This window comes from Gopherus flavomarginatus, chromosome 3 (assembly GCF_025201925.1).
Source record: "Gopherus flavomarginatus isolate rGopFla2 chromosome 3, rGopFla2.mat.asm, whole genome shotgun sequence".
NCBI classification, from domain to species: domain Eukaryota; kingdom Metazoa; phylum Chordata; order Testudines; family Testudinidae; genus Gopherus; species Gopherus flavomarginatus.
Window position 1 is genome coordinate 168,047,409 of NC_066619.1, and position 72,089 is coordinate 168,119,497.

Consider the following 72,089-nt stretch of genomic DNA (forward strand, 5'->3'; position numbering starts at 1 on the left):
TAGTGAGTGTGGGGGCAATATCATTATTCACATATCCAAATCCTTTCATCTGGTCTTTTTCTGTGTTGTTCTGAAAGCAATTAAGTAAACTCAGATTATGGAAAACAAAAATGGTTTGTTTCCAGGTCAGACAATGCTCTCAGCTGTTTTTCAACTTTTTAGCATCACTCAGGGAATAAGGCAAACATATCAGAGTACTTGTTAGCCTAGAGTAGAACAAGACAGGAAGCCTTTATGAGATACATATATTTCCCCAAGAAAGCATATCTGTTTCCTCAGCAGAAAAGAGAAAATATATTTTACTACTGTTTTTAATTGCAAGCTTCTTTTTAAACACAGATACTTCTCTAGCAGCTGGAGATAGGAAAATGGTTGGCAAACAGAGGAGCTTTGGTGTATAGTCCTATGACCACATATTGGCATGGCTGCATTGAATTTTTCAGCGACTGAAGCTGAGATCTGGCCTTGCAAAAAGGGCCTTATTTTCAGAATGCTACTGCTAAACACCTGCAAACTCCCAGTCCAGCCAGGTACTGAGTTCTGTCATCTTGCATCAAATTAAATGATAGCATAAGGCATACCTCCAGAGTCACTCAGCATCGTGTAGGACTAAGCCCTTTGCTCCAGCTGGAATTGTGGGTGCTGAATCCTTATGAAAACAGGCTCTAAAATTCCACCTGTCCTCATTTTTTTACAGGAACTCACTGTTGTTCATTGGAAAATCTTCAAAGGGGGGGAATAGAAATTTTAAGGCTTCAGTGCAGTGACTAGTTTGTAGTTTAAATTTAGGATTTTTTGGTGATTATTATTTGGTACCACAACAATTGCTATAAGGAGAGAAAATGCAACATGTTGCATTGTGGTTTGTATCCTGTACATGTTGACTGGTTATGTGGTTGAACTCTGTGACCTATTTATCATTCTGAAAGAAATAGAAATGACTCTGTCTCAAGGTGCAGAAAATATACGGGCCTGTACAACAGCCAGTCCCTACTGCATTTTGAACAGTGATATATTTTGGCATCTAATATTTATGGTCATTTCAACTTCTGTGCTCATTTTTCATCTGCAGTGCCCTTGGTGATGATAGAAATTAGTTTTATTATGGCTTCCTTTAACATACAGACACGCAGGGAGGGATAAAGTCATCCAGAGGCATGTGTTCCAAATTGATATGTCAGAAATGTACATTCATGAATTTCCTTTTGAAGTATAGTGATCTATAATAGTCTTGTCTATTATGTACTTATAAATTACCTTATTCTATATGTCATTTAACTATACAGGTCTTTGTATCAAAACTAGTGTTTCAAGCCCAGGCTGGAGCTCTCAATGCTGTAGAGGTCACCCTGGGAAAATAAAATCGATAGCAGTCTTGACAAGTAAAGACATCTCTTTCCTTCTGTCACACACAGAGATGCATCCATAGAAAGTCCTCGCAGCGGAATTTGTTTCCTCTTATGTGAAATGAGATTGACACTTCTACATGTAACTCACTGTGCTGCACTGGGGGTATGTTTATGATGCATTTCTTATTCCTCTGAGGGGGCCTCCCTCTGGACTGCTGTAGTTTAAATCTTAACAGTCAGGTGTTATTTTCTCTGTTCATCACCCTATCAACCTAGATCTTTATAAAACTTCCAGTGGGGCCACTTTTAGTTTCCCCCTTGTTGGAGTTAACAAACTTGAATAAATCAAGGTTCAAAATATACACATAAAAGAAAAAACAAATACATTTGTGGTTGAAAATGTAGTTGAGGGAAAGGGTAATTAAATAAAAAATGTCCAGTACCTGCTTATCTTATTCCTTGAAACTCATCCAGCCAAGAAATGATATAACCTCTGCTGCAGTTGTGACCTTTTGTACTAGTGACCCTACAAACTAATTGTCTGACACTTCCTACACTGAGTTGCTTTATTTGACAAAATCCATGAAATATATATGAAAAATATTTGTCATGATACATATCGTCACCTTCCCCTTTAGACTTGTGTTAGCAGAGATAATGATTTAGGGGATTGCTAAACATTTCACCTGTAAGTCAAACTCCAGTGAGTTGTTTTTCTTCTGTGCAGAAGACTGGCAAGTTTTCACCAATGCATCCGCATCTCATTATGGTTGAGGAGGACAGTCAGCTAGCCACTAACTATCTAGTCTAAGGCTATTTAAATGGACTGTGAATGAGGAAACAAATTGATTGGCTGATAGAAATTCCAAAACCTCCAAATAAATTAGAAGGAAGAATATAGTCTCGGTCTGAAAATAAGCATGTTATTCATGGACTTTTATATTCAGATCCCAGTTCTGACAGCACTTCCCTCTGTGCAAATCACTTAATTTCTCTGCCTCCATTTCCCCATGTGTAAATAGTGACACTTATATTTGTTTGAAAGCCTTACAAGAGATTAATCTCTTTATCAGCATTTCTATTATGTACAATACCATAGTTTTAGGTGTCAAAAGCAATAGTGCAATAATAATAATAATAATAACATAATTAATATATGTCTTGTAGTATTTAGAGAATACTTTTTATCAGTAGAGTTCAAAAGTTCACGACAAAGAAGGTCCTCATTTTACTGATTGGGAAACTGAGGCACAGAGAAGTGACATGACTTGCCCCAGATCACTCCACAGACCAGTGGAAGAGCCAGGACTAGAATCCAAGTCTCACAAGTATGAGTCCAGTGCTCAATCCACTAGACTAAAAGATGTTTTCTTGCAGAAGACCATTTTCTCATCTTCTACCTTGGCTATGTGTCATTCAGGAGAAGAATCCCATCATTCATGTTATGTATCTTTATGGGGAGGAAGGTCTGCACCAAATGGTGTGTCGTGCATTGTGATCTACAAGAAGAGATACCGATTCTCCTTCTAATCTTCCCTAGGAGGAAGCTACACAGTCAAGAAACCTTCATGGAAATTGTCCTGCTGTTGGGTTCTATAGCTTCACCCCAGACTTTCTCAGTTGTACAGATTTTTATGGATCATAAGTTTCTAGGTGTGAAAATAAAGGTGATCAGTCAGCTGTTACTCCATTGTTGGTCTTGTAGAGTAAGAGTGAAACAGATCCAATGAGTGGATAAGCAGTGTAGAGTGCATAACAACCTGTGAGGATAGGCCACTCTGAAAATCATAAGTGCTAAGTTATAATACATCTTACAAGGGCAGCTTGGGATCTGTGTATCCTTTTAATTATGGATATTGGAATACCTACATAATCAATAGAGTTTTGAAGTAAAATATAGATAGTCTAATGGTAGAAGGAAGACTGGAAAAAATGTCATTGTTAGGTAATTCACAAGTATGAAAAGAGATATACTTGATTCACTGCTTGCACAGCCTAGATGATATTTTCTCTCTCTGTCAGTCTTTTAAACTCATATTATATTGTCAGACTTCCTGATAATAGGCCATGCAAGGAACAAGTGGAATCTGTCTAGGAGTTGCACAGGTGAGTTAATTAATGAGTTGGAATGGAATTTAGACTGTTTTCAAGATGCCAGTTAAAATCACAACCACGCTTTTGATATAACCTTGACACAATTGAATATGGGATTTTTTTTCTATCTCACCAACACAGCATGGAATATGCTTTTTATGTTTCTTGCAACAACAGCAACACCATGGCACTGATGATGCTCAAGCAGATGTGGTGATTACAGAAAGGCTTCTCGGGGCAAGTGGCAATGAAGAGGCAGCTGAACCATAAGGCTGCAGTAATCCCTTTTGTTGTTGCACACCTGCTCCCTGGATGAGATATAATGGCCAGGCAGCTCAAGGTAGCAGTGAACTCATGGCCTCATCTCTACTCCTCCATAGCTTCTTGGACACTGCTGTGGACTTCATATGAGGACATAAAAGAAGTTCTCATGCTGCTAGGCTTCAAAGCTCATAAGGGAGGTTGTCTTTCTGCACATACACCCCAAATCCTGTCTACTACACCTCCATCTCATGCAGCAAATTGTATTGGGTCAGCCCCATATTGCCACAGTGAAAGACTTTTTTCCTGGCTAAGGCATACTGCTGCCTGGTTTGAAAATTTCAATTGAAAGTACAGAATACAGTATTTTGTGGCATGTCTTGCATGGAACTGAAAATGTATTGCATTTGATATACAATACCTATCGCTTCAGTGAGACACTTGCTACAAAGCACTATAAAAGAACCTTGCAGTATATCTTGGTCAGGTATATGGCATTGCTAGGCTTTACATAATTTGTAATCATGAAAGCCTGCAAGAAATATAAGACATAGAGACGAATATTCTCTATATCGTATTCTCTTCCCATACACACAACAGGACTATGCTGCTGAACTCTGCAATTCCACCCAAATAGCATTTATTTTTCATACAATCAGGACCGGCGCTAGGGGTTGTAGCGCCCTAGGTGCATGGCAATTTCGCCTTCCCACGCCCTGGTCCCGCGGCTCCGGTGGAGCTGCCGCAGTCATGCCTGCGAAGGGTCCGCTGGTCCCACGGCTCTGGTGGAGCTGCCGCAGTCGTGCCTGCAGGAGGTCCACCGGAGCCGCGAGAGCAGCCGACCGTCCGCAGGCACGACTGTGGCAGCTCCACCGGAGCTGCCTGCCGCCCCCTCCAGCAAAATGCCACCCACTAATAATCCTGGCGCCCTAGGCGATGGCCTAGGCCACCTAAATGGAAGCGCCAGCCCTGCATACAATATTAATTCCTTTTACTAGGACAATCAGTGTTACAATTAGTAAAGACATGCTTAGGGACCCAATTCTGGAATAGACAGCCAAAATGAAGCACATGGAAAACACAATGGTAATGGTGGTCTACAGCATGGAGTCCCTTCATTTATGAGTCACTCCTCTTAGGGAAACTTTTTTTTTTCCTGGCATGTCATCTTTCTGGTAGCTGTAGCCTGAAAGTGATCATTTTGGAACTGGATGCTGTTTCCTGCAGCTACCAGAAAGATGGCATGCCAGGAAAAAAAAAACAAAAAATGTTTCCCGAAATGATGACTTATCCTCATAGTAAATAAACAGTGTAAGTATCAATAGATGGATCTGGGAATGGGTTAAACTCTGATCATATTTGATTAAGGCTTTAATATGGAAATTCAGCCCAAACCATAAGCCACTTTCAGATCTGCCAAAGCAAATAGAGTTGTTATGGAGCGCTATTCTTCTGGTATGCCGTTATTTTTCATAGTTCATCTTTTGCACAGAGATTGGACTCAAATTCTATTCTGTTCATTTGGCTAGATAATGTTAGTTTATCTCATATTTGACTATATTATGTGCTTGTCTAGTAAACCCCATGAAACAGACCAACCATCCAAAATGCAATATAACCTTTTAAACTGAACAAACCATAGTCGTATTTGCACTCAAATCCTGACCTGTATTCTATTCAAATTTCAATTTAAATTGTTCTGCTTAGTGGGAAGGTTTAAAAGAGAAAAGACTTGCAGTGGATTAAGAGTTGGAAAAGGTTAATGATTAGATGTTGAGAAAATCAATGAGGAAATGGGAATAGAGAGCAAGGAGGGAGAGAATGAATAGTGGAAGGACCTGTGAAAGAAGAGGCAAGATACACAGAGATAAGGCAACAGAAGAGGTAAACGGAATAAGAAACAGGACAAATATGCAGTTACACAGAAACAGAGAGAGAAGCTGAGAAAGAGTGTGGGGATCCTCGCATCCCAGCGTATTGTGTGCAGGAGAAAAATGGGTTTGAAATGGAGGGAGACCTTGTCAAAGGCTAGATACAGTTAGGAAGCAAAGAAAGAATAATAACAGAAATGAAAAGGTTAGGGGAAAAGATAGAGCTATAAGATGTAGGAGAATATATAACAGTCTGAAACACAATGGAGATTAAAATAATATTTTGTTTGCCTGTTATTAAGCATCATTAATAAAAAGAACATGTTTCATGTTCTTTATTGTATCGATACAGTGTAGCTCTAAAAACCATTCCAATAATACAGCAGCAGCAGAAGTGGCTCTCTGTAAATCGAACACCGTATAACTATGGGTCTCAAATTAGGGCAAACTGAAACCACAATCTGCCACGATTCTCTGATAGAGCTCACAGGGGGTGTTGATGATTTGGGGTCTGGCAGTTTGGCACTCTCTTGCTGAGAGCCTTCGGTTGTCTGCAATACCCTTCATTAGACATATGCGCAGAGCAGTCATTCAGAGAGTCAGTGAGAAGAAACAAGTTATGATAATGAGTCATTAGGAGGAGAAGGGGGGAAAAAAGAGACAAAAGGGGAATTAACGAGGTTAGATACAATCCTGAAAATAACAGGATTGATACTAAAAAGAAAAAAATGCAATGGGAATAAGACAAGTACTGAAAAGAGGTAAGTACAGTACGGGGGAACACGCTTTTAATTTAGACAGAATACCAAGAATGAGACATAAAGGTGGAAAACAGATAAAATATGTAAATGAGACTATTGAAATAAGAACTAGGTATAAGATAAATACTGCTGTAGACTCTGATGTCAGTTCTGACAGTAATGGTGATTAGCGTGAGTTGATAATTGAAGATGAGTAACTAAAGCAGAAGCAGAAATTGTTTACACTCAAGTTCTGTGACATTATATTATTTGACTCAATTAGTTCAAATTACTGAGACATAACTGAATGAACAATAACGTGAGCTGTGACTCACATGAGCACGTCATTCTGCTAAGGTAATTCAGAGCTTTGCTAACTGGAAGTTGATTGCTGGTGGTAGCACATGTACAATTCTTGAACATATGATGCAGATGTAAGAGGGACACCGTTCATGTGGAAATGATTTTTCAACATCATAGTCAGGCTTAACTCTGTTCTAACCCCACCTCATAAGCATCAGAGTGAAATCTGTTTTATTTTTTAAATTTAATCTAACTTTCTTAGGTTTCGAAACTTGTTTCATGCTAATTTTGGTGAAAATGGAAGCAGTGTTGCTGACATAGCCTAGGATGTCCTGATTTATCATGGCCAAAATGGTGGCAGAATCTTGATCATGCACATCTACAATATTGCATGATGTGCAATATACCTCAGATTGTGGGTATCAAAAAAAGATATTAGAAGTATGGAAAGTACCTTTTTAATGTGTTTTCATTTTGATAATTCACATACTCATGATTCTCCTCCTGTATCTAGTTTTACACCAGTGTAACTTTATTGACTTCAGTGGAGGTACTTCTGAATCTCATGGGTGTAAGCAAGTTCACAGTTGAACACCATGGATGTAGCAGTGAAGTTTTTACTGAAGTCAATAGGAGTTTCGCCAGAGAAGGGTCTTCAAAATTGGACCCACTGCTGGAGAAACCAGCCATCTGCCCAGCAAATAACTTGATTTAATGCTTCTTCCAACTCCTTCCTTACTCTTCAGCGCCAGGCTACCTCAAAGACAAGCAGTGGCAATGCTGTCTCATGTCACGTCTCCCCTCTTTCCTCTCACACGACCAATAAAACCCACAAACAACAAAACAAATCCCAACTTCCAAGTATGTCCTCTTCCACACACACCCGAGAATCCTTGCCCTTCTCAGCGTCTCCCTAAGTTCAAATTCTTCCCTTCAGCTCCCAGCTTCCCATATCAATTCCAGCCCCCACCCTTGCTCTCTTGATTCTTCAGCTAAAGTCTCACTCTTAATGTGAACTTCCCTCAGCTTCTTTGCTCTGCCAAGGATCTTAGCCTGAAATGTTTGTCTGCCTGCTTCTCCCATGATCATCTCCATGCTTTGTTTCACAGTGCCCATTATGCATGGCTTGCATGCAAGAAAATAATTTGATGCTTAATACTGTAAGGAAGTGAGTTCTGGTTTTCATTTAGAATGTGCTGGGGCAATATAAAATCCTGGAAAGAGGTTCAATTTATCTCTGGCATAGTATTTGCCAGACATTGTATGTCCAGCAGCATATGATCGATCAGCATACTTGTTTACTATGATTTATAGAGCTTTGCAGCCTGCTGCACTAGGGTAAGTCAGAGCAGTGTGCATAGGATTGTATAGTCATTTCTCCAGCTCCATTCCTCTGTCTCTTAACTTAATCCTTCAGCTGAATAGTTACCCAGCCAAGCCAGCATCAACTTCTTTGTCTTCAAGCATGAACAGCCAATGTATGGCTAACGGGCTTTTGCCATCACAGGAGGGGAAAAAAGTGTGTTTTCTTCTCTTTTAATCACATATTTCCTATCTATGATAATTGAAGTTGTTGTAGCATTGTCAGACTCTGCAGGACCTATTCAGAGGCTGATCTGGATGTAATCATCCTGCAGGTGTTGGTTGGAGAAACAAGGGTTGAGTTCAAAATATCTAGGGGTCTTTCTTTGAAAATAACAGTGGCTTGAGCCCAATAATGGATGACATCTCATTTATGCCATACAAATCCAGGTTTGTGGTCCCTTCACAAACATAGGTGTTAACACAAGCCTGTCCTTTTTCAGCTTTGTCCATTGCAATCAATGAGCTGATGGAAAGCCTTTCCTATGAGCTCCAGTTGTATATGGCAGGTCATCTTACATTGGTTTATTATTATGATTGCAACCTGAAATCATTATCTGCTGTGTAAGTATTGGTAGTGAGGAAGGCAAAGCATTCCCCTGGTATCTACCTGCAGTTCTCAGACTCCCTGTCTGCCTATTTATCTTAAGCACTTGTATGTTCCCCATTACCATGGGGGAACCTCACAATCTTAAAATATTTATCCTCTCAACATCCCTATGAGATAGGGAAGTGCTATTACTGCTGCCATTTTACAGATGGGGAACCAAGGCATAAGGACCAGATTTGCAAAGGTTTTTAGACACCTGAAGATACAGATATACATCTAGTGGGATTTTCAAAAGCACCTACATGCCTAACTGAAAGGTTAGGCACTTCTATAAATCTCACTAGGTGACTATCTGCATCTTTGGTGCTTAAATCTCTTTAAAAGCTGACTTGCCCAAGATCACACAGTAAGTCTGTAGCAGAGCAGGGTAGTGAAGCCAGGTCTCCCCAGACCTGCACACATGCCCTACTTGCTACTAGACGAAACTTTCTGCCTAATTCTGTATTTCATCTTTGTTTTATCCTAAGGTCCTGGCACACATCCCCAACTCATTTGCCCACAAATTCACCAGTGCCCCATGAACAACTCACATCTCTTGGTAACCCCCAGCCTCTCTGTTTACTTCCTGCCACCTGTCTCACTCCCCTGACTCTCAGCTAGGGATATGCAAAATATTACCAGTGGAACACAAAGCCATGCCAGAGCTGTCCTGAGGATGACACGTCCATTTTGCAGCAACTAGCAAGGTTCCTGATTCAAAACAAAGATTTTCATCTCTGACTTGGGCACAGCAGGGACTTGAAAATCCAATATCACAGGGTAGTGCCCTATTTACTGGGCTATACAGTCACTCTTCTTCATTTTGTGTGTTTATGTTTGCACTGTTGTAGTCTCCAATGCCATTTCTTCCAGCTCTTCATTCCCAGTGCTTCCAGCTACTCCTTACTCCATGCCTACTATTCTCCCTCTCTTCTTCAGCTTCCAGCCCCATAATATTGTTTCTTTTGCTTCCCCAGTTCTAATTTCCTGATCACTTTTCCTGCTCAGTGACATCCTTTACGTCCTCCTTCTTAGCCTTTCCTATTCAATGAAAATTGGGACCTGTCATTCATTGCCAGCACAGCTCCAATGGTTGGTACCCAAGGTGGTGTATATGGTCATGCATTTTTATCACAGTGTCAAGTCACTCTGGTTTGAGGGTGGTGAATTACAAATCCTAATTTACCTATTGAAAATGCAGCCTTTATTCTAATTGTGTTTTCTCAATCCAGATGTGAAAACTCTGAGTACTATGGCACACAATGGGATTACTCTCTGGAAGGGTTGGTTTTTCCTGTACTTCGCACAAACAACAGCTCTTGTCTACCAGATTCATGAACAATGAGAAACATCTTCAGCTGGAGTATATCAGTGTAGCTTCATAGATGTCCATGGAGTTATGTGGACATACACCAGCTGTTCTGAAGTGTTATTAAATTATGTATCTAAGTTATTTAAACAAATAGGTCTCACTGAGGTGATGTGCCTGGGCATATTTTTGCCTCTGAGGGTAGTTTATGGCCAAGATAACTAGTAGTCAAATCATTAAAACGCTATTAGACAGAATGAAGTCAGAAACACATCAGCAGTTCTCACTTTCCATGTGTGCTACATGACAGTGGTTGCTGTGGACAGCTGTAAAAAGAGACCCTCATAGTGACTTTTCCATGCCTTCTTATATGACAGGAGCAGCAAGGAGGTAGATTGCACTAAAGTGGGACATCTTGTTGGGGTGGGGGTGGGGGAAACTGTGTTAAAAGAATGACCAATAAACGATCTATACAGAGAGCCAGAAATGTATGGCTTTCTAATCACTTCTGAACTAAGATTTTTCGCCAGGACTGATGTGCTTGGCATGTTCCTGATAGAAATTCTAAATCTGCATTTGTGGCAAGATAAATAAAAATATCATTTGAATCTGAAAGTATATTTTCTCTACCAAGACTCACAAAAATATTTATCCACAGAAATGTAGAGGGACTATAGGGTAGTATGAGGCTTTATTTCAATATCATAGTGCTATCTTTGCTTTTTGTGGCTTTAGAGCAGCGTAATTCACAAAGATTGCTTGAAAATGTTCCTTCCTCTCTCTTCTCTTGCAGTTCATAATAGGAAGAGGCCCTGAGGGACTGGGATTTTTAACACTTTCTTCTTCCTTTCACTAGCTCCCAAAGAAATATTAATGAAACACTATTAATGAAAGTGTACAGAAATACACCATGCAGAAATTCTTCTGCTTTTATTGTGGATATAATTGATCATGAGTTTCATATAACTTTAAGGCCATGCCATGTTCTAATACTATATAGATAATGACCCACTTCTGGTAGATGGGATTAGGTATGAAATAAGATGACTGTTTCTACCAATCTTCCTTTTATCCACGTTAGTCTGACATTTGTACTGGGAACTGTACGAAAATTTTTTGAGGAGGAGGAAGGGAGTATATTCAGTGGGGCTAGAGCGAGTGTGAAATGTACTATGGATTGCATTATGACTTACAGACATTACCTGCACAGGGGGAGAGTGTAGAGGGCTTTGTCTCCAGCAGGAGCACCCAAGAGAAATGATCATTGCCTCAGTCAAAATTCCTCTAGGCGGCTCCTGAGAAGAGCACACTGCAGTGATGGTTCTGGCAAACTAGGAGCTGGTGCAGCGTGTGTTCTCTGGGCAGATACAAAGGCGAACAGTGTAATGTCAGCTGCACAATGTCACCATAAGCATCTCACCTTTTTGGAAAGCAAAGATGTCTTTCTGCCGAAAATGCAGCCTTCCATCACTGGTCCTGGTAGTCTAGAGGAAAATGATAAATTCCTTGTGGTATTCCAGAGTTCTGCCCTGAGTCTTAGGAAATTCCAACTTTTAAAGCACAGTCCTCTTTGTTCCAGGAAGGCTTTAGTAAACACAGTAGGTCAAATTAATCTCTAGTTTCAGAGTGGTATCCATGTTAATCTGTATCAGCAAAAAGAACAGGAGTACTTGTGCCACTTTAGAGACTAATAAATTTATTACCACCTTTTCATGTTCTCTGAATGTATAAATATCTTCTGTGTGTTCCATTCTATGTATCCGAAGAAGTGGGCTGTAGCCCATGAAAGCTTATGCTCAAATAAATTTGTTAGTCTCTAAGGTGCGACAAGTACTTCTGTTCTGATTGTGGATACAGACTAACATGGTTGTTACTCTGAAACCTATATACACAAAGGACATGAAAAAATGGATGTTGCCATACTAACTATAACGAGAGTAATCAGTTAAGGTGGGCTATTATCAGCAGGATTTAAAAAACCTCTGTAGTGATAATCAGGATGACCCATTTCCAACAGTTGACAAGAAGGTGTGAGTAAAAGTAGGGGTGAAAATTAGCATGGGGAAATAGGTTTTACTTTGTGTAATGACCCATCTACTCCCAGTCTGTATTCAAGCCTAATTTAATGGTATCCAGTTTGCAAATTAATTCTAATTCTGCAGTTTCTTGTTGGAGTCTGTTTTTGAAGCTTTTTTGTTGGAGTATTGTGCATTTGAGGTGTGTCATTGAGTGACCAGGGAGGTTGAAGTGTTCTCTGACTGGTTTTTGAATGTTATAATTCTTGACGTCTGATTTGTGTCGATTTATTCTTTTGCGTAGAGACTGTCCAGTTTGGCCAATGTACATGGCAGAGGGGTATTGCTGGCACATGATGGTATATATCACATTGGTAGATGTGCAGGTGAACGAGCCTCTGATAGTATGGCTGATGTGATTAGGTCCTATGATGGTGTCCCCTGAATGGATACGTGGACAGAGTTGGCAACGGGCTTTGTTGCAAGGAGAGGTTCCTGGATTAGTTTTTTTGTTGTGTGGTGTGTGGTTTCTGGTGAGTATTTCTTTCAGGTTGGGGGGCTGCCTGTAAGTGAGACTACAAAATATTTTTTTCTCCTGCTGATAATAGCCCACCTTTACTGATAACTCTAGTTATAGTTAGTATGGCAATACCCATTTTTTTCATGTCTTCTAAGAGTGCCACAAGTACTCCCCATTCTTAATCTCTAGTGCAACTCCTCTTCATGAAGTGGAGTTACACCAGAAATTGATTAGACACAATGGGTGAAGTCCTGGCGTCACTGAATTTGATGGAAATATTGTCACTGACTTCACTGGAGCCAGGATTTCAGCCAGTATGTTTTTCCACTGTTTCCTTTTTAGATTAAGGAAAGTCAGATTTAATCTTTAGGTTCCTTTTCCTGCTCTCTTCTTACTTCCTATGGAAAGTTAGTTACACAGATTATGTTTGCCAGAATACAAAATACATCACTGGGCCCTTTGCCATAGTTAATAAATGTTCATCTTTGACTGATATCCTCCCTTGTACTGCATTCTTTTCAATTGTGTTTTTTCACATACTTCCTTTGAATTGCAGAAGTGTTTCCTTTCTTTAGGCAAATAATTAGAACTCTGCACAGTCTGGCAGTTCTGGTTCTCCAAAGTTTCAGTTCACATAGATTTTTACTTAGAGTTTTGCTCCAAATTTCCAGTTCAGGCACACCCAAAAACTCAAAGTGAAAAGTTGGTCAAAATGTCCGTGTTTCAACTGGAGTTTACATTGAAGTCATGAGAAACTGCAAGTTTTGCATTGTTTTAATTAATTAGTCCAGGTTTGTGCAAAAGGCTTACAAACCTTCATGAACATCTTAGTGAAGTTGGGTTGACTTTAAAAGTTGGCTCTAAACCCCAAACCAGGTGAAGTTGTTTTCATTTTGTTTTGTATTACACACATATATATAGCTAATCCAGGTACAGACAAGTATTTCCTCAGAATACACATTTATAGAAAGGTTAATTATTTCATACAATCACATCCATAACAATTCCAGAAACCTGTAGAGGGAGATTTTCATAAGCACGAAAGGGAGTTTGAAGCACAAGTCTCATTGACTTTTAGTGTGATCTGTGCTTCTCGCTCTTTGGTGCTTTTGAAAATTTCTCCCATAGTGGTGTCTGTTGTGTGAAGAACAGTTGTCTTAAGGTTGCTAACACTTATTCTGCAGCAGACCCCATGATGAAACTTATTCCCATATTTTTTAAAACCCGATTGTATTGGTAATGCATATAGGAAAGAGCCATATTCTCAGTTGACATAAATAGATGTAGGTTCCTTGATTTCAATGATTTATCCCAGCTGAGGAGCTGGCCCAAAAGTGGTAGCAAATGTCAGAGTCTGATTACAGATTATCTAGCAGGAATGTAAAATACTGGAAACTATGTGAGCTGAGGTTTAACGGAACCTGGATGTTCCCTCCTGGTAATGATAATACTTAGCACTCCTATAGTGCCTTTCATGTTCAAAGCATAGTACAAACATTAATTAATCCTCTGAGGCAGGTAATTACAGACATTATCCCCATTTTACAGGTGGGGATTCATATCCTGTACCCCATCTCTGATCTGTCTGGCTGGCTTCTTTGCACTTCCTTATAATTATAAAACATAAAAACTCTGGAATCTTTTGTTTTACTTCTGCTTTCAGACAGGGCTGTGGAACTTAAGTACCACTCTGTTGTTCCTTCCCTGTGGAGCCCTTCTTTTTCTGGCTGGCCATTTCAGTTTTCTTTTTTAGCAAGATTAAAGACAGAGTTCTACTGCACCCTCTCGTTTCATCACAGGCTGTAAATAAAGATTTTACATCTGTCATTTTCAGTTCGGTTCCTTTCTCTTGGCAGGAAGGAGAGAGTACTATACTCAGTAGCATAATTCAAAGAAATTTCAGTGGATTTAGATGTTTACTATGTAATCATCATAGCATCACTTGCCCTTTTTGTTTCTAATACAATTGTTTAGTGCCACCTAAAAATGTGTGTCTCCTTCCTCCCCATTGCTGAAATGCATAGCTATTATTAAGATGGTCATTCTATTGTTAGGAAAAACTTTGAGAATCTTATCCTGGAGCAGTGACATATTTTGGATGCACTTGTGCACTAGAGTGTTTCCAACCAGCTTTCTTCTCTTTTCCCCCATCTCAAAACAAGTGTGCTATGCTGGTGATAGAAAAGTAGATTACTTTTTTGCTTGTAGTACAACAGTGGATCCTCACAGCAGCTCACAATGACCTTCATGCCTGGAACTCTTCTTTCCTTGCTTAACCAACATCATCCCTAAGTCTAGATTTCTTGTATTCATTGTTTTTTGTTTAATTTTATTTAGTTTTTAGGTTTTTTGTTTTATTCATTTAGAGATGGAAAAGTCCAAAGTTGAGCCAGAGTACTTTACTGGGTTTCTGAGATGAAGAGCTACTCCTACCATGAGATGGGCCCTTTAGCTGTGACCCCTCTCCATGGATTCTGCAAAAAACAAATGCTCGCTCTTTCCAAGTGCAGGAACACTAATAAAGCTTTCCATATGAAAATAAGACAGATGTTTAAAGCTACTTGTTTTGATGACAACCAAATCAGTGGCCCCTTTTTAAAAAAACTGGCCATAAAATTGTCCATCAAAAGAGCTCACACATAATGCTTCATCCATGGGCTTTAATGACTAACATTTTATATATTGCATTCTGCTGATGTTCCCTCACCCCCTTCTTGGTTTCAATGAAGAGCAGCAAGGGTCATTTTTACATAATGTCAATTTTTTCCTTTATTTAACTACTCCCTTGAAAACTGCCCTGTCATGGTATAATTCCCCACTCTGAACCTTAGAGTCCAAAAGATGGGGTACCAGCATGAATTCCTCTAAGTTCAATTACCAGCTTAGCACTTGTAGCACTGCCACCAACCAGGAATTCCAGTGCCTGGTACACTCTGGTCCCCCCAAAACCTTGCCCGGGGACCCCCAAGACCCAGACCCTCAGGATCTTAACACAAGGAAAGTAAACCCTTTCCCCCACCGTTGCCTCTCCCAGGCTTCCCCTCCCTGGGTTACCCTGGAAGATCACTGTGATTCAAACTCCTTGAACCTTAAAACAGAGAGGAAAATTCACCTTCCCCTCTCCTTCTCTCTCCCCCTCCCAGACTCTCCCTGAGAGAGAAGGTAATCCTAACACAGAGAGAAATTAACCTTTCTCTCCCCCTTCCCTCCTTTCTCCCCACCAATTCCCTGGTGAATCCAGACCCAGTCCCCTGGGGTCTCACCAGAATAAAAAAACAATCAGGTTCTTAAACAAGAAAAGCTTTTAATTAAAGAAAGAAAAACAGTAAAAAATTATCTTTGTAAATTTAAGATGGCATATGTTACAGGGTCTTTCAGCTATAGACACTGGGAATACTCTCCCAGCCTAAGTATACAAGTACAAAGTAAAATCCTTTCAGCAAAATACAAATTTGAACTCCTTCCAGCCAAAAACACATTTGCAAATAATGAAAACAAACATAAGCCTAACTCGCCTTATCTACCTAGTACTTACTATTCTGGACATATAAGAGACTGTATCAGAGAGATTGGAGAGAAACCTGGTTGCACGTCTGGTCACTCTCAGAACCCAGAGAGAACAACAACCAAACACTAACAGCATACACAAAAACTTCCCTCCCTCAAAATTTGAAAGTATCCTGTCCCCTGATTGGTCCTCTGATCAGGTGACAGCCAGGCTCACTGAACTTGTTAACCATTTACAGTCAAAAGAGACATGAAGTACTCCTGCTCTATTAACCCTTAACTATCTGTTTATGACATGCCCTTTTCCCAAGACAGTGTTGAAAACTCTCTCTCTCTCTCTATGTGTGTGTGTGTATATATATATATATTGTATATATTCCATATTCTGTTGAGTAAGTGACGTTGTTAGCATTTTTCTCCTCTCAGCCTAAGTGGTTTGCAAAGTTTTCAAAAAAAGAATCCACCTTTTAAGGCTTAAATAAAAAACACACTCCCTTTTATTGCCATTTTTGAAAAGTTATGTTATTTAAGGACAGTTTCCTTTAACCTTTTCACTGTGTTAGTGTTTTTATAGTCCTCAGGACAACAGCAGTAAATCACCACACATGTGAGGTTTGTGTTAGAGGCCATTGAATGCTGTAAAGTTTCCCAGAGTTTCACTATTCCAGACAAACATGGTCAACATTCCTTTGTTGAGTTCTTAAACCTCTCAAGGTAGATTGTCAGCCCGTGTAAACCCACATAGCTCCGCTGACTACACGCATTTACAACAGCTGAAGATCAGGTTCCGACTTAAGATTTGTTAATTGACTTTTCAGTTTATGCCATCAGGATACACCCAGGCTTCTTTACTTATTAATGAGGATTTGTTTATCTTCCTGTTTTATCATGTGGGCACCTTGGCCAAGTACCAAGGTGCCCTACATGAATAATGTGTGTATACCCCTTAAACAGAATTTTCTAAAGCATTCCCAGATGTGCAAATTATGGAAGCCTGACTTTTTTTTTTATGACTTCTGCGCAATACAGGGCCACACCTAACAGGGTATGTGAAATGGGTAAGGTTTGAGAAGACATGAGGGGACATGAAGGACATGGGTAAAGGCTCAAGGGGAAAAGGCCATTGCCCCAGTAAGTCAATAGGTACTTACCACTGTGATCTTGTGTCCTCTAGAGGGATTAAAACACACTATTTTGTAATTAAGGTCAACAGCACCTTTCCCCTCCCCCTCTGATAAGTACAAACATTGTAGGATGTCAAGGATGTTCTTTAGCAACCTATGCTTCATCTTATAAAAAGTAATATAGATGGGTGCATAGGTTCCTCCCTCCGCCAAACAGTTGAATTCACTCAAAATAAAATAAATAAATAAATAAATATATACAGAATTAAAGGGGGGATAGGGCCAGGCAACAAATAACAATATTGTCATATTGTGTAGGAAAGCAGAGACCTAGAAAAACAGAATACAGTAGAAGCAGCAAAGAGTCCTGTGGCATCTTATAGACTAACAAACGTATTGGAGCATGAGCTTTCATGCATGCATCTGATGAAGTGGGTACTTACCCACGAAAGCTCATGCTCCAATACATCAGTTAGTCTATAAGGTGCCACAGGACTCTTTGCTGCTTTTACAGATCCAGACTAACACGGCTACCCCTCTGATAATAGAATACAGTAGAGGCCTGTTAGTATCTGAAAAGATGAGATCAGCTATGTATTCACTTCAGTAAAGATTCATGCAGAACAGGCAGCCAGGCCCAAATTTGAGTCCTTCACGGTGAGTGCGGGGCAAGCTTGCATTCCAGCACTTCTCCTTCCTACACTGGGACTTCCTGCTCCACACCCGGCCATTTTTAGGGTAGTGGTGCTGGTCCATGGGTGCTGCTGTGATTGGTTGGTACGCCTTTGGCAGTTTAGTAATGTGCACCTAATGACTGAGGATGCTACATCTGCCCCGATCTGACCCCAAATTACAACTCCTCTAAGCAATTGCACTAGATGCCCAGGGGCCTTTTTAATTTTTTTTCCCTATTTATATGAAAAATGCTTTGCTTACCAATTGCTCAAACAATTTCCAAAACCTCATTCAAAAATATGAAGCTGCCACCGCCGCCACTATAAAAATGCCCGATTTGCTTGACGTTCCATGAATGAACGTAAGCTGAAAATGTTCTACTTCTATTAAGCCGTTTCTGGGGGCGGGGGTGGGAAGGAAGCAAAGTATTAGTTACAAGGAGAATTTGAAATTTTCAACCTATATTTAATCCTTTTCTTCTTACTGCAAGGCAAGGGTGTTCCTCCTCCTCCCACTGACTGCCAGAATTGAATTCCTGACCACATTCCCTTTTTGTAACTTCAGTTCCATGCCAGATTTCAAAGTGACCAATACAGATAGGACAGCCAAAGGAGACATTTCATCACCCCACCTAAAATAATAATAGTAATAATGCTGTGACAAGAGAGACATTAAAAAATGCTCATTGTGTGTGTCCACCCAGAGAATTCAGACAGCTCACCCAGCTACCAGACAGTCCAGTCTTTTCGGTTTAGACATTTATTCATTAGATTTGGGATCCTTTTAGATGAATGGAATAACTGTATGGAAGCTTAAGGTACTATTATTATCATCAGCTCTCAACATTATGTTCACTCTTATATATCAACCCTTCTGTGAATCCAGGATCAGGAGAGGAGAAAGTAATATGTGATACAGCCAATTCTGGCTTTTGAAGATTAGATTAACCTGAGCAGAAAAGGCTGCTAACACATAGTCAAATCCTTCAAAATGCTGAGTGCCTTCTGAAGACGTGCAGCACCTCTAACAGACTTGGCAATGGGTTGACATGTGAACTGGGTGATGAAACAGCCCAAACTGAAATTCTCTAAAACATTTAAATTTAATAAAGTTAAATTATTAACTTTCACTATATTACAAGTTTCTTCATTTACCCAAGATGACAGCTGTGCTCGTGCAACACTAGGAGCTCCACTGGAGATAACATTGAAGACCAGAAAGATTCAATCTACAATGGCCATAAACACTGATACTTATTTGAAAATACTTCCCAATCCAAATTGAATTCCACTGAGCAAAAATGGTATGCATTTAGAAATGGGTAGTGTTGGTAAATTATATCTTAAAATCTTCCTGAGATAAGTTTTTTACAGGTCTCTTGGACCATGCCTCCAAAATTTGCAAATGCATCTGTTCATATATGTAAAATTCTTGATTTGTTCTTGTAAACAGTGATTTGCATAGACTAAACAGGTAATTAATTGTGTGTAGGTACTTATTTGTGTACACAAAGGTCATAGACAGCTGCAGCGGCACAGCAGCCAGCAAACAGAGCTGTAAACAGAGCAGTTCCAGTGGGAGTTTACAGGAGGAGGTTATGGGGGAGACGTACAGATCTAGGCAGAGGAACTGACAGGCTAGTGAAGGGAGTGGGTGGTGGTCTGCCAGTGTTCTGGTGCCTGTTGGGGCTTGATTTTGTTTTGTGTTTCCTGGACTAACAGATTTTAGGTGGAAAGACTATGACCGATACAGAGGCAGCAGTGAAAGACACAATGAGGATGACTGGATGTGGAAGCTGCGGCATGTACATGATCCTGGGGGTGGTACCTGAAAAAAGTTTTGTCTGCATGAAGTGCCGCCTGATAGAGCTGATGGAAGAAAAGATCCGAGGACTGGAGATGCAGGTGGAAACTCTGGTTAAGTTTAGAAGGGGGTTCGAGCAGATGATGGAGCAAAGACAAGAGGAGGCTGAAGGGATAAGCTCAGACTTGCAGATGGAAGCAGGACCAAAGAACTCTGAGGGGAGACTGCTGGGTGAGGAAAGTGGACGGTGGAAGCATGTGACTAAGAGAACCAGGCAGAAGAAAAGACGGGCCAGTGAAGGAGAAATAGAACTCAGGAACAGGTTTGCAGACTTGGAAAATGAAGAAGGGGCACAGCAGGTGGTCGCTGAAGGTGAGAGAGCAAGGAAAAAGAGAAGATCAGCTAATCCTACAGGAAGAGGGGAAGAGTCAATGGAGACAATACCAAATATGAGCCCCAGGAGGACATGGGATGGGTTGTGGAGGGTTGCAAGGGTGAATAAGAATCAAGAGGACATGCAGCCAATAGGAGCAGGGGATAGAGCGGAGAATCACACTGTCACCAGGAAAAGGCAGGTCTACATGATTGGGGACTCCTTACTGAGAAGAATAGACAGGCCTGTAACTAGAGCTGATCAGGAGAACAGAAGAGTGTGCTGTCTGCAAGGTGCTAAGATACGGGATGTGGACCTAAGGCTGAAAAGGATCCTAACAGGAGCAGGAAAGAATCCATTGATTGTCCTTCATGTGGGAACGAATGATACAGCTAGATTCTCACTGGAATATATCAAGGGAGACTATGCCAGACTGGGGAAGACACTTAAGGAAATCGAGGCTCAGGTGATCTTCAGTGGGATTCTGCCTGTTCCTAGAGAAGGGCAACCAAGGTGTGACAAGATCATGGCAATCAACAGATGGCTCACGCAGTGGTGCTATAAGGAGGGCTTTGGGATGTATGACCGCTGGGAAGCATTCATGGACAGAGGACTGTTCTCTTGGGATGGACTTCACCTGAGTAAGGAGGGAAATAGACTTCCTAGGATGGAGGCTCACCCAACTGATTAAGAGAGCTTTAAACTAAGAATTTGGGGGAGATGGTTGGGAGATGTCCAGTTAATCTCCACGCTGGAATTTAACCTTGAGAGGGAAGGAAACAAAGTAAGAGAGGATACAGCTGTGGGCAGAAGGATGGACATAAGGAGGAAGGGTAGTGTAGATACCAGTTTAATAGGTGATGGTGGTTGAATGTCTGTGCCTAACCGGGTAAAGAACATCAGTGAAGCCAAACGGCAAAAATTAATATGTCTGTCCACTAATGTAAGAAGCCTAGGTAACAAAATGGAGGAACTAGAGCTACTGGTGCAGGAAGTGAAACCGGATGTTATAGGGATAACAGAAACATGGTGGAATAGTAGTCATGACTGGAGCACAGGTATTGAAGGCTATGTGCTGTTTCGGAAAGACAGAAATAAAGGCAAAGGTGGTGGAGTAGCCTTGTATATCAATGATGAGGTTAACTGTAAAGAAATAAGAAGTGATGGAATAGATAAGACAGAGTCTGTCTGGGCAAAAATCACTTTGGGAAAGAAAGCTACTAGAGCCTCCCCTGAGATAGTGCTTGGGGTGTGCTACAGACTGCCAGGATCTGATTTGGATATGGATAGAGACCTCTTTAATGTTTTTAATGAAGTAATCACTAATGGGAGTTGTGTGATCATGGGAGACTTTAACTTCCCAGATATAGACTGGAGGACAAGTGCTAGTAACAATAATAGGGCTCAGATTTTTCTGGATGTGATAGCTGATGGATTCCTTCACCAAGTAGCTGAAGAACCGACAAGAGGGGATGCCATTTTAGATTTGGTTTTGGTGAGCAGTGAGGACCTCATAGAAGAAATGGTTGTAGGGGACAACCTTGGTTTGAGTGATCATGAGCTAATTCAGTTCAAACTAGATGGAAGGATAAACAAAAATATACCTGAGACTAGGGTTTTTTATTTCAAAAGGGCTAACTTTAAAGAATTAAGGAAATTAGTTAGGGAAGTGGATTGGACTGAAGAACTTGTGGATCTAAATGCGGAAGAGGCCTGGAATTACTTTAAGTCACAGCTGCAGAGACTATCGGAAGCCTGCATCCCAAGAAAGGGGAAAAAAACCATAGGCAGGAGTTGTAGACCAAGCTGGATGAGCAAGCATCTCAGGGAGGTGATTAAGAAAAAGCAGAAAGCCTACCAGGAGTGGAAGAAGGGTGGGATTAGCAAGGAAAGCTATCTTAGTGAGGTCAGAACATGTAGGGATAAAGTGAGAAAGGCTAAAAGCCAAGTAGAGTTGAACCTTGCAAAGGGAATTAAAACCAATAGTAAAAGGTTCTATAGCCATATAAATAAGAAGAGAACAAAGAAGAAGTGGGACTGCTACACACTGAGGATGGAAAGGAGGTTAAGGATAACCTAGGAATGGCCCAATATCTAAATAAGTACTTTGCCTCAGTCTTTAATAAGGCTAATGGGGAGCTTAGGGGTAATGGAAGGATGACAAATGGGAATGAGGATATGGAGGTGGACATTACCACATCTGAGGTAGAAACCATACTTGAACAGCTTAATGGGACAAAATCGGAGGGCCCGGACAATCTTCATCCGAGAATATTAAAGGAACTGGAGCATGAAATTGCAAGCCCGTTAGCGAAAATTTTTAATGAATCGATAAACTCGGGGGTTGTACCGTACGACTGGAGAATTGCTAACGTAGTTCCTATCTTTAAGAAAGGGAGAAAGAGTGATCCGAGTAACTATAGGCCTGTTAGTTTGACACCTGTAGTATGTAAGGTCTTGGAAAAAATTTTGAAGGAGAAAGTAGTTAAGGACATTGAGGTCAATGGTAATTGGGACAAAGTACAACATGGCTTTACTAAAGGTAGATCGTGCCAAACCAACCTGATCTCCTTCTTTGAGAAGGTGACAGACTATTTAGACAAAGGAAATGCGGTAGACCTAATTTACCTCGATTTCAGTAAGGCATTTGACACGGTTCCACATGCGGAATTATTAGTCAAATTGGAAAAGATGGGGATCAATATGAAAATTGAAAGGTGGATAAGGAACTGGTTAAAGGGGAGACTACAACGGGTCGTACTGAAGGGTGAACTGTCAGGCTGGAAGGAGGTTACTAGTGGAGTTCCTCAAGGATCGGTTCTGGGACCAATCTTATTTAACCTTTTTATTACTGATCTTGGCACAAAAAGCGGGAATGTGCTAATAAAGTTCGCAGATGACACGAAGCTGGGGGGTATTGCTAACATGGAGAAGGACCGGGATATCATACAGGAAGATCTGGATGACCTTGTAAACTGGAGTAATAGTAATAGGATGAAATTTAATAGTGAAAAGTGCAAGGTCATGAACTTAGGGATTAATAATAAGAACTTTAAATATAGATTGGGGACGCATCAGTTGGAAGCAACAGAGGAGGAGAAGGACCTTGGGGTATTGGTAGATCACAGGATGACTATGAGCCGCCAATGTGATATGGCCGTTAAAAAAGCTAATGCTGTTTTAGGATGCATCAGGCGAGGTATTTCCAGCAAAGATAAGGAGGTGTTAGTACCGTTATATAAGGTGCTGGTGAGACCCCACCTGGACTACTGTGTGCAGTTCTGGTCTCCCATGTTTAAGAAGGATGAATTCAAACTGGAACAGGTTCAGAGACGGGCTACTAGGATGATCTGAGGAATGGAAAACCTGCCTTACGAAAGGAGACTCAAAGAGCTTGGCTTGTTTAGCCTAGCCAAAAGAAGGCTGAGGGGGGATATGCTTGCTCTTTATAAATATATCAGAGGGATTAATATTAGAGAGGGAGAGGAATTATTTAAACTTAGTACCAATGTAGATACAAGAACGAATGGGTATAAACTGGACACTAGGAAGTTTAGACTTGAAATTAGATGAAGGTTTCTAACCATTAGAGGAGTGAAGTTCTGGAACAGCCTTCCAAGGGGAGTAGTGGGGGCAAAAGACATATCTGGCTTTAAGATTAAGCTTGATAAGTTTATGGAAGGGATGGTATGACAGGAGAGCCTAATTTTGGCAATTGATCTTTGATTATCGCCAGATAAGTATGCCCAGTGGTCGGTGATGGGATGTTGGATGGGATGGGATCTGAGTTACTGCAGAGAATTTTTTTCTGAGTGCTGGCTGATGAGTCTTGCCCACATGCTCAGGGTTTAGCTGATCGCCATATTTGGGGTCGGGAAGAAATTTTCCTCCGGGGCAGATTGGCAGAGGCCCTGGAGGTTTTTCGCCTTCCCCTGCAGCATGGGGCATGGGTCACTTGCTGGTAGATTCTCTGCAGCTTGAGGTCTTCAAACCACAATTTGAAGACTTCAATAACTCAGACATAGGTTAGGGGTTTGTTATAGAAGTGGATGGGTAGGGTTCTGTGGCCTGCTTTGTGCAGGGGGTCGGACTAGATGATCACATTGGTCCCTTCTGACCCTAGAATCTATGAATCTATGAATCTATAGAGAATTCTTTCCTGGGTGCTGGCTAGTGAGTCTTGCCTACATGCTCAGGGTTTAACTGATTGCCATATTTGAGGTCAGGAAGGAATTTTCCTCCGGGGCAGATTGGTAGAGGCCCTGGAGGTTTTTCGCCTTCCTCTGCAGCATGGTGCAGGGGTCACTTGCTGGAGGATTTTCTGCAGCTTGAGGTCCTCAAACCACAATTTGAGGACTTCAATAGCTCAGACATAGGTTAGGGGTTTGTTACAGAAGTGGGTGGGTGAGATTCTGTGGCCTGCATTGTGCAGGAGGTCAGACTAGATGATTATAATGGTCTTTTCTCACCTTAAAGTCTATGAGTCGGGAGGTCTACAAGCAAAAATAATGCTCTCACAAAAACAGTATGTATATTGCAGGAAGACTTGTTGGCAATATTGCATGTGCAATTAAGAAGGACATGTTTGCTGTTCATTTACTTGATTTCCTGTCACTAAAAACAATGTCATTAATGTTACGCTTATTTTTCCCTAATATCACATTTTCTGTGGATTAGTAGGAATGTTTATCTGTTCCTTAAAGTACAAAAGTTATCATATTCAGTATTTTCTATTTCATTTTTTATACTTATACATTTTGTTTTCTGCTACCATTGCCCTTTAAATAGAAGTTATTTGACCTGCTCACATAACTGGCTATTATAGGGCAGATTTTCAAGTTTAGAACCAACAAGTGGAGCAAGATTTTCAAAAGGCCTCAGCACGCAATATGCTGAGCACCTCTGAAAATCTGTTCATTTAATTGGGTGCTTAAAGTGTTGTTGAGCTATTCTGAAAAATCAAACACAACTCCTAAGTACAGTCACAAAGCAAAAGGGTTATTTTTTAAATCGGGGGAGGGGGCAGAAATGAGTGTGCAATGGTGTCAAGGTCCCTTGGTAGGAAGAGCTGGATTGCACATTTAATTATGGTCTGTGGATATAAAGGCAGAATTTCATACTCCCTTCAGTCCACGGCAGATTCTCTCACTGATGTCTCAGGGAGGATTGCAGAGAGCACAAGGGGAGGATATAGCCTTTATACAGAAACTCAACTTATCTATCATTTCTTTACTCTGATTGTCACATTCAGAATCCCTCCATGAGAAAATGTGCTCCTCTTACTTCTGCTGCCTCTCTTCTACTCCATTCATTCTTTCTGTTCCTCTCCCTCTACTCTACCTTAGTGGGTCTCCTTTTTTGTTAAATCAAGCAGTGTGTCACTTCATAGTTGCTTCATTTTTAAAGGTTTTCTTTGTAACCAATGAGGGGTAGAAACTATTTCTTTTTAAATGAAAGCTGAGATTTGGGATAATCTGGCCTGCTGGCTGCATATTTGACACTTCTATTGTAAGCAATTATTTAAAAGTCTCTGAATAAGATCCTCAGCTGGGGGTAAATCTGCATAGGCCCCCTGAAGTTAATAGGGATATGCTGCTTCATGGCATCTAGCCCTCTGTATTTAGTAAAATATTGCTTAACTGGAGCCTAGCGTTCAAACTAGTTGTTATTGTAAGCCAGAACAGGGGAAAAAAGTGATTAGATCTGGTCTCTAATTTAAGAACTATTTATATATTTTCCACTGGAAAAAAATTGTGAGAGACTATTAATGTATTTAAATATGTGAAAATAAAACTCTTTTCTAGTAGTAGTTTGCGTGGAATGTTCTTGATAGAGGTTAGACTACTCCAGGGAGCCATTTCACTAACATGATACAAAAGCTATCAGTGTTTGGATTATGTACTATGGACTATTATGCTTACAGCTATTCCACTTGTATCATTAGTATTGTTAGATGAAAACTTGGGGGCGGGGAGGGGAGAGGCAACCTTCTCTTCTCTCCCTCAGCAAAGAAATTTATGCTCATTTTCCTGAATTCTTCATAATCTTACAATATCATCCAGGTTGGCTGAGTGGTGCAAACCACATTTTGGAACTACCTGGATCAAATGCCATTGCAGGTTCCAACCCTAGCATTGTCCACCCAATTCTTCATCTTCCTGAGAAAGATGGATTGGATGTTATGGGGTTCAGGTATTGCAGGAGTAGTGGTTCTCACCCAAGTATCTTCAGAAAAAAAATCCTGAGAGCCTTGAGCAATAAAGAACCTAGATTATCCCTGTCAGGTGTTCATAATCATCACTGATCTTTTAATCTTTCTAATAATGACCAAAACATCTCAGCTGAGACTAGTCTGAGCATATTAACTGAACAAATTTGTAGACAATTTAACTCCCTCTTGCTGTCCCAACCTATGAAAACATCATGCTATTTCAGAGACAAAATCATAAGTCTGGACTCAAATTCTGCACTTAGTGACACCAAGGCAAATCTAGAGTAACTTGACCGACTTCAGTAGACTTACTTTGGACTTAGAATTTGGCCTCAGACATACATATCTGTCATACTCATCTATAAAAATGACACTTACGCAGTCATCTAGGGATGTCTAGAGTTAAGATTGCACAAGCATTTCCATTGCAGAGACTTATCAGTGTGTGTCTTTGTCAATCCATCTGCCCCAGGAGCAAAGTATGAAAACTTATGCCTTCACATAAATCAATTGGGTGACCTCATCTGGAATACAGTTGACATCCTTTAATATGGGACATTAGATAAATTCCTGAAATAAGATAGTGCTAGCAATTAAAATACATTTATCAAATTGCTTAATATTTGTATCAGAGTTGTAATTATTATAGTGATGGTAATTATGCCCTACCTATACTATAATTACAATGTAATTGCACTTCTTATACTTTGATTCCTGTAATTCCCATTAATTCATGTAACTGAATCCTTAACTATAAGTAACTGCAGTTTAAATTAATGTCGTTAATGTATTAAAGGGTAATAACTCAATTTACATATATTAACGTTCCAGTTATATGAATTACTGCTGATTAGTTATCAGAAAGTTAAACAATGTAATTACATTGTTATTGGTATAAAAATGTCATTATAGTCACCGTATTACAAAGTATAATCCACATTTTTAAAAAATACTTGCAAAATCATGAAACAAAATGTCAAAGAATACAAATTCAGACATTTCTAAGAATTTTTAATCACTGTTAATTATGCAGGTGCTTTTGCAAAAAGTTGAACATAGTGAAATCTTGTGATATCACCTTGTGAAAACTAGAGACCTGGACATGAATTTTTGAGGGTGTTTAGGCACATAAAGATGCAGATCTTCCCCACCCATGTGGAACCATCTAGTTCAGTGAATTCAGCACCAATGGGCAAGGGATCCAGAGCCACCACAGAGATGTGGGGCTTCTTCCTGGATGGCTTCAGTCATATGGAAACCACAGGATTGTGGGGAAATCATGTGGGTCTCTTTTGCCTAACCTCTGATATGGCAGATCCCCAGCTCTACAGAGGACTCTTCACAAAGCATGAGTGACACTGCCATTGTATTTGTTAACTCCACCATTGGCGAGATCTATTGCAAAGACCACCTCCATACATTTTCTAATGTGGGGGAATCATGAGGTCACTGTGCTAACATACAAATAGAGTTTTAGGAAGAGAGCTAATTAACAATTATATTTTTCATTTTAGAACCAGTGCCATTTGAATGATTGTTTGTATATTGTACCTTTACAATAGAAAGAATGAGAACATTGGACTCTGGGGTCCTATATATTGAATATTGTACTAATTACTAGTAAAAAGGCAGTATCAAAAGCTGTGCTCTTTAGCACTCCCTTGGTCTCCAGTGCTGTGGAGATTTTGTTGTTCATCTTTTTAATGCATTTATTTTTATATTCAGAATACTTTATTTTTATTTGGTTTTCCTTGTGGATTTGTGTAATTTATTGTACATTTGAATTTAAAGTATAGTTATGAACATTAAAATGTTTTTAAATTGCACCTTCACATCCAGCACGTCTGTTGTGTGTCCTTGTACTTACAAAAGTATAGTTTCACTCCTCTTTGCTCTCCAGAATAATTTCAGCTATGGCAGAGCAAGTTGTATTCTGTTATGCCTCGTGAAGACAGCATTGGCAGCTAAGGTCCTTGATTCAGCATGGTACTTCTGCATATGCCTATCTTTAAGTATGAGATTAGTCCCATTGTCTGCAGTTAGAAAATAAATCAATTAGGTTTACTTACATGCCTAACGTTAAGCAGATGCCTTGCTGAATCAGGCCCAAGCTGTGATTCCAGGATCTGTATTATAAGAGGTAGAAAGAACATTTACATCACAGCTTTCAGTTCTTGGCTGATTTTTCAGAGTTGCAATTAGTTTTATTTTATTTTACTTTGTTTGATTCAGTGAAGTTAATAGTGATGAGAGCTATCAGATTCAGAACACTGGAGACAAAAGTCATCTATTTATCCTGCATTTGTGCACCAATAATTCCAGTGGAGTCACATGGCAATTTTAAGTAGACAGAGAGTGCAGACTCCATCCCAGAGCCAATGTAGCACAAACGGAGGCAGGGCAAACTTACCCACGCTGCCTAGCCAGTGTGTTTTCAACTCTGACTTGGAAGCATGAGCTAGCGGGTTTAGGTAGGGATACAGTGTGTCCATTCAGTTCTTGGCCTCTGACACTGGCAGCCAGATCACCTACTAATTATGACTGACATCCATTTACTAAGAATCTGACTTAAACCACTAATTCACTGCATAGACCCGGAGTAGTGGCAACTGTTCATCTTGAAAGACTGTGCAATTGCTAAAGCAGTTGGGTTTCTGTGTGTCATGCTGTGACATTGTGAGTGGCTATGAAGTCCAATTCTTGAATGATAGTCCTTGCTACAAACAGTGCAAGTTTAAGGTGCAAGGCATTTAGATATTGTAAGTTTTCAGTACTGCATGTGAAAGTAATCCCCCACACACTAAACACAGAACAAAAATGATAGTGAAATTCATCTATCAACAAAAGACTTAAGACACACAAAATAAGAGACTAAGTGTGATTTTAAAGGACTTAAATTGGACTTCAGTTGTGCATAGGCACAAGGGTGAATATGCAAATGTGCATTTTGTTTTATGAGTATAGAATAATTACGGTACTTGTTTTTATATTCCTTTTTATTACCAATCACAAGCAATCTTACTCTGGTCACTGTCTGCAGTTATGTCTCAATATATTTGATAACTTTTGGTTATTACTGATCTTTGCTAGATATTAAGCTATAATCTAAATGTGGAAGGTGCCATATTATTTTTCATTGAATTTCAGTGTCTCTCCTTCTCAAAAAAATTGCTGTAATAAAAATGTTATTATGGTCTATCAGTTATGGTGGTGCATGTTGATTTACTTTTATTTTGTATGGATTTATGGAGGTTAACCCATCCGTTCTTTCCACTAATACACTGTGATGGGGCGTGTGCCCTACACAGGCCTTGAAGATGGCTTAATGTGGGCCTGAGAGGCCAGATAACATACCTGGCAGTGCCTCTGTAAGAGCAAAAACCAGGCTTAATTGATGAAGTGGTAGTTCTAAAGCCAGGAAGTTCGTAGCAGAAAGGGGCTGCAGAGAGAGAGCCTGCAGTCACTCTATGGCAGGATGGTGGTAGGAAGCAGTAAGGCATCTGAGGGAGTAGACCTTAACTGCCAGCTATAGGGTCCTGGGCTGGAACTCTGGTAGAGGGAGGACCTAGGTTCCCCTACCAGACACTGAGGTAAGGTGTGTGATGACCATGGATCCCAGAGAGAAGGCACACTAGTCCTTGGACTACAGTTTGGTTGAACTTTGTTACCCTAGAAGATGTGGACTAAAGTGTGACCTGGCTGGAGGGCCAAGCTGTGGGAAGAGAGAGCAACACAGTGACTCACTGGCCACTGGTACGGGCCATCATTGGGGAGAGGGTTGGGTGGCTGGCCATGAAGAGGAGCTCCTGTCGTGAGTGAAATCCTTTGCAAGGAGAAATAAGGGAATACTTGGATTTCTGGGGTGGGGAAGGTGGAGAGAAAAAGAATATGTAGATCTATGCAGGCATTTATCAGTTAGGTTTCAGTTATCAGTTAAGGAACTCCTTGCCAGAGGATGTTGTGAAGGCCAAGACTAAAGGGTTCAAAAAAGAACTAGGTAAATTCATGCTGGATAGGTCCATCAATGGCTATTAGCCAGGATGGGCAGGGATGGTGTCCCTAGCCTCTCTGTTTGCCAGAAGCTGGGAATGAGCAACAGGGGTTGGATCACTTGATTACCTGGTCTGTTCATTCCCTCTAGGGCACCTGGCACTGGCCACTGTTGGAAGACAGGATACTGGGCTAGATAGACCTTTGGTCTGACCCAATATGGTCTTTATGTTTTTAAGAAAAATCTTCTGTAGGCTATCAAAAAGTCACTCACTGGGAAATTATTTGCTACAAGTGCTGATTTGTTTTGATTGAGTCATAAGTACATACTCTGAATTCAGTGCTGTGCCAAGGCCTCCTGGGCCCTTCAATGCAAAAAACTCCACCAAAATTACCCCCTGGCCTCCACTGCAAGTGATCCACTATCTGTGGCTTCACAGTGACCATACTGCTGCCCATGTCTTAAGAAAAGGGAAGACTTAGCTAAGCTCCTGCTGCTTCTTGCCTCCACCCAAACTCTCTGCCTCACCAAAATGAACATACACATTTGCATGAGGAATAAACTCTACTGTCGGAAAACCTTATTTGAATAAATAGAGGACCCTAGGCCTTAAGAAACGTGTATAACACAAAAAGCCCAGGCCAGCTATGACTTCTTTCTATACACTCTCCTCCCTTCACTCAGTAGGCAGAAATAGCCTTTCAGTATTGAGAATTATGAGACTCTTACTCCAGTGTACTAAAATATAAAGGAGTCCCTCAGCTTTCTTTAAGCAAATATCTGGCCCTTTTCTGTGTGGACGGAGCCTTCAAAATGCAGACCAATATCTAGGGCTAATATGAAAAGCAATAGGGTTCCACTTGTGAAGCAGGCAGCTGGGGAAGACCTAAGGATTCTCTCACTGGTGTACCTCTCATATAAATGGGTTAAAAGTGAGAGGAGTTTGAGGGTATCCTCCCACAACAGTTTGACTGGCTCACTGTGCAATAGTGTGGTGTTGGTGGACAGGTATCAAGTTATGGTTCTGGGAGGAGGGCAATAAAAATAAATTGTTTTATAGGCCTGTCCTAAATGCTAAGCTGGCTATGCCAATGGATCTTCCACAGGGACATGGGATAACTTGGCAGGATGTGGTGTGTACCTTTTAGAGGTTCACACCTCCATATATAATAGGTTAAAATGAGTCCTATTAATCACTGGCCTGTGGCACCCTTGCATGAGCTAGGTGGGTATAAAGGAGCCATAGGGCACAGAAAAGGATCCCATATCAGGGATTACCTTGTGCAGGGGGGTTGTACTGCCGAGGCTAAATTGTCTCTACAGCATGTCCTGGCATAGGATGTTCTGCGATGGGCCAATGGATGAGGTAGGGTGAGGGGATGTCAGGGGCAGGCCAGAAAAGGGAGAGGTTGGAATGGAGGCTATGCAGTCAGAACAGATCTGTACTCTTTGATGCTGTGGATCTGCTTTTCCACTGTCTTGTGCTTGGCACAGTCACTTGCAGCTGTTCAAAATGAGTGCCAATGATAGCACTCTTTGGATTTTGCATGATATAAATGACTATACCAGCAAGCCCTGGATTCTCTTCACTCCCTCTGTCTCCTCCTACCCATGCCATTCTTTCACACCTTCCTGGATAGTCTGCTCATCTTTGCCTGTTGTTGACCAAAACAAAGACAAAAGACTACTGTAAACTGTTCCAAGTATATTCTTTTGTGCAAACCTGAAAGCCACATGATTGTATTATTTCAGGGCCAGATTATGCTTTGGATTTACTCTTTGTACAGCTTTTTTTCCCCCTTTCTTTTTAAGGAGCCAGGGTGTGAAAAAGGTCAGAATTCAGTCTTTTAGCTTACTTCCCTTTCAAACTAAACACTGATATCCTCTCCGAATTAGTGTGGCTTATGGCTTTGTCCTGCCGCTGCTCTTTCTTGGTGATCAGACAATTATAACTGCCAGGAGAGCCATGAAAGATTTTAGAATAAGGGATTTGTTTTTCCCTATTAAGAGTGGTTAACTCATTTGCGTGGGGTAATCAAACAAAGATTGTCCTGGTCTTCTGTAAACTGTGTGAAATCATTGGATTCATCCCTAAAGTCAATGGCGTTACACAAAGACCAGATTTGGCCCAGTCTGTTTTTTTAAAAAGAAATCATTATCTTTGCATCAGTAATAAAAAAATGTAAGAAGGCTGAATGAGTGACATGAGGTGCAAGGCCAGTATACCAAGTGATTGGACAAAGGCCAGCAGTGCAGAACCTGCTGAGACCCTCCCTGCTGAGACCCTGCTGCCAAGCGACTCTGGTTGAGATTGCTTGCTGTGGGCCATTGATCCATTGAATGAACAGGGCTGGAATAAAAGAAAAAGAGACAAGAACATGTCCTTCCCCTTTCATACTCCCTCCCTTACACGTGTGTCTCTGCCCATCAGTGTTTCATTTCCAGACAAAGAGACAGGGAATTAGATCTCTTCCAGCTGTACAGTAAAACAACAAAACAATGCTCTGTAATTAGTAAAGCGTCTAATCTGCCATAAGTAGTATTAAGAAAATGTATAGATGCTTCTTCAGCTGAGTGCTAAAAGCAACTAGTTTTCAGCCTAAGAGAATATCAGCAATCAATCTTTATTGCTGCCAAAGGGTTTTAAATAATGGGCTAGATCCTTGGCTGATATAACACGGTGCAGCTCCATTGAAGTCTGATCCAATAAGTTTAAGTGAGCAAGATGATCTCTAGTTATATATTTGTCCCAATGATAGGGCTAACATGTTGGACCTATTTAATATACCTTCCTCTGTAAATCACTTTAGGTCTGTGGGTGAAAAACACTATGTAGGACCTAAATATTGTTATCTTTGTGTATGCTTTTGAGCTCTAGCACTGCTCATCTATGGAGGTTTCTTTTGTTTGTTTGTTTGTGTATTTGTTTTAAAGAGTTGAACACAGGCTACAAAGTTTGCATCCAGAATCAGATCTGAGCTTCCACAGCATTCAGGGGTCTTTACATCTGCAAGTTTAGTTCAGGCCCATGTCTAGTATTCTTACATTTTTGTGCTGAATCTTGGCAAATTATGCCTGAATGTAGAAGTGAAATTAATTTAACTGGTTTTCCAAATCAGCCTGTATTCATGGTAATTGGTTGCACTGCATAACAATGATTGCTATTTAGGCTTGTTAGAAAATGATGAACTGGTGCTTTAACACCTTTTATTAAAAACAAAAATATGCATTCAGCTCCTGTGAGTGGAAAGTAAAATTCAAGTGCAAAGGAGAGACTCACATACAGTTTTAACACTTTTGTCCTAATTTTAAAAAAAGGGAGAGGGAAAAAAGTCATAGGAACAGAGGAAAATATTAGATGTGCTGAAGAAGTGGTGTTTACTCCAGATTAGGATAGAATTTGGGACCACTTTTGAACTCAGACAAGGATTAGGTTGGAATTCAGATTCAAAACCTGATTACCAAAATCTCATAAGAAAAGCTATTTTCAGGAAATTTTAACCACATCCAAACTAGAACTAGACAGATGATTCCTTCCACATGTGGATCTGACTTGGAACCAAAACCAGTCTGAATCTTGAGTGTTTGAATGGGCTTGGATTTGCAGTTCCACTTGGGGGCCATGTCTTGACAATACAAACAGAAAAATACAGTAGAACTTCAGAGTTATGAACACCAGAGTTGCAAACTGGCTGGTTAACCACATACCTCATTTGGAACTGGAAGTATGCAATCAGGCAGCAAAGATTTTTTTTTAAAAAAGCAAATAAAGTATAGTACTGTGTTAAATGTAAATTACTAACAAAATAAAGGGAAAGTTTAAAAAAATGACAGGATAAGCTGACTGTTTCTGTGCTTGTTTCATTTAAATTAAAATGGTTAAAAGCAGCATTTTTCTTCTGCATAGTCAAGTTTCAAAGCTGTATCAAGCCAATGTTCAGTTGTAAACTTTTGAAAAAGAGCCACCATAGCATTTTGTTCAGAGTTATGGACAACTTCCATTTCCAAGGTTTTTGTAACTTGGGTTCTACTGTAGAAGTATTTGAACAAATAGAACATAGCATTCTGATGAACAAGTGCAAAGAAGTCAATTCTGCAGAGTACATTGTCTCTGCTGCACTAGGCTCTCCCTGAATAATGGATCCAGGCTCTAAAAGTTTTAGATTTGGCCCAAATTGTACAAGTCAGTCTCCTACATATAGATGAAAAACTGAGATCCTGGGTCCTTCTGACAAGTTAGAGATATCTTCAGCTGAACAATAAATATGATATTCAAGGGCATCTAAGCAATGGGAAGATCCAGAGGTGCTGAGATGTTCCAGTTCATCACCCCATATATAGGACACTTCTCTGCTATGTGAGTGTAGACAAGTAACCGTACCTGTTTGCCAGAACCTGGGAATGAGCGACAGGGAATGGATCACTTGATTATTACCTGTTCTATTCATTCCCTTTGGGGCTCCTGGCAATGGTCACTGTCGGAAGACAGGATACTGGGCTAGATGGACCTTTGGTCTGACCCAATAGTGCCATTCTTATATATCTTTCAGTATCCCAGTGATTCCTCACCTATGAAATAGGGATAATAATCCTTATCTTCCTTGATAAAGTGCTTTCAGATCTATGAATGAGAAGTGATGTACATAAAAGAGTATTATTTATTATAAAAGTGAAGTACTGTAGTCTTCTCAGATATTTAAATCAGTAGATATAGATTAACTAAGAAGCATATTGAAACATCCGTCTTAAAAATTAAATTCAACATTTATATATGGTTACAACATTTTTGCAGCAACTTGGTTGTAAGATGCAATGTCCACTATATAAAAGGACACTGAGCCAAAGGAATACTAATGATATCTACCTTAATTGACAAAGCTCTTATATTAAACTCTTAAATGGATGCATGAATGAGCCTTTTGCTCAATATGTCAAGTCCCAGTGCTGTTTATCCCAGTGCCCCAACTCACTGACAACCACCACAGACCGTGTGTATCAATTCAGATGTTTGAAACCAGTGGGGCAGGGTTTTTTTATGCCAACATAAAGATGATAGATAAGAACTGAAAGGGAATTGGGCATTGCTCTGTAAAGTATTTATTTCCCTAACAGGAAAACTGGAGAGGAATAAATTGCTTCGTGTTAGTTCTCAGAGTTGAAGTAGAGTGATATGGTGCAAATTCATTTTTAGTACACTGTTCCTTTATTATTTGGATAATAAATTGACTTAACTCAATTACCCTTAATGAGTTGCAGTGCATCTAAGCCATACTAACATGAAAGGAAAAAAGAATCGAATGGCACTCTAGTTATGAGAAATGAAAGAGGATTGAATTATTCCTCCCACTCAGCTGCCTACTAGCACATTATCTTCTTCCCACCCCAATTATCATTCTTGTCCAGGGCAGCTGTAATGGAGAGGTTTAAGCTGTAGAGTGGCAGTTAGGGGAGCTGGGTTCAATCACAGGCTGCCACTGACTGCAGGATCATGAACAAATTGCTCCATTAGTCTGTTCCTCTGTTTCTCCATCTGTAAAATGGGGATAGTGCTTATCCACCTTTGTAAAGTACTTAGGGGTCTATAGATGACAAAGCATTATATTCTTGCAACATATTGTTTTAAGTAATCTGTGTTTACAGAGTAACAGTTGTCATGCCCTCTCCTCTGCCAGGGAAAGACTTGCAGGCTGGAAACTTGGATGTGAGGCATATTGACCAATGCATTTCCCCTTGAAGGAGGGCTTCCAGAATAAGTTCTATCCCATTTCTGATTTTAATATTAATACTTTGTGTTGTGCATAGCTCCTTTCTTGGAAGAATTGTAATGTATGTTATAAACAAATTGATTCTCACACCATCTCTGTATGGCGTACAAGTTATTGTAACCATTTTACAGATGACTAAACTGTGATACAGAGTCGAGCTGGGAACACAGCTCAGCAGTACTGAATGGCTCTCACCTGTTCTAGCAGCCAAGTTATGCTGCCTGTGTCATCTTTAAGAGTTAAGGTCTTCAGTTGCCCTTTTCCACTCTTCTTCTGCTAGGGTAAAGGAGTTCTCTAGCCTGTTCAGGCCCTGCGGTTCTATCAAGCTTACACTTAACTGCACTTCATTTTTTCTTAATGATTTCTACAACTCTGCTATAATCTTTTTAAAATAGACCATATACCACACAGGTGAATCATGAATTGCATCGTAATAGTTCTTAAACTATTTGTAAAAAGAACAGAGCCATTAATTTATTCCTGTATTAAATGTCTATACAACTTTTTAAAAAAAACTTAAGTAGAATGATATTAAAATAGCTTAAGTGTTCAGCTCACCACACCATGATAGATAAAAGGACGTTTGTGTTGTGCCTTATCTTGACTTTGCTTTTCTGTGCCACTCCTGCAAAAGCAGAAGACCCCAAAAGCTGTGGACAAAGGTAAATAATGTGTTGTAATATTTAGCAATGATCACTTTAAATCAAATACAAGTAGGGAAAAATACAGTCTGACTATGAAGTTATTTAATATTTACACCCAGGGGAACTATAGTACGGGGGCAGGGGGGAGAATATTCCTAGCTTGTCAAAAAGCCTACACCCCTAAAGTCCTGTCACCAATATCTGTTTTAACATTCATTGTTCCCTTTAATACTGCTAGTGACAAAATGTCCTGTCATATCATTTCAGAGCTAAGGTGACAGTTCCCATCAGGGCACTAGGGCTTCCTGAAGTATCTCCTACCCTTGTCTTCAACTTTGGGGAGCTGAGATAGATGAAAATCACTTTGATTCAATGGACTTGCCAACATCAGAAAGCTGGCAGTACCCAGAAATGTCAGGTTCCACCATTTTCTTCACACTCACGGTGTGATAGGATATAAATTCTTCTGCTTTGGAGTCCCTTGCCTGGGAGCCTGCAAAACAGTTCATTTCATGGTTTGAGCGTGTAGAATGCCTGTCCCCTGCCAACAGAGTTGTGTGCAGTTCCTCATTCTAGTAGTTTCATTAGAAATCAATGAGATTACTCACATGAGCAAGTGCGCTCAGCAGGCTGCAGAATCTGGTTCTTACCTTAGAAGGATCCTTGGAGCTTGTATATGCTGCTCAGCATGTACATTTGAGAGATGCTGGTTTTATCAAATCTCTGCTAATTTATGGTCCCTCACAGACTCACTCCTATCCTCTCAACATCCATCCATGTACTGTTTTTCTAGTGTCAATCACCAAGGTATCTAGGTGCTACTAACCTGTCACCCACCTTCCTTTCTGCCTTATTTCTCTGCTGCTTCTCTTTCCCCAGATAGTGAAAATATGCCTGTGTTCTTTCAAACGATTTCAAGAGTCAGTGACCATCTCCTTTACTTTGCTCCTCAGAGGCTGCCCCGGGTGGAAACCTTCCCTACCTCTCTCCCAGCATTTGATAGAGTAAAGTAAGTGCTGGGAAGGACAGATCAGTTTTTCTATGCCACATCTTGACCACAAGGGACCTCAAAGACCAGTTTTTAAAATCATTTCCAATCATAAGGAGCACTTCTAAAAGCAACGAGTACATAGGAAAGACCGAATCTGCACTTTTGCCTGTCCCAGCAATGGAAGCATTATCCCACAGCTCACAGACCAGAGTGACACAATGAAGTCTATTGTTTTTTCAGTACACACTCATCACTTACTCACATTAATGACATTTGCATGCACAGAAAGTAGAATATGCCCTAATGTGTTCATTTTAGATGTGGAGAAATCTCATTAGAAACTGATTTTTCTCCCAGCTCTATGCAAACTATTTTCTCTTTTCAAAGCCAGTGTAAAGTAAAGTGCACACATACTGGATTTGAATGTGTTTTTAGGTTTAAGTGGAAAGAGACCATTGTTGTAGTTCAGTTGTCTCTTTTTCATTGGTTTAATGCCATTATAATAGGTCTCTTCCTTTTCATAATTCAAATTCATCCTTGTACTTTTCAGAAAATATGTATTCTTAGCTGATTTCTTCCTGTATCAGAACTGTAAGATCTCCACTCTTACTCAATATACATTTTAGTATGAAACATTAAAAACTCTGTACTCTTCCAGTCCTTCACTAAATTAGGCTTCTATGTATGACTAATTACAGCTAGGGTTACAGCTTTCACCACTGCCTAGCTCTGAAAAGGTTCCACTTTGTATCCCTTTGTCTCTTGCAATGGAACAAAAAGAATGACAACAGTAATTTATATGATAAAGCATCTGTCTTTCACCTCTGGGACTGTGACTCATAATCAGCTTCATCCTCTTAAGTGCACTGACTAACAAGTGAGATGAGACTCAGATGAACGTAAATCTAAACAATTACTTGGAATAACTTGAACTAGCTAAAAAGAGGAGACTGAATGAGCTGTGTACAGAGGATGAGTTCTGGAGAACACCAATACATTTGCCAAAGAGAAAAGAATGACTGGAATACAAAAGACGTAAATTAGACTGGAGTGTTTTCTGGGAACACAGATAGTTGAACAATGGGGCTCGGTGTACAATAATACACCAACAGAACTGGACAGCTACCATATCTAGGCTATGCATACTTTTGTCAGCCCTGCTTGTGAATAACATGAGAGGCCTGCAGAACACAAGCTTATTGTTCACTTTAAAAAACATTTCAGAGTAGAGAGTCTGGGATTGGGAGACCCAGAATAGGCAGCATCTAACAGACTGCATAGTTCTTTTGGCAGTGGCCATTGGTCCATGTGATTTGATTTAAAGAATTTTTCAACCCCCTAACATAGGTTTTATGGGTGGAGTATCCTCAGATATCACTGTTGAAACTATACCTAATCTAAGTTTGACAATACTTTTTGGTTTATTAAAATTCCAGTGCTTTTTATTACCTGTGTCAAGGTCAAATAGATAGTCATCTATGTAAATACTTCCAGAACTACAGGGTTAAATCCTGTAGCTTTGCAACTACAACTTTTGATGGAATATCATGGGTGTAGCAGAGTAGATTTTGACCCAATGCTTCTTTAAAAGTACCTCAATGTGCTTACTAAGATGCCCCACATGTCTTCTAGAATGAATGTCTTATGGGCCACTTCAAATGCTTTTGTTGTTGTTCAGAGCTGCTGGCATGCACTAAGGCACTGTGCCAAAGGTCATTGAATCAGTGGCATCTGTCCACTGACTGCAGTGGACTTTGGGTCAGGTTGTGACTGCTGATGATGGCAGTGCACTTGTTTGTGGAGTGCATCTTATTTCCCATGTACATGTTTTTCTTGTAATTTTTCAACAGCTTTTGTAAGCTCATGTAATTAGACCAGTAGCAACTGAAGAAAGGATAGTTCCTTAAACAGAAGTTCAGCCCGGCCACAAAGCCAGCCAACTGAAAAATTCCCTTCAGCCAGCACCTTCAAAACAATACTATGGTTTAGTTTAAAATGAGGGTTCCTGCCCTTTCATTTCTCCTCTGACACTACCCAAATTCAGATGACTGAATGCTAGTTTGCCTTACACCTTTCTCCTCGGCATACAGTTCATACTCTTGAACTGGCAGACCTGAACAGTACTACCTGAGGTGCTGTAGCCTGTCAATAAAGGACTATAAATAGCATGATGTGGAGGATGCCCTGGGCAGCATCTGCTGAGCAAAGACATTGGGGGAGGAAAGGGGAGGCAAAGAATAAGAAGGAAGGTTCCTTTAAGTGATAAAAGTTCTCAAAGCTAGCAGCTGACCTTCTTTAAATTGTAGAATAAGTCCTTTGAAGTCAGCATAACCAAACCATGCAGTGGACACGCTATGTCATCCTGGTAACATCTTCTGCCTACGTTTAAATATATCCATTCTAAATACAGACACAAAGAAAAAGCAAGTTGTGTATAGAGAAGTGTGTGAAATCATTCACACACACACACACACACACACACTGAACAGAAATTTAGAACAGTAATTATAATTTGTACATTTGAAAAAATCTCACATCTAAGAGCCTAAGTAAATTAGACACTCCGATGGCATTGAATTTCAATGAGATTTATGCATTAAGCTACACCTATTTGGTGCTGTCAATTTCCTTCACAATATAGAAAAAAGCTTAATCCAACACAACAGATATGAACATCCCCATACTTTGAAATCTGAAATTCACAGCTGGTTCAGATCTCTGCTGGATTAAAAACAAATCCACAGAGCCAAACACCTCCAACCTTTTGGTAAAAAGATTAAATTTGGTTTTGAAATTAATATCTTGGGCCCATCAATACAGTAAATGAGGTCTTACAATAGTCAGATTTGCTATAAGTGAGTTCCATTGTAATTAGGGCTATAGACCTTGTAACAAATTACCTTGAGAAAGTACTTGGGGATACCCAGCCTTTGGTTCTGTCAGTGAAGAACCTGCTCAAAGTTTAGCTTCCCTTTCCTTCTCCTTACCTGACCCATATTTGAAGGGATGCCAACTTTTCAAACAAAAAAAACCCACTCCTTTAGGAGAGGGGGAAAAACAAACGAAAAAGCATAAGGCAAGCAATCTGGTGCAATTAATACAAGAACTGTCAGGAGTGTAGAGAGTAATAATGGGAATCGACAGTGCTATTCAAGGGCTGAACTTCAATTATAAGCAGGGAAATGACATTTACACTGAGTATAATTTCCATTTCAATGACAATCTTCTGTTATGAAAGATTAGTTTATTTTAGTTTACTGGTAGTAAAATTAAAACCCTGTTCATTTCCTTAAAGTTTGCTTATAACTTTACATTATGATGGCTAAAGCAGTTGGGAAAATAGTGAGCTCATAACAAACAACAACCAGATGCTTTTGGTTATTAATATGTACAGCTATATTAGATTGGTTTATTAATACATCAGAAGATTTTTAGCACCATGAGACCAGATGGCGTGGTGTTAATGGGATATGGTTGCTGGAAAAAATCTGGTCAGAGCAATAGTGAGCACACATTGTTGCCATCTGATCAGTGGCCTGTGTGAAACAAGTTTGGGGAGAAGCCTAACTCCAGTGCCCAGTTCCATATCACCAAAACCAGTCAAAGATTGCCATTATTTGGCACCTTTATGTAGCAGTTTCTGCTGAAAGACCAAGATGATGGGTGTGTTATAAGTGAAGCTAGATTAGATAAATAGGGCATGGAGACCAAACTACATTCAGGTAATCTCACCATTGGCAGGGCAGTGTCATGTGGTTTGCACTGTCGCTACGCAAGCTTTACTGGTTCTGTAGAGGAGAGAACTTCCAAATTAAAGAACTGTGCTGCAGTGACTGTTCTGGAGGTGGAATTTGAACACAAACTTCATAAGGACAAGGAATTGTAGAATGTAAGTCAGGATTGCCAAAAATTGTAGCAGAGAGCCATGCTGGAAACTTGTCAAAAGGCTGCAGCCTGAACCATATGTGCATACAAAAAATATGCAGGCCAACCTTTTCAAACCAGGGTGCTCAACATAAGGCTCCTCCATCCCATATTAGGGCACATAAAAACCCTTCTGTTTAAGTGCTTGCATATGATTGTCCAGGCCTAATACTAAGTATTTTTATCTGAAAATTTTAAGCTATAAATCTTCTCAAAAATACCCAACTACCCTTTGCCTGTGCTTGTATCTTCAGTACTAAAACTTTAGTAATGGCTTGTTTAGTTCATGAGCAATAAAAATGTGCACATCAGTTTAACCCAAACCTGAATGAAAGTGGCCTGTAGTTTGAGATAATTTGGGTTCCCTGGCCTAAAATTCACACAGCGTGATAAAAGATGAATACTTAGCAGCAACACAAATATAAGCCCCTCTTTTCCATCTGTTGGTCATCTCATATTGTCAGAAATAATCACCATGAGCTTTGTGATGTGAGCAAACCTCCAAAAAATTGGTTCTGGTGTCAGTACATGCTGTAGGTGTTTGTCTTAGAACTCCTACCTCTGTTTATTGAAATGACAGCATCACAGTGTGCTGAAATTACCTTGTCATTCTGGGTACATGCCAAAGTCATAACAATCAATACGCTTGTTGCACAAGATCCTCTGCATCTGCATAGCAGCTGGACTCAAAACAATAAAAAGAAGCAAGTTTGCAGCTAATCTGTCCTGTCTCAGACACTAGGAACTCATTTCTCTGCCTTTAATCTTTCCAACTGCTGTCTAAATTCAACTATGCAACAATGATAGTCTTTATTTCATAGTTGAGTTTGAAGACCTTAATTGTCATGTTAGCTGTTTCAAGTTTGCTGCATGAGTTGGAGAGACATGAGACATGGTGTTTGCGCAGGGGGGTATTAACTGTAAGCAGCTGCAATACAGCCCGTACTTACATAGTCATTCTTCAAACAGGATGTTACTGCCTGACATTGAGTCCTATTGTGTCTTGAGGGGCGCTTGGAAAAAATCTGCTGGTGGTCTAGGGAGATATTCATGACACCAAGACGCATTTTTCTCTGATATCTCCTTCTCTGATAACATTTGAAGGTTATTTGTACCTTGCAGCTCAGTTTGTAATAAATCACTCTATAGCTATGATAGCCATTTAGTACAACAGTGGACTCTTCTTGCTCTTCAAGTTCAAATCACCCTCCCCCCAACCCCTTTTTTTAGGATGGGAGGAGGGAAAGAAGGGGTCTAATGAAACGTAATGACTTCAGTCCTGAACTGTAATGGTCAAGATAACCATAAAGAACTGAAAGGCTTTTAAACTTTTTCAAAGACTTAGCTGTATACATACTTAAAATAGAAATAACCATGCTGCATGCTTAGTCGTTCCCAATTCTAATCAGGGAAGTATATTAAAATGCAAAAATCTGACATTCTAAAATCAAGACAATGACAAATCTGATTTTTTTAGATGAGTCCACTAATAAAAAGAAACAAACAAAAACTTCTGTGAAAATATGATACTTTAGAGCAACGCTGGAAAGAAATGTAATCTGTAGAGGCTGGTGTTGTGGAAGCATGTGATAGTTGCTCCCATTAAACTAATCCCTAATTTCTTTACTTCTGGTAATTCTGGACACATTAGGAATGACTTAATTTTAGTAAAGCTGCATAACAGATTCTTGTTTAAAAAAGTCACGCAAGTGTCTTTATTTTCTTTTTTATCAGATAGGATCTGGCAATGAACTTGTGTTTAAATAGCCAATAGTGAAAGAAAATGAAATTCATACCCCCAAATTCAATAGTATACATATTTGTAAAGTAAGTGTTATTGGTCTACAGACAGGCCAGATCCTCAGCTGCTATAAATCAATGTACCTCCATGGCTTTCATGGTGCTATGACAATTTACACCAGCTGAGGATTTGGTTCTGTATAATAAGTATCCATAACAATGAAACAGTAACCAATTGAAGACTCTTGTCTTATGAATGAAAATCTTGATTATTTCAAAGAAAAAATGTTAACTACACTATTGATAAGAAAGGGTGGTTAGTCAAGCAACTTATAGTTTTCCTTCCCAGTAAGAATTTATTCAGTGGAACATCACAAGATAAAATTTAAAGAAAAAAAGTCAATTTAATACTATCTTAGTGCATTTTGGGGACATTAATGGTTAGACACCGAGTCTGATACTTCATTCCCTTGCAAGTCTTTGGGCTACAAAATCAGATAGCAGTCTGAGACTTCAATAGCCTGCAAATACTGAGGTATGTGCTCACCTTTAAGTGCATGAGCAGTCCTGCTGAATTTCCAATTTAATTTGTACTAAGATAGTCGCAATTACTCAACTGCCTGAAGTTCAATATTAATTATTGCATTTTTTTAAGTTAGTGGTCATGGCACTGATGCTTTCCGCAGTGGCAGAGTTGCAGGTGAAATTACACCGGTCATGTGTCATAAGAATAAACACAATAGGATGGAAGCTTAGTTGCTATAAATCAAGTAACACATCTATGCTGACTTACACCAGTGGAAGATCTAACCAAGTACTTTGAGGCAGAATATATTACTTCATGTGCTTTTTAAATAATCCTTGCAGCTTGTCTTCATTTACTATAGATTCCTAGATCGCCACTGTTCTCCTGTTGACCTTCTATGCTACCTTCCCACTTCTCAGCTGTTAGCAAACTTGGTCATGTCCTTTAATTTCCCACAACTATTTTTTAAAAAGAAATTATCTAGTCTTTCAGCTCTCCAGTCACATCTATACTTTTGGCATCACTTATTTTCATTAGAAGTCTTGGTGAAGTCTACCCTTGAATTCACTCTCACCTCTTGCATACCTTTTCTCTGGACTCACATGGCAATTCTTCATTCCTTCTCTTATGTATCACTTCTAACTCATGGGGAGAGGGGGTGGAGAGAGAGAAAGAATGTCTTACACTGTCCACTGTCATGTGTATTTAAGTGACCATATCCCTGCCAGGATGTAAAAATGACTTTGGAGGGTCAATTAAATGCACTAGTGAAGCAGAAGTGTCTCTTGATTGCAGAATACGCATAGGCACAATCCTTTGAGATGCTGAGCATCCTTATCTCCCGCTGAAGGCTCTCAGCATTTCACAGGATCATGTCATTATTGTGAGTGTAAGCCAAGATCATGATTTTAGAGAGGCAAAGGAATATTCAATAAGCTAAAATATATAAGAGCATTGAGAATATTCGTCTTACCTCACGGTGATCTGGAGATTGAACTGGTCTTATTCGAGTTGGCATGGATGTCACTGTAGAGAGAGCTTTGGCAGACGTTTGGCTGATAGGATAATAGTGGACAAGGTTGTGGCAAAACAATTCTAATTTCTTTGACCCAATACACCCAGTTCTAGTCTTGGCTGTGGTATTGCAGCCTCTTCAACCATGGTTAATCAAATCAACCTGCTCCCATATACCATGACAATGGGCATGCTATAAATCCATCGGGAGATGTGCATATTCTGCACAGTCTTTTGTTAAATAAGAGAAGTATACTTTACTTCACTCTAGTCATTATGCAGATCACTGAAATCAGGCCTCATAAAAATGCCATATCACTTGTCTGAAGCTGTTAATAAATATAGATATGCATATGCATGTCTTAAAGGTATTAACACATGCACAATACCTGATTTTTCAATCTTTCAACACTTTGCTTGCAATTAAAAACATACACACAAAAAAAGCCCATCTAATATTAAGAGTTAGTTACTTGCGGAGATTTTATTAAAATGAAATCTCCTTATTAGAACAAGAAAAACCCAAACTGATCAAGCATTTAGAATGGAAAAAGTGATGTTTAATGGATTTCAGTTTGTCTAAATCTTTCTCATATGTCCCTCTACTTTACCAGGCTAGGAATTCATAAGGCAATGTGGAACAAATTGTAAAGCAAAGTAAAGTTAGGTTTTTTTAATTTTGATAACTGGAGTTTGGAGTGGGAAATTTGACAATACTTTCAATAAAGCATTCTTGTGTACAGTGAAACCCACTTACTTTCTACTCCACTGTATCCACTTTTAGTGGAAGTCCCAAACTATTTAATGCACTTCTCTGAATGCTTGCCAAATACATGTTCATTCATTCACATCCCTCCTGAAATCTTGCTTATGCTGTCTCATCTATGAAAAGTGAGAGGGAAGATAGATAAACAGATAATCATCATAAAAAGGAACTGAGCCATCAAAATGTGTATGCCTTGCTGAGTAACAGTGTGATCTTATTCTCTCCCAGTCCAGTGTCTCCTTCCGCCTCCCCTCCACCTTTGGGAGGCTTTTTATGACCTTCTCTTGTTGTGTCCTGTTAAATGTAGATGCGTTTTTCAGCACAGGGCCCATGGCTAAAGTTTGAAACCTGGATGCCTAAAGTTAGGCTCAAATCTTTGAAGTCAATGGGAGCTGACTATGCTCAGCACCTCTGAATATCAGGCCACTTTTATTACGGTTTCAAAATATGGATTTAGGACTCTGACCTATTTTTGGATATGGCCTCATGTTGTGAAGTCCCCAGTGTATGGGCATTTGAATATGTTTCATCATAAAACTAAACAATAGTCCTGATTGTCCACCTTATGTGGGAAAACTTAAAGGAGATGAAATCCCTTAAAGGTGCTCATTGCTGAGACACTCCCCCGTAGTTCCAGAGCAGGGGAGCTTACCCCACTTTGTGACAGAACAGGCTGTTGGGCCCATCCACAGAGGCTTAGAAGGCAATCAGGGGTTATAGCCTATATCTGCGCAAGTGCTCGGACTCTACACTAGCTCTGTCCCACTGTAGTGCTAATCCCACTCCTTGGCAGCCTGGCTCCAGTAGGGCCGCACTGCTAGGAACGCTACTGGCCATTACTGCCCCAGTGAACCCTCTGAAAGTGGGATCCCAATGGATAAGGAGGGTCATGGACTAGTAATACAAGCCCAGGCTATATTACTTGTCTGCCCTGAGCTCGAATGTGCATTCCCCTAGTCTGCTCCTTTCTCTTGCGCAGATTCATAGGCCATGGAGCACTGATTGCTGGGTGTGGGTGAAAGTCCATCTGCCTGCCATCCTCCCGGTGACCGGCAGAGCACCCCTCGCGGCATGCCGCCCCAAGTACGTGCTTGGTGTGCTGGGGCCTGGAGCCGCCCCTGGTGAAAGTGGACTAGACAGCTCATACTCATTAAAGCAGGACTGAGCTCTTCTGTCTTTGTTCTGAGCACTGTTTGCCTTGCACTTGTACACAGTGTTCTGCCCCTATGCAGTGCATGATGCAATCCCTGTGAGTGTCCGGTTTAGCTGAAGTGAGAGACCGTCATACTGCAGCTATTTGAGCAGAGCTGTGGATGGTAGCGACGCTACACTTTGATTTATTAAAACAATTATTTTTTTCCTTCTCCATAGACACATCCAGGGAGAGGAGTAAAATTTTCTACAGACCATTGTAATGTGTGTGAAATACATTACCAGGATGAATCAGGGACAGTGAAAAGTCTTTGAGTCTTTTGCTGGAGTACTATTATTGGCCACTTTCCTGGAAAGATTTTTAGTAATGTTTCTAAACCTCACAGGCCCATATGAGCACTACACATGTTGCTAACAAAATGATTGAAATATTGTAAATCTGTGCTCTGAGAAGGAAAAAATTGTGCTGATCCCGAGGAAAGATTATACTGTAAGTGTACTAAACAGTAGAAGGAAGGAAAATTTCCTTCCATTATAATTTGTTTGTGGTCAATAGTAGCTTCTCTTATTACTTAGTTCTCATGATCACTGTTAGTGCACCATACCTGATTCCCACACTCAGCCACCAACCAGAATGGCAAGACGTTTGTATTCTTCAAATATACAGAGCCCATAAGTGGGGTATTACTCCACTGATTCCAGCAGAGCTGTTGTCTTCTACTAACACTGAATTTGACCCACAGGCTGCAATAGCTGCTTAAATAAGGGCCACCAGAAACTAATTAGCAGTGACACTTCTTTTTAAAGAACCACATGTTGCTGGTTATCAGGACAGTCTTCCAAAGTCCTGCTGGATAGGCAGCAGGGGCGGCTCTATGTTTTTTGCCACCCCAAGCACAGCAGACAGGCGGCTTTCAGCAGCGCGCCTACGGGCGGTCCGCTGGTCACGAAGATTCAGCGACGGGCCTGCGGGAGGTCCACCAGTGCCCCGCCATCAGTGTACCTGCTGCCGAATTGCTTCCGAAGCCATGGGACCGGCAAACCTCCTGCAGGAGCACCGCCAAAAGCCACCTGCTGGCCACCCTCACAGCAACCGGCAGGCAGCCCCCAGCACGCGCTTGCTGCGCTGGTGCCTGTAGCTGCCCAGATAGGCAGAATGGCTGATGCTTAATAGGAAAACTTGGTAGCTAAGGAGTCTTACTAAAAGCCTCCATACTTTATATATTGACATAGAATATGTTTCTAAACTCACTGAAGTTGATGGGAGTTTTTCCATTGATTTCAATGAGCTTTGTATCAGGGCCATATAGCAGTTATTTGCTTCTATGATTCTGTTTCAGGTGATGCTATGTTGAGGCTTGAAGAAAACTCATACATGCTGATATAGTCCAATAGTACTTCTCGTTGAGAGCTGTGGCTTTGAGACTGTGGTCTATTCTGCGCCTGTATCACCAAGTCCTGCTATCTAACCCTTCAGTGACTTGCTCTGACCAATCTTAACAGATTTTACAGGGAAAATTTGTAAAAGTATTGCCTGATCTGCTTGATAGTTATGTTACTGTAGTGTCTAGATCTAGTCTAACTTTTTGACAACTATTTTCTGTAGAAAAATGCCATTTTGTCAAAACCAAATGTGGAGAAATGTATCATTTCAAGAATATAATTATATAAAAATAAAGATCCAAGATAGGGGAGAGATCTCAGAATAGCTAATAGCCCAGTGATGAGGGCACTTACCAGGGATGTGGGAGATCCTAGTTGAAGCCCCTGATTTTCAGAAGCAGGGACTTCAAACTGGTTCTCCCACATGCCTGCTGAGTGTTCTAACCATCGGTCTATTGGTTAATTTTGGGTGGGTCACTCTCCCTTGTTTTGTTCATGAGACTTCAAAACATTTTTGTTTTGCATATGAATGAATTTGTTTTTGGAGCATCAATATTTTTCATGAAATGGAATTGTGTTCCAGCCAGTCCTAGTACTGTCCGTTGCCAGTGGGCTACATAGTATTCTCCAGATCAGTGTTTCTCAACCAGGGGTACACATGCTCCTGGGGGCAACACAGAGGTCTTCCAGAGGGTACATCAACTCATGTAGTTTTACAACAGGCTACATAAAAAGCACTAGCAAAGTCAGTACAAACTAAAATTTCATACAGACAATGACTTGTTTTATATTGCTCTATATACTATATGCTAAAATACAAGCACAATATTTATAGTCCAGTTAATTTTATAATTGTATGTAAAAATGAGAAAGCAAGCAATTTTTCAGTAGTAGTGTGCTGTGACACTTTTGTATTTTTATGTCTGATTTTATAAGCAAATTGTTTAAGTGAGGTGAAACTTGGGATATGCAAGACAAACCAGACTCCTGAAAGAGGTACAGTAGTCTGTAAACATTGCGAACCACTGCTCTAGAGATTGATACAATCCACATTCGTGCAATGTTTTCATATCTTTCTAATAAGGCCAAAACCTAAAGTTCTGGTTTTAGGGATACTTGGTAAATTTGGATATTCATACTTCAGATATCCCTCCCAAGCAAATTCTTCTATGTTAAATACTATGGATCCAGTCGGTCTTGTATTTCACTAGCCGTTCAGAAGATTCACAGGTATATATGGAATAAGGCTGAGTTAAGCATTCCAACCATTCCATGTATATGCATTCCTACAGGATCAGAATATGACTGACAGCCTCCCATTATTTTAATATATTCAGGTTAGATTTAAACTTGAGGGGAAAAAATAGTGAAACATGGTAGAACTGAGGCTGAACAATTATATGACTAACTACATGGATTAAATATTCATTTTTACAAAAGATTCTTTTTGTTCTTCATGTAGTAAATTGTTCTCATTCCAGAGTTCAATCTCTGATAGCACATTGGAAGAATCATAAAAAATTTAAATACTGTCATTACACTTTGGACATGTATTGACAATTTATCCCATGCATCATTTACAACAAAGTCTACAATTTTAGGCAGTTAGATATCGCTGCAGTTCTTTTGAGGCAGAAAAACATCTGTTAGGAAGAGTTAAAATGACTACAGCTATAAAGGGCACAGATCAAAAGCTAAGAAGCCCTTGACCTCAGTGTAAATAGCCTAGTATTTTTGAGACTTGCACCAGTCTGTTATATTATAACATAGTCCTGGAAAGCAACATTTAGACAAACTATACTGCACATGATCATATAACATGACCATGACCTGGGATCTCTACATTCAGTTTTTTTTCTCTACTTCCTTCTTACTATGCATGCAGGCCCACGTGCTGTAACCAGCAAATAGGTACATCTTCAGCTTTATGGACACACACAGGCATCCATTCTTGAATGCCTGATTGTTTGCTACTTTGAATAAGTTGCAGTGCTTGTTATTTTTTTGCTAGGTAGTCATTTTGCTTTTCTGCTGGAGCTGCAAACTTGCTTGTCCTGACTAGATGGTATCACGTCTATAATGTTGGATCATTTCATATTTAAATGATCAATAAAATCATACCCTCAGACATGAAATTTTAATGACAAAATGATAGCATTGTAAAAATAGAAAGACAAGCTGTGTGAGAGAGTGACCCAAAAAGCTCTGAAGTTCTCTTTTGGGCGAGCTCTCCCAAATAAGAACGCTTCGCTGAACATGTTGAGCTACATTGAGGCTTTTTAGGCCACATCTGCCGTAGGTTGTTCGAGGTGTCCCACGCTGAGGCAGTTGCCAAAAACATGAATACAGAGGAGACAGGCAAACAGATGGCTTCCTAGGTCACACTGGCGAATACACACTGAGGTGGTATCTACAGCACAGCCATTTAAAAGGTGCAGTGTATGCTTCCTCTGGGACTAGCCTCCAGCTTCTAGTGGGTGTGGAATGAAAATGGGGTTGTGACTACACCCCTTCCACTTCAAAGTCCAGTGTTTCAGGTGGTGCAGACCCTTGCGCTTAGTATTCAGGGGGTGCTAACAGTAGGATTCTAGCTTCCCTTTCACTCATTCATCGCTTTGCTATCCTCCCAGAATCAGTGTCATTATCAGGTCCTTCAACTGCATCCTCAAAACCCACCTAATAGCTTAAGGGGCAATAGACACAGTTGATACTTATTCCATACATTTATAATGAGCAAAAGAGGTTTAGAGGTGTATAAAACTACATGGATTAGATATTTTAGCTCTCCCCCTTTTATATGGAATATGTAGGTCTTCCTAGGTTGTATGCTTTTCAGGGCAAGGAATTGTATTGTCATAAGTATTTGCATAGCACCCGGTCCAGTGGAGCTCCAATTATGATTTGGTCCTGTGGGAGCTATTGTAATATAAACCTTAAATAATGATAATGGAAAGTCTGTGACCTAAAGCTCCAAAGGGGAAGGAGCACTCTGCTCCCATCTATTGGTGGACTGGGGGAAGCAGAGCTACAGAAAGAACTTCATTTGCATAAGCACTATATCCAGAATTCCTTCAGTGACACTTCAGGGGTCACCATAACTGAAAACAACTCAGAAATTGTTGGGTAGTAGAACAGAATGTGTTTAATGGCCCTATTTGTGTTTGTATTATTACTTACTGCAGTGGGGTCTTGTTTCATGACTACAGTGGCAATGCTAATAGTTATTATATACCACTAATTCTGCTCTCTTGAAGAATCTGTGCTTTTGAGAGGACTTCATGGTGAGAGACAACATACATCAAAGTTCAGCCTGGGAGCTTGTTGCAGATGATTTCACAACAACAGTAGATGATGAGACAGCCCTTTGTTGGGGTATAACAGAGCTCTTCACTGAATCCACAGCAGCAGAGCTGAGTGAATTCTGGTAAGTTCTTTCCTTCCCATTAAATAATGAAGTTGAAATCACTTGTAATAACCTTAGTCCCAGATTTGGACCTTAGCGTCCAAAATATGGGGGTTAGCATGAAAACCTCCAAGCTTAGTTACCAGCTTGGACCTGGTACCTGCTGCCACCACCCAAAAAATTAGAGTGTTTTGGGGCACTCTGGTCCCTCTGAAAAACCTTCCCTGGGGACCCCAAGACCCAAATCCCTTGAGTCTCACAACAAAGGGAAATAATCCTTTTTCCCTTCCCCCCTCCAGGTGCTCCTGGAGAGATACACAGACACAAGCTCTGTGAATTCAAACAGAGTGAATCTCCCTCTCTGTTCCCAATCCTGGAAACAAAAAGTACTTTATTATTCCCCCAGAGGGAATGCAAAGTCAGGCTAGCAATCCAACACACAAATCTCCCCGATTCCTTCCTCCCACCAATTTCCTGGTGAGTACAGACTCAGTTTCCCTGAAGTAAAGAAAAACTCCAACAGGTCTTAAAAGAAAGCTTTATATAAAAAGAAAGAAAAATAAGTACAAATGTTCTCTCTGTATTGAGATAATACAACACAGGGTCAATTGCTTAAAAGAATATTAAATAAACAGCCTTATTCCAAAAAAATACAAATCAAAGCACTCCAGCACTTATATTCATGCAAATACCAAAAAAAAGAAACCATATAACTTACTAGCTGATCTCTTTGTCCTTACACTTAGAAACAGAAGACTAGAAAGTAGAGCTACTTCTCCAAAGCTCAGAGAAGGCAGGCAGACGGAAAACAAAGACACAGAGACATAATTCCCTCCACCCAAAGTTGAAAAAATCCGGTTTCCTGATTGGTCCTCTGGTCAGGTGCTTCAGGTGAAAGAGACATTAACCCTTAGCTATCTGTTTATGACACGCCCCCCAAATTGCAGACCGTGGGGAAGCTCACTGGCGGCGATTTCCTTCTAGAACTTGAAAATAAACAGATTAATACAACACATACACCTTTACATATACTCCTAAGTATATAACTAACAGACTTCTACATTTTAAGAACACTTTTTAACTACTGAATTCTGGGAAACTCTCACGGGAGAGTGCATCAGCTACTTTGTTAGAAGCTCCTGTGATGTGTTGAATTTCAAAATTAAAATCTTGGAGAGCCAAACTCCAACGAAGAAGTTTCTTGTTGTTCCCCTTGGCAGTATGAAGCCACTGTAGTGCAGCATGGTCAGTTTGTAGTTGGAACCGCCGTCCCCAAACATATGGGCGTAGCTTTTCCAGGGCGTACACAATGGCATAGCATTCCTTTTTACTGACTGACCAGTGACTTTCCCTCTCAGACAGTTTCTTGCTGAGAAACACGACAGGATGGAAGTTGTGATCTGTTGCTTCCTGCATGAGCACTGCTCCTATACCACGCTCAGATGCATCTGTGGTTACTAGGAATGGCTTGTCAAAGTCCGGGGCCCTGAGCACAGGGTCAGACATGAGCGTTGCCTTAAGTTGGGTAAAGGCCTTTTGACACTCATCAGTCCACTTAACTGCATTTGGCTGGGTCTTTTTGGTCAGGTCGGTCAGTGGGGCAGCGATTTGGCTGTAGTGTGGTACAAATCGCCTGTAGTATCCGGCCAAGCCTAAGAAGGATTGGACGTGCTTCTTGGACTGTGGGACAGGCCACTTTTGGATAGCATCCACCTTGGCCTGTAGGGGGTTTATGGTTCCTCGACCCACCTGGTGCCCCAGGTAAGTCACTCTGTTTTGGCCTATTTGACACTTTTTGGCCTTAACAGTTAGTCCTGCCTGCCTGATGCGCTCAAAGACCTTTTCCAGGTGTAGTAGGTGTTTGGGCCAGGAGTCTGAAAAAATGGCCACATCATCGAGGTAGGCAACTGCAAATTCTCCCAGTCCAGCTAGTAGACCATCTACCAGCCTCTGGAAGGTGGCGGGTGCATTTCGAAGGCCGAAAGGAAGGACATTGAATTCATACACCCCCGCATGGGTGACGAATGCTGACCTCTCCTTGGCAGGTTCATCTAGCGGTACTTGCCAGTACCCCTTGGTTAAGTCTATTGTAGAGATGAACTGGGCACGTCCCAACTTTTCCAATAGCTCATCGGTACGTGGCATTGGATAGTTGTCCGGACGAGTTACAGCATTTAGCTTACGGTAGTCCATGCAAAAGCGTATTTCCCCATCGGGTTTGGGTACCAGAACCACTGGAGATGCCCATGCACTGGTAGATGAGCGGATTATACCCATCTGTAGCATGTTCTGGATCTCCCGTTCTATAGCAGCTTGGGCATGAGGAGACACTCGGTAGGGTGGGGTTCTGATTGGGTGAGCATTACCTGTATCAATGGAGTGGTATGCCCGTTCAGTCCGTCCTGGGGTGGCTGAGAACAATGGGGCGAAGCTAGTGCACAGCTCCTTGATTTGTTGCCGCTGCAGACGTTCCAGGGTGGTTGAGAGGTTCACCTCTTCCACGCCACCGTCTTTTTTCCCGTCGTAGTAGACACCGTCAGGCCACTCAGCATCCTCTCCCTGGACTGTAAACTGACAAACCTGTAAGTCTCTGGAATAGAAAGGCTTGAGAGAATTAACATAGTACACTTTAGGCTTTAGTGAGGAATTGGGAAATGCTATGAGGTAGTTTACAGCTCCCAGGAGCTCTTGGACCGTGAATGGCCCATCCCATGATGCTTCCATCTTATGGGCCTGTTGCGCCTTCAAGACCATAACCTGGTCTCCTACCTTGAAGGAACGTTCTCTGGCATGTCTGTTATACCAGGCCTTTTGCTCTTCTTGAGCATCCTTTAGGTTCTCTTTAGCAAGGGCTAAAGAGTGTCGGAGGGTGCTTTGTAGGTTGCTTACAAAGTCCAGAATGTTAGTTCCTGGAGAAGGCGTAAACCCCTCCCATTGCTGCTTCACCAACTGTAATGGCCCCTTAACCTCGTGACCATACACAAGTTCAAATGGTGAAAACCCTAAACTGGGATGTGGTACAGCCCTGTAGGCAAACAGCAACTGCTGCAACACTAGGTCCCAATTATTGGAGAATTCGTTGATGAATTTTCGTATCATGGCCCCCAAAGTTCCATTGAACCTTTCCACCAGGCCATTGGTTTGATGGTGGTACGGGGTGGCAACCAAGTGATTCACCCCATGAGTTTCCCACAGTTTTTCCATGGTCCCGGCCAGGAAATTAGACCCTGAATCTGTAAGGATGTCGCAGGGCCAACCTACCCTGGCAAAGATGTCTGTTAGGGCCAGGCACACAGTGTTAGCCCTGGGGTTGCCTAGAGCGACTGCTTCTGGCCATCGGGTAGCAAAGTCCACTAAAGTCAGTACGTACTGCTTTCCTCTGGGCGTCTTTTTTGGGAAAGGGCCCAGAATATCCACAGCTACTCGCTGAAATGGGACCTCAATTATGGGGAGTGGCTGGAGAGGGGCCTTGACCTGGTCTTGAGGCTTTCCCACTCTTTGGCATACCTCACAAGACCGGACATACTTGGCAACATCCTTGCCCATCCCCTCCCAGTGGAAGGACTTCCCCAACCGGTCCTTGGTTCTGTTCACCCCAGCATGGCCACTGGGATGATCATGGGCTAAGCTTAAGAGCTTCCCCCGGTACTTAGTTGGAACCACCAACTGTTTTTGCGGCTGCCATTCTTCCCGGTGTCCACCAGAAAGAATTTCCTTGTATAAAAGTCCTTGGTCTATAACAAACCGGGATCGATTAGACGAGCTGAGAGGCGGTGGGGTGCTCCGTGCCGCCGCCCAAGCTTTCTGAAGGCTGTCATCCGCTTCCTGCTCAGTCTGGAACTGTTCCCTTGAGTCTGGGGTCACCAGTTCTTCCTCAGACTGTGGACTTGGGCTTGGTCCCTCTGGAAGCGATGTAGGTGATGGGGTTGTTTCCAGTGCTGGTGAACCGCTCTCCGCTGGTGCACCTGAGGGTATTTCAGGCTCTGGCTGAGCCTTTTGGGTATGGCTGTCTTTTGCTTCTGCCAGTTCTGGCTCGCTGGCGCCCTCTGGCGTTGAGTTTGAAGATGTGGTTGCACTTGCTGGTGCTGGTTGCTGTTCCAGTTCCGGGCCTGGGACTGGAGGTGCTGTGGCTGTTTCAGTGGTTGGCATGGAATCCGGGTCCACTACCTCTGTCTGGGTCTCTGGTAACACAGACGGGGCCTCTGTGGACGGTTCAGGAACAGGAATGGGTCTGGAAGCTTGCCTGGTTTGGCTACGTGTAACCATTCCCACTCTCTTGGCCCGCCTCACCTGGTTGGCCAAGTCTTCCCCCAGTAGCATGGGGATAGGATAATTGTCATAGACTGCAAAAGTCCACATTCCTGACCAGCCTTTGTACTGGACAGGCAGTTGAGCTGTAGGCAAGTCTACAGCTTGTGACATGAAGGGGTAAATTGTAACTTTGGCCTTTGGGTTGATGAATTTGGGGTCAACGAAGGATTGGTGGATAGCTGACACTTGTGCCCCCGTGTCTCTCCACGCAGTAACCTTCTTTCCGCCCACTCTCAAATTTTCCCTTCGCTCCAAGGGTATTTGAGAGGCATCCGGGCCTGGGGATTTTTGGTGTGATGGTGGTGTAATGAATTGCACTCGCATGGTGTTCTTGGGACACTTGGCCTTGATATGTCCCAGTTCATTACACTTAAAGCATCTTCCATCTGATGGGTCACTGGGCCGAGGTGAGTTACTGGAGACTGGTGAGGTTGAAGGGTAGGGTATCTGTGGCTTTACTTGGGTGGTATGTGGGGTCTTTGGCTGTCCTCGGTTGTAGGGTTTATGGTCTGTGTGCCCCCTGGGGTAATCGTTCCCCTTGACAGTAGCTTTCTTGCTTTCTGCCAGTTCCATCCATTTGGCTCCAATCTCCCCCGCCTCAGCGATATTCTTGGGGTTTCCATCTTGTATGTACCGTGTGATGTCTTCAGGAACACCATCCAAGAACTGCTCCATTTGTATGAGGAGGTTCAGTTCTTCCAAGGTTTGAATGTTGTTTCCTGTTAGCCAGGCCTCATAGTTTTTTGCAATGTAGTAGGCGTGTTTGGGAAATGACTCCTCTGGTTTCCACTTTTGGTTTCTGAAACGCCGACGGGCATGATCTGGGGTTATCCCCATCCTGTATTTGGCCTTGGTTAGAAAAAGTTTATAGTCATTCATTTGGTGCTTAGGCATTTCAGCTGCCACCTCTGCTAAAGGTTCACTGAGCTGTGACCTTAATTCTACCATGTACTGGTCTTCGGGAATGCTGTACCCAAGACAGGCTCTTTCAAAATTTTCCAAGAAGGCCTCGGTGTCATCACCTGCCTTGTAGGTGGGAAATTTCCTGTGCTGTGGAGCAATATTTGGCGCCGGGTTGTTAGGGTTGGCTGGCACATGCAGCCCAGCTTTTGCCAACTCCAGTTCATGTTTTCTCTGTTTTTCCTTCTCTTCATTCTCTTTTTGTTGTTTTTCCATTTCTTTTTGGTGCTTTTCCATTTCTCGGCGGTGGGCCGACTCTTCTTCTGCTTGTTTCCTTCGGTAGGCCACCTCTTCTTCTTCTTGCTTCCTTCTGTGGGCCAACTCTTCTTCTGCTTGTTTCCTTCGGTAGGCCACCTCTTCTTCTTCTAGTTTTCTTTTGTGTGCTGCCTCCTTGGCTGCCTCTTTGGCTTGTTCTTCTCTTTCTTTCATCTCCATCTCTTTTTGTTTTATTTCCAGTTGTCGCCTGTGTTCAGCTTCTTTGATTTGTTTTTCGGCATCAATTTTTGCCTTAGAAGTCATGGTTCCTGTTTTCTTGTGTTGGGGTGCCCTCCGGTGTTTATCTTCTGAACTGCAGGCTCTGTTCCCTCCTGGAGTCTGCCTAGCAACAGTGCTTTTTTTCTTTTCTCTCTCTAGCTAATGTTCAATGAAGGGAAACCAGAAAAACCACTTTATTTGCATGCCTATAAGTGCTGGTATGACTCTTAATGGGAGTGCTATTGTGTGACAAAAGACTGTTAATAGTCCTTAACGACTTCTGCTTAACATGCAAGCCACAAACTGCGAGAGAGAGCAGAAAAAAAAATTCTCTCTGGTTCCCTTTTAAAACCAACTGCTTCTCTCTGCTAAAAAGCCCTTAGCAGAGAAAAGAAAAATATAATATTTCTACTGGCTTCTGGATTCTGTCTATATCCCACCGCTGCCACCATGTAATAACCTTAGTCCCAGATTTGGACCTTAGCGTCCAAAATATGGGGGTTAGCATGAAAACCTCCAAGCTTAGTTACCAGCTTGGACCTGGTACCTGCTGCCACCACCCAAAAAATTAGAGTGTTTTGGGGCACTCTGGTCCCTCTGAAAAACCTTCCCTGGGGACCCCAAGACCCAAATCCCTTGAGTCTCACAACAAAGGGAAATAATCCTTTTTCCCTTCCCCCCTCCAGGTGCTCCTGGAGAGATACACAGACACAAGCTCTGTGAATTCAAACAGAGTGAATCTCCCTCTCTGTTCCCAATCCTGGAAACAAAAAGTACTTTCCTATTCCCCCAGAGGGAATGCAAAGTCAGGCTAGCAATCCAACACACAAATCTCCCCGATTCCTTCCTCCCACCAATTTCCTGGTGAGTACAGACTCAATTTCCCTGAAGTAAAGAAAAACTCCAACAGGTCTTAAAAGAAAGCTTTATATAAAAAGAAAGAAAAATAAGTACAAATGTTCTCTCTGTATTGAGATAATACAACACAGGGTCAATTGCTTAAAAGAATATTAAATAAACAGCCTTATTCCAAAAAAATACAAATCAAAGCACTCCAGCACTTATATTCATGCAAATACCAAAAAAAAGAAACCATATAACTTACTAGCTGATCTCTTTGTCCTTACACTTAGAAACAGAAGACTAGAAAGTAGAGCTACTTCTCCAAAGCTCAGAGAAGGCAGGCAGACGGAAAACAAAGACACAGAGACACAATTCCCTCCACCCAAAGTTGAAAAAATCCGGTTTCCTGATTGGTCCTCTGGTCAGGTGCTTCAGGTGAAAGAGACATTAACCCTTAGCTATCTGTTTATGACACACTTGTGACCTGAATGCACCCTATAGTCATACCCTACACACTACTGTATGAATCTTTGCACAAAATAGGTTTTGTGATCTATCATTTGAAAACTAATAACTTGCTAGCCAATATCATGGTGAAACGTATGTACAAAACACATAATAAGAGTTATGAACACAAGCTGAAATGCATTTACCAGACAAGTCTGGGAGAGGGTGTGGTAGGGTCTTCCATGGCCAGACAACTTAAGGGTTAGCTCACTGGTCTTTCAGTCTGCAAGGCAAGATGTGGTGGTAAGGGAACCCTGACCCTCCCTCTCCACCCCCTACCCCCAGCTCAGGGGTCTGTGTAGATCAATCCCTAAACAAGCAATCCCAAGCAGGGAGTCAAGACCCACTTCCCTGGGTTACTTCCTACAAGTCTCTTCAGTTTGGGTCATGGTCCCACTTGTCCAGTTGCCCCAAGTGCTGGGGCTTAGTTGCAGCCTCCCCTTAGCAGGGGAGCCCTTACTTACCTCAAGTGCCTGTACTAGCTGGTGGGTCACTGATCCATCCCTTCAAGCAGACAGAGAGCACATGCCCCCTTACCAGTTAGCACTCAGCTGAGCCAGGCTCCCTTCTTTTCTACCCCCTCCAGGCCTGCCACTGGCTACAAGTATAGCAGGGTGGGGCTTGCTGAGCCCAAAGGTTTTCTTTAACCCCCGGTGTGCTGGATGGCAGTTTCTCTACTCCCTCACAGGATGCAAAACAAAATATCAAAAATAAAGAACAAGCTGATCCCTTTATCCAGGTGTCACCAAAGGTAATTGGTAGGGCCCTACCAAATTTACAGCCATAAAAACATGTCATTGACCATGAAATCTGGCTATTGTAGGAGAGGGGCCGGGCTGGGGGCGCCCCACCTGAGGAGTCCTACCATGGGATGGGCTCCAACTGTTAGTCCCAGCCCAGGCTGGGGAGGGATGGGACTTCCTCTTTCCCTGCATGGGCCACTCCTGGAGCCAGGTCAGACCTACTGGCAGAAACCTCCCTGGGTTGCAGGAAGCTCTGCAGCTGCTGGCTGGGATCCCAGTTCTGAAGGCAGCACAAAAGCAAAGGTGGCTGTCTGCACCCAACTCGGGTGGAAGGCTGCGGCCACAGCTGTCACCCCCTCCCCCCATGCAGAGAGGCTGTGGCCTCATCTGTCACCTCTTCCCCTCATGCAGAGAGGGTGCGGCCCTAGCTGTCAGCCTCCTGACCCAGGCAGGGAAGTTGCAGCCCCAGCTGTGAGCCCTACAGCCCAGTCGGAAGGCTGCTGGGAAAACCCAGACATATGGTAACCCATCCCCGATTCCCTGCCACTCTTACTTCTGTGCTGGTGGTGGTGGTGGCACTGGCTTTAAAGTTGGGCTTCCGGCCAGCAGCTGCTGCTCTCTTGCTGCCCAGCTCTGAAGGCAGCACCGCTGCCAGCAGCAGCGCAGAAGTAAGAGTGGCAATCGCATGACTCCCCTGCCTTGTGACCATCCCACCCCACCCATGCCCCGCCAACCATCTTTTGGATAGGAACCCCACAGTTACACCACCATGAAATTCTAGATGTAAACATCTGAAACCGTGAAATTGACTATTTTAAAAATCCGATGACCATTAAATGAGCCAAAATGGATCATGAATTTGGTAGGGCCCTGGTAATTGGCAATCTCAGCCCTCCAGATCTGCCAAGGTTCCTGTCTCAAGGGGACTTGTTTGTTTCAGAGAAACCAGAGTCCCCTCTTCTCCATGGTACTGAGAGAAGTTCTCCTCAGGTCCCGCTATATCCACTGTGCACCACCTCTCAGCACTTTGCAGCAGGCTTTAGTGTCCCAGTATTTCCCCAACTACCAGCTCAGATATCAACTTGCTCTCCAGCACCAATGCCCAGAGCTCCTCCTTATAGGGATGATACTCTTACTTCAAAATCCTGGTATGGTGTTCTTCAGCCTATTATCCAACACTTCACACTTCAGAAGCTACCCTGGACTTTCTGCTCATGTAAATCCCTGGAGTCCCCAACCTCTCCACTTCTTCAATGGGCCTATTAGAATCCCTGGAACCCTTATGTGGACCAGTTCTACTGGGTTCCTACCCACAAGAAAACATGGCTGAATGTTCTCTTGGCTCCACAACAGCCACTGGTATCTTACATGCAATCACTGGTGTTAGGGGGCTTATTCCTTCACCCTCTCACTTCCCTGGTCCTTCTCGCGTGAACAGAGAGAAATAATACCCAAAGTCCAAAGGCGCAAACAATTCGATGTTTATTGGGGTGAACTTCCAGCAAGCATAATTCCAGTTTCCTTCCTTAGTGTCCCCCTTCCCAGCTCTGACACCACAGAGCCTTGTCTGTGTCTCTGGTTTCTGTTCCCATCCCCTGTTCCCATTTCCCCCTTTAGCAAAACATGATTCCAATTCCCCCATCCCCAGTTCCTGTTCCCACTTGCCCCCCCCCACCCTTTACTTCCTGATTGACTGCAGACTATATAGTAAAACCTGAGTTTTGCTTAGCTGTACCTTAACCAGTCATTTTACTGAAATTTAACTAACCAATCCTAACATATTGTAACCTGGTTATTTAACCAATTATATTCCACCACCTTCATTGGTTTACACCCAACAACATTAATTATACAGCAAACAGAAGCAATCACAGAACCAGACAGAGACCATGCAAATAAACATACAAAACAATACAGAAGTGAGGATTTCACAACTACATCTATACAGACATAAGGGTTTTCCAGCTGTGTCTATTGATAAGTGAGTTCTTGCCAGACAGGAAGCTATTAAACTAAGTTTCCTTTTACATCTTCTAGGCTCTTCGCCTTCTCTGGAGGTGATAGGAATATCAGGACAGGATTGTATTCCTAACAGCCCAATAGCACCTTATTTCAATGTGACTAGTTTGGAATGTGAGGATGTGACCATACACTTCCCAGCTTATGGCTGCCTCTGCTGCTTAGCCGAAGAACCAGGCCTCAGACTGTCACAGTAAGAGAAGGCCATTACACAGACAGTGATTTTGATTCTTTTATACCTGTATAACTAGCTAAGTGATAAGAATAACTTAAATTCTTAAAGTATGGGCCTTTGCAGACAGGCCTGAATATCTATATCCTAGCAACTGGTACCACATGCCTCTCCAGTACTGGACAGAGAGCAGAAGGAACTACAACAACCTCCAGAGAAAGATACACCATCCTCTCATAAGTCCTTTTCCTTCACACTCCCACTAGTAATGCCAACTCCACCATCCTACATGGATGATTTAGGTCATTCAGGACCTAATGAAGAGACTTTCAAACTCTCTTGAAATATCTACAGAAAAGGTACAAGAGTACCAGCACTCTTTTATGGATATTCTTCATACCACCCCCCAAAGCAAAATAGCTTTGCCCATTAAAGATGCACTTTTTTATCTCCAACCCAGACTTTGTGGCAAACTCACATCACCCTACAACCTACCTGTAAATTGGCAGACAAAAAAAATCTATACTGGCCAAGGGGATGGAATATTTCTTCTTCTGCTAACAATTCCTTGGTGGTGGATGCAGTTAATGAGAGAAATTGCCAGACTAGATCCAGATCCACACCTCCAGACAGGGAGATGGCAGAAAGAGTTATTCCTCTTTAGCAGGAAGATATTCCTCAGCTGCCCTTCAACTTTGAGTAACAAATTACCAAAACCTGATGGCTAAATAAAATTCTGATAACTATACAAAGTTTACTCATTTTATTAATGAATTGCCACAGGACAAGAGGGATCAGTTCCAAGCTGTCATTTCTGAGGGCTAGCTCATAGCAAAGACTTATTTACAGGTTGCCCTTGACACAGAGACAGCTTCACATTCTTTAGCTATTGCTGTTATGAGGTACAAAACATGGTGGAAGATCTCCCAGTCTAAGGATAAAAGCTGTTCAGCCGTGATACTGACACCTCACTTCACTCCCTCCAGGATCCCAGCTCTACCCTGAGGTTGCTTGGAATCTATGTGCCTGGAAAAAAGACGTTTCAGTAAATCCCAGACAGCACAATTCCAGTCATTCCAACATCAACAATACCAAGCCTATTCCAGACCTAAGGAGTCTCCTAGGATATCCTGGCCTCATAGGAAAGGGACAATCCCAATAACAACTTCCTTACCCATACCTCCCTCCAAACAACCATTTTGATGGCCTGGTTGAGAGCCCCAAATAATCCTCTTTTCTGAATAAGCTGAGCAAACCCAACCTCCACCCTCCCTTTGGAAACCACCTTATGCATTTTTCCTACTTGTTTGGGAATTTATCACATGCACAGGTGGATTTCAGAGGTTGTGGCTACAGGTTACTTTATCACTTCCACTCTATTCCCCACCCCTTCCCCGTTCAGGGACCCCAGTCAGGATGGTCTCTTGAAACAGGAATTTCAGTCCCTCTTCGGTCAGGGAGCGATAGAGCCAGTTCCCCTAGAATTTGTGGGAAGAAGCTTTTTACTCCAAATATTTCCTCGTTCCCTAAAGAAACGGTGATCGGAGACTGATTCTAGACCTCAGGAACCTGAACAACTATATCCTTTCACAGCATTTCAGGATGCAGACTCTTGCTACCATAACCCCATCCTTGAATCAAGGGGATTGGTTTACTGTTCTCCAACTTCAAGACGTATTCTCACGTCACTGTGCACCCCTCCCAAAGACATTTTGTGTGCTTGGTCATTGGCTCAGAGCATTATCAATACCATGTCCTCCCCTTTGCATTTTCCATGACTCCATAGGCTTTCACAAAGGTCCTCTCTTTAGCTGCAGGTACACTGAGATGGCATTGCAGTCTTTTCCTATCTAGATCAGTGGTTCTCAAACTTTTTTTTTTTTTGCGGACCACTTGAAAATTGCTGAGGGTCTCGGTGGACCACTTAATGATCTTTTCAAATATTGTTTGTACCATTAGCTAACTATTGTAAAGCGCTTTGTATAAAAGCGCTATATATATAAAAAAACCTTAATAATAATTAACCTTTTTTTGTTCTACAAATAAAGGTACACAACTCATTGTAATATCAGTAGTCTTACCTTTCTAATGTGATGGACGTTCCCTCTCTCCCCTCCGGGGCAGGGGTCTCTCCCAGTCTCCCCCACCGTGGCAGTCCCCGAGCTGGGGCTGGGAAGGAGGGCCGTCTCTCTCTGGCAGCCACAGCCCTGAAGCAGGGGCAAAGTTGCCTCTTTCTCTGGCCACCACAGCTCTGCGCATCCCAAATTCTCCCCACCCCCCTTTCTCACCCCACTGCTCCCTCCCAGCTAGCCCCTATTCCCCTCAAGGCCACCACCTCACCTGACATGTGCGTCTTTTCTAGGATCCAGGCACCTAATTAGTGGAGCCACACCCAGATTCCTTAAAGATTTATCTAATTTGTTTCCTCTCATATCCCCTCATCTCCATGGGGACCTTAATTTGGTCCTCAGTGTCCTAATGAACCCCACATTTTAACCAATGGCCAGCTGTTTGTTCCTCCACCATTTCAAAACATCATTCCTTGCCAACACCTCAGCTAGAAAGGTGGGAGAATGCAGAGCTCCTGACCCACTTTACAATGGCTTCTACTGTGAAAAGATAACACTACACCCCTATCCTTGATTCCTCCCAGAGGTCTTGTTGGACTATCAAATCATTCAAGTATCCATCCTCCAATTTTCTTTCCCAAACCTAGCTCCTCAAGAGAAGAGGCTACTCTTCACACTTTAGATGTTTGGTGGGCACTTGCTGTCCATCTGGATAGGACTAGAATCTTTAGGATTTCTCCAAGATTATTCATTTCCTTTTCTGAAAGCTATAAACAACAATCAATCTCTTGTCTGAGGTTTTGTTAGTGGGATTCAGATTGCATCATAACCTGCTACAATGTCACTGGGAGACAGTCCCCACCCCCAGGTGACAGCACCTCCCACCAGTGCTCAATACACTTCTGGTGCTCTCCTCAAGGATGTTCCCATCATCCAAATTTGCAAACTCAGTCCTCCATTCACACATTCTCCAGACATCACAATCCCCTATCTGCGTCTGAGATCGAGACGACCCTTGGTGATTCCGTCCTCCCCACTGTCTTGGACCCACCTTCTCAGCACCCAGCTCTGCACTGAGTTACTGCCTGGGAGTCTCCTAGAGTGAAGCACTCCTAGGGACATATACTTGAAGAAGAAGGAGAGGTTACTTACCTTTCAGTAGACCTCTTCGAGACGTTTTGTCCCTATGAGTGCTCCACTTCCCACCCTCCCTTCCCTCTGCTATGGAGTCTGTGGCTCTGGAGTGACAGCGGGTTCTGCTCCTCTGTCCGTGGCCTCACTTTCAGGCATGAGGCTGCATGGTACACAGGTGCAGAGCTGCAGTCACTGCTAATTAAAGTCTCCAATCAAGAGTGTTCAGGCATGTGCATGTCCCATGGTGGAGCACACAGGGACAAAACATCCTGAAGAACTGAAGTTTCTGAAAGGTAAATACCCTCTCCTTGGGCACCTTAGTTAGTAAGCTTACTTTGAAGTGCCTGAGCACCAGCAGCTTCCGTTGACTTCAATGGGATTATTAGTGAAAAAAGGGTATCACCAATTGGCCCTACCCTAGTTACTCTGCACATAGTCTCCCTCTTAGCAAACTTCAGTATTATGGAAAGTTACAACCAGCTCTGAATGGCAGCTTATTTCATAACCTTGCTGCCCTCTTTTTATGTCTATGTTCTAAAACAGATGGCTGCCCTGCTATCATGCTGCTTGGGCTATGGAACTTGTGTGCTGGTAGGAGAATCCCATTCAGGATCACAGATCTCCTTTGACCCTATGCTGCTGTTCACTGGGTGTCACTGGAAGGTGAGTTTGACTGGAGTTATGGAGTTAAGCAGAAGTGCAGTCCTAGTGCTTTGATGTACTTGTGAAATTCAGAGTCTGAATATTCAATCTCTTGATCTTGATTTCATGGTTAGACAAGGATAAGGTCCTGCTGCAGGAGAACAGCCAGAGATGGAAATGCAACCTTCACAGAGGAGATGGAAGCTACAAGTTGCATAAACATTGCATTGTATGGAACTGGGTGGGTAAAAATTGATGATTTAATAAAAAATACCAGGTTTTTTATTTAAATTGGATTTTATTATTTAAATTAAATATATTTTTCTTTTAAAAATCTATTTAAAATGACATTTGAAATTATGACAATATATGTAAAATAATTACACTAAATAAAAAAATATGAAGCAGTACATGTTTGCTGCTGAAGTTTTAAAGGATGCCAAACCACTGAATTAGTAGAGGTCACTGGCTAAGCACCTAGAACCAGAGTGTGTTGAATGCTAACCCAGCTTTTGACAGCAGTAATCTCTTCTGCAAGTGCAACAATGATACATATTCCATATCCCTTTATGCAACTAATTCAGTTCAATGACTAGTTCATTCGAAATTAAGAAATCAATTGGGAATTGAAAAAGCAGAAAAGCTTGATTTCCTCTTCCTATCAGTGACTAAAAAACTAGGTGTGAGAAGATGAAACTCACGGAAACTAGAAAGAATCACTTCAATTCACTAACTACAGTTTAATAAATCAGTTAGTTTTAAAAGCAAAATGATTTTTGGAAAAAAACATTTCTCATGCACCCAGCACATTTAAGTAATTTTTAAAAATGGCATCTTTGCACATTTCCATTTGAATTTCAGTTTCCATCCAAATAGAGCTTAACACCTATCACAAGTGAAATGTTGATCATCATCTAGTAAATAAGAAATACATTGTTCACCATCTTTAACATAAAACTTTAAAAATTAAGAATCAAAATAAATATATGTCAAGTTAAATAAATGGGAATAGCTGTAGTGTATCCTCCTGTTTAGCAAAAGAAGTACCAGATTTAGTGTAAAGGCTATATTTAGTTGTAAAACAACATGTTTTCATGTCTACCAGCCACTGAGTATCAACTTTTGGGGTTTTTTTAGGAAATCATAAAAAAATACAAATGAAAACAATATTAAAATTCTGTATTTAAATTAGGGTTTCCTGCTTGCTGATTTAAATCATGATTATAATCAATGATTTAAATGGTTTTGATTTAAATCAATCCATCCTGATATGGAAGCACTGGTGCTATTCATCTCATTAGCAAGAATTCTGGAAACAAAACACAAAGAGTCAAACTGTGTCCTCACAATCACAGTCTGGTGACCTCATTACAGCTTTAAGGTGTTGTGGTGCTGATTTGAGCCCTGAATGCCAGTGTGAAGCAGAATTAATTGTTACTGTAAACGGACCTAGGGATTATAGTGGACCACAAGCTAAATATGAGTCAACAGTATGATGCTGTTGCAAAAAAAGCAAACGTGATTCTGAAATGCATTAACAGATGTGTTGTGAGCAAGACATGAGAAGGCATTCTTCAGCTCTACTCTGCTCTGGTTAGGCCTCAACTGGAGTATTGTGTCCAGTTCTGGGCACTGCATTTCAAGAAAGATGTGGAGAAATTGGAGAGGGTCCAGAGAAGAGCAACAAGAATGATTAAAGGTCTTGAGAACATGACCTATGATGGAAGGCTGAAAGAATTGGGTTTGTTTAGTTTGGAAAAGAGAAGACTGAGAGGGGACATGATAGCAGTTTTCAGGTATCTAAAAGGGTGTCATCAGGAGGAGGGAGAAAACTTGTTCATCTTAGCCTCTAAGGACAGAACAAGAAGAAATGGGCTTAAACTGCAGCAAGGGAAGTTTAGGTTGGACATTAGGAAACAGTTCCTAACTGTCAGGGTAGTTAAACACTGGAATAAATTGACTAGGGAGGTTGTGGAATCTCCATCTCTGGACATATTTAAGAGTAGGTTAGATAAATGTCTATCAGGGATGGTCTAGACAGTATTTGGTCCTGCCCTGAGGGCAGGGACTGGACCTGATGACCTCTTGAGGTCTCTTCCAGCCCTACAATCTATGAATCTGCAGCTAAAGCCATCTTCACCTTATGAACATGATTTTTCTTCCCTTTCTACCTTCTTGAATGGGCATTATGCATGCCATATTCTTCTGATAGGCTGCTTCTATTGTGTGTGTTTGTTTGTTTTTGTTTTTTTAAGCGTGGAAGTTGAAGGACACTCTCCCTAAACAGGCGTCTGATTACATGAACAAGCAGTGTAACCCAGCTGCATTAATAACCCACACTTTGCCTCAGTGAAGGATTCGAACTGCTGTGAGCAGGGAAAAGGTGAGATATTTTATTTATTTGTCTAAATGACAATTTTGTGACTCAGTCTGATGTAGGAATTTCCAGAGAGAGATTCTGCCACTACGTGACCAGTTTTAGGTCCCTTCCAGTTCTATGAGATAGTATAAGAGATGGATTCAAAATGGAAACTGATCCAGAGCCCTTTTTTTCACAAACTTTCAGAATGTTTGAATCTGTAGCTTGTGCGTATCTGTATAAGGATTTTAAACAACAATTCTGAGTCCAATCATTCCTAAGACTTGAAGAAACCTGAGATCAAAATCTCAATCTTATGACTCAGGTCTATCTGTCATTTAAAAGGTGTAAATAGAAAGACAGTGGCCTGTCACTCTGAGAATTCTAAGTGCTTGGAAACTGAAAATGAGGACACTTATTTAAGAGCCTAAAACTTAATTTAGGTGCCTAAGTTTAGGCAGTTAAGTCTGAAACACTGGCAATACAGGACACATGAAGATATAGAAAAAATTATCCTTATTCTCTGGACAAGAGTTACTTCTCTGTCTCTGTGATCAGTTTACGTGTTCCATAGCCAACAGAATGGAATTGTGAAAATAACTGAAGGAGGACAATGGGCTTATTGTAATAGATATCCAATGTCAGTGTATGGATGAATGTTCTCTCTGGAAATATATGGCATGATTTATGTGTGCGAAGTCCATCTTGATGTGCGTGGAGCATTTTTTGGCAAATGTGTTAATTCTTCCATTTTCTGTTTCAGTATTAGCAGCATCTTGTTGTTTTATGAAGAGTAGAGTGTGAGCAGCACATCACTTCTCCTCCAGAATCATCTATCTGACTCCTTCCCCTTAGTCAAAACTTTTGTTAGTGTGTTGATTTTACAATCTTTGCTTCTAGAGCTCTGTAAATAGGGTTTATCTAAACCTGGAAACATCTGAATAGATTGAGGAATCATTTTTGTTTTGGATTAAGAATTCAAACCTCCGTCCATAGCTTCAAGGTGTGTGAAAGAGAGCAGGGCATGTAGGAAAGTGGTTATTCTGGAGATGAGTCCACTTCCAAGTTATTCGGAATTAAACTAAATTAACCATTCCATCAAGTAATTACTATAGCTCTCATGGAACCTCTCCCAGTATGCTCCTCAGGTCCATTGTCTGCCTTCTTGTAGTTGCTTTTTAATCAAGGCTCCTCTGCCTCTTTCTGGAATCCACAATTTGGTCAAGAGCAAGTACCAACCAAGCTGCAACCAACAGCACATAACTTGAATGCGATACACAGAGAGCTTCTACTGAAACAAAGATGTAATCCGAGAAGACATTTATCAAGTGGACAGAGGAACACTTTTGCTAGCATGGATTTCCCATTCAAACTGAATAATGACCTTCTGTTACTGTAACATTTCATTAAATGCATGAAACTAGTTTTTTAATTGCTTCTTCCTTTTCATGTTCTCTTGTGATCTTTACTGCAAAGTTTGTGTAAATGTATCAGGGTCAAAAGTAAAGTGAACTAATTTAAACTTTGTGTTTTTTCCCTCCTAAACAGGTGGAGAGATCATAAATATTGATCTCTACTTGCTTAGGTCAGAGTGTACTGACACTACTGTAAACTGACCATCTACTCAGAGGGAGCACAGCCACCTCCTTTTGCCTGTTGACATAATTACTATTCACTCTCAGAATATGGAGTTCTCCATCTAATCTCTAGTTTCAGATGCAGACCCCCCCATGTGACCTAATCTGTTCTTCCTGTATAGATTATACCCAGGTCTGATGGGGTCCCATTGATCAGTGTCATCACACCACAGTTCGGCAATGCATGTTTATAGTCATGGTCATAGAAATGTAGGCTGGAAGGCACCTCAGCAGGTAACCTAGTGCAGCCCCTGAGCCACAACAGGAGGTTGGCAGGGTGAGGTGCAGGCTCTTTGCTCTTTCTGTTTAGAAGCTGTTGTCAGCCAGGGGGCTGAGGATCTCCAGTGATCCTTTTCCCCACTTGGCCTCCCAAGAAACAAGCCATAGTGGGCTTGAAAGCTGCTCGGCTCTGGCCCTTGTTCGCCGTGCAACAGCGGAGAGCCTGGGGAATAAGCTCCAGTGGTTAAATGCTCACTTTACATGTGAGTGGCAGCAGGATGGAGGCCTGCATTCTCCAGCCTGCTGTGTTGCAGCAGGGGGATTGATGCCTGTGCCTTCCAGATAGTGGGGCAAGGACTTTCCCCGGGTCCCTCCAAGGTAGCCAGCCCATATCCTTCCCATATTTTGCCCCCTCTCCCCATAGCAGTCAGGCAAAAGAGCAAAAGTCACCCTCCCCAGGCCCACAGCCACCAAGTGACCCCCCATGGGGAGTCAAACCCACAACACAGGCATTATTAGCATCACACTCTACTCAGCACACAAGAAGCATGCTTCCCCTGGATGTTCGGAAAGGGCACGGCAGAGACAGTCTCCAGTCAGGGGTCTGAGTCCAAGCCATTGCCGTCCATGGAAAAAGTAGCGTGATCGATGTCTGCATTCTTTAGTCACTCTGTCTCACGCTGCCTTTTTTGCCACCCTGGTTATGGCAGTGAGGTAAAATAGCAAGTCCCTTGCAAAGCCTCAACTAAGAGAGCCTCCAGTGGAATCAAACCCATGTTCTCAGGTGCTGCAGTAGGCACTTGTGACTCAGTCGCGTCACTAGCCTGTTCCTGGTTACTATGCACAGGTTATAATGGCAGGTCAGGAGGCAATAGGCTATGCAGGAGTAAGGGCAGAAGAGTCTAGAGGCAAAGGGGGCCAAGAATGGTGGGCTGGAGTTAATTATGTCATGGAGGGACATAGGGAGGCTGTCAGGGTCACACAGGGGTCAAAGAGAGCAAGTCTGGTGGAAACGGAGACAGACAGGGATCACTGATAAAAAGCTTGGTAAGAGTTGGGGTTCAATCAGGCAATCCTGGGAGGGTCATGGAGAAAAAGGCTTGAGGTAAAGAGGGTCATGCAGAGATAAATGAGGGTAGACATGAAGGCACTAGGGTAAATGATGCCACAGCAAGCAGGACTGGAGGTACTGAGGGGCCTTCGAGAGGTCACTCAGGATCAACTCGGAGGCAGTGGGGTCACAAAGAGCAAAAGCCAGAGACCATGGGGGCTGGCACAGAGGATAGTAAGAATCATGTTAGCCTCAGTGGGGTCACATGACACAAAGAGCAGAGATACATAAAGAGGTCAGTGAGGATTAAATTGTATCCAGAGCGGACAGATAACACAGAAACAAAGGCTGGGGCAATGTAGAGTTCACTGAAGTAAAATTCAATTACAGAGAGTTCACAACAGCTCATAGACAGTATAGCGGGAAGGAGTGTGGAGTCAGGCAGAGGTCTATCATGATCAATTTTGATGCAGAGGGGTCAATGAGGAAACAGAACAATGCTGGGGTCATTGAGAGAACACAGAAGTTCAATCTGAAGGCAGAGGGTTCACATGAGGTCACACAGAGCAGGCTGGTGGTGGTGTGAAAGCCTGGAAAGGTCAAAGAGGATCATTTTGGATTCAGAGGAGTCAAATGAGGATACAGAGAGCATGACTAGGATCATGAATGGTTCATCTAATTTAATTTGAAGGCAGAGGGTTCACACAAGGTTACAGATTACTGTGCTTCAGCCACTGTGGGGGTCACACAAAGGTCAATGAGGATCAATTTGGATTCAGCGAGGTCAAATGAGGACACAGAGAGGAAGGCTAGGGTCATGGAGAGTTCACTGTGGTTTAATTGGAAGCAGAAGGTTCACACAAAGTCAAAAAGAGCAGGTCTGCAGGTACTCTTTAGTCACACAGGGGTCAATGAGGCTCCATTTGGATTCAGAGGGGTCAAATGAGGGGACAAAGAGGAAGGCCGGGGTCATTCAGAGTTCATCTAATTTAATTTGCTGGTAGAGGGTTCACACAAGGTTACGGATTACTGTTATTCAGCCACTGTGGGGGGTCACATAAAGGTCAATGAGGTTCCATTTGAAGTCAGAGGGGTCGAATGAGGACACAGAGGGCATGGGTGAGGTCATGCAGAGTTCATCTAATTTAATTTAAAGGCAGAAGGTTCACACGAGGTCACAGATAGCAGTATTGCATCCACTATGGGGTTACAAAGAGGTCAATGAAGATCAGTTTGAATTCTGAGGGGTCAAATGAGGACACAGCCTGCAAGACTGGGGTCATGCAGAGTTCAATGTGGTTTAATAGGAAGCGGAGGGTTCACACAAGGTCACAGAGAGCTGGGCTGCAGGTACTATGGGGTCACACAAAGGTCAATGAGGAATCAATTGGATTCAGAGGGGTCAAATGAGGACAGAGAGCTCATGGCTGGGGTCATTCAGAGTTCCTCTAATTTAATTTGCAGGCAGAGGGTTCACATGAGGTTACAGTTTACTGTGCTTCAGCCACTGTGGGGTTACACAAAAGTCAATGAAGTTCCAATTG